Source organism: Epinephelus fuscoguttatus, linkage group LG17, assembly GCF_011397635.1.
Source record: "Epinephelus fuscoguttatus linkage group LG17, E.fuscoguttatus.final_Chr_v1".
NCBI lineage: Eukaryota > Metazoa > Chordata > Actinopteri > Perciformes > Serranidae > Epinephelus > Epinephelus fuscoguttatus.
In genome coordinates, this window is record NC_064768.1 from 15456266 (window position 1) to 15528354 (window position 72089).

A 72089-nucleotide genomic window follows, 5' to 3' on the forward strand; every position below is an offset into this window, starting at 1 on the left:
TGTATGGAAAAATCTGGCTGGCTTATCCTCTGATACCCCGAACGAGTTTTCTGGATTAAAAAAACTACACTGGACTTCTTGTCAGCATGAGGGTCAGTAAGTACAGTCTGTATTTTCATTCTAGAGTGGCCATTTCCTTTAACACTTACCCAAGTTAACTGTCTTTCCAGGTATATAGCATGCCCTGAGTGAAAAATAAATGTGATCTCCAATATACTATTATCCAACAATACATCTAAAAATGCAACATATAAAAGTTAACGTTGGGGTTGACGATGTCATACACAACATAATGTTACTAACCTTAAATATCTCTGTACTGCTGCATGTTAAAGACAGACTGTTTTAGCCCAGAAGCTAACGTTAGCCATCGTGCTGCTCCAACAAGGGCTCCGGTGTGATCCTATCTCTCTCAGCAGCTTTATAATCCATCCTTGAATTGCAGTGTCTAAAATCCAAAACTGAATGCCTTCTGTGAATATGTAGCTGTTTTTCCAACTGAAAACGAGAGTTGAAAAATGTTTAACTTTGGGTAAAATGCTGCGCTTGTCACTGTCACCAGCTGTCCAATCACAGTGGAGAAGGGAAAAACACAGCAAAGACCAATCCTCACAGAGGTGAAATACAAGTGCTGAACACCTTTTGTTTTTCAGCTGGGAAAAGAAACGCTTTGGCGAACACACAGCCTTATTAAAGTAACACCTGCGACAGTCCGACCAATGAGAATTTGGTCAGACAAAAGCAAAACAGCCAAACAATCTACCAATAGACCACAACTTTACAGCGCTACCGACGCTCTCATTTCACAGCTAACCCGTCAGAACTGGCTGTCTGTTTGGAAGTACTGAGCATATGACTAGATAAATGAGACCTACCCCTTTTCCACTGAAATTAGCACGTGTACACAAGTTTCTTAAACATGAGAAAACCCACAAAATACACAAACACAAAATACACTCAAAATAGTCGACCATTAACAGTGGACTAGAGCTGAGAGGATGACTCTGCTGCAGACGCCTTTCTGTGTTTGGGATTTTACTTGGTGCGTCACATTCAATGTCACAGACAGGCTGTAAAGCAGATTAGTAAACGGTAGAAAGCAGCATGGAGGTTTCTGAAAACTTTACAGTGGTTATTTCTTTTAATATATCTCTTTTTCTCTTTCAAACTAGTTGCCGACTTGGAACGATGTTTGAGTGCTGCTTAAGCGGAGACAGACGGTACTTTGTGGTGCTGTGTCATCACCTCTAGCTTCTTAAGGGGCTAAAATTAACTTGTCCACCTGGGTGTAGCATTCTCATCAATGCCAATCAATAACCTTTCCCATTACATTAATTTTGCTGCTGTCTAACGTGGTCCTTGTGACTTAAATTAATCAAGAATTTTTTTTAAAAAAATCTTTGTTCATTGTGGAGTAATGTGAGAAAAACAAAGTTTGCTTCACAAATTCTATGTGACACGGGGTATGTAGCTGACATACAAATGGTCATTTTGGGAAGTGAAGTATTCCTTAAAGGTCAGGTAAGAGCATAAACATTATTGTCTCTGCTGTACAGTACATTTTCCCCAGTTTACCAAACACTCATCAAACACTCATAAATAAAAAGCCACATTCCCTGGCCTCTTATGAAACACTTCCTTCCCTCTGAGCAGCTACTGACTTCTTATCAGCTCCGCTCAGCCTTTTCTCTCCTATTGGTTATAAAGCTACCGTCCACATGCTGATGAGTGGAAACCAGGAGCACAGTTGCAGGCTCTGCTCTGCTCCATTAAAGAATAAAATAACAAAAAACAAGGTGATAACAACTCAAGACCTTTGTCCTTTTAAATCCACAAGTACACTGATTAAATTCCATCACAGTTATTCATAGCCGTTCTCCTCCTCCTCTCAGCATTATAAACACATCGCACTAGACAGCTGGCTCTGCTGAGGTTTGTTAGCCTTGAAAAAGTAGCCAGTGGTCAAATCTTTTCAAGCCAGGGAGGAAAGCACATCACACGGATGAAATAGCAGCAAAATGTCAAATCAGATATGACGACTGTGTCTGGGTCTGAATTGTGTTTTGTTCAGCTGTGGAGTCATGGGTACAGTTATAATGTTTTAGGAGGTCCTGCCCCTGTCATTACAATCATGAAGCATCACGTACTGGAAGTATTTTTATGGGAGTGATACCACCCAATGAAAACAGCCAACTTCCTCATGACAAGAAAAGACTTTTGCTCGTCTAAAAATGGTGCAGGAGAGCACGTACAGCAAAGTGAAGACGTGGCCCTGAGCTGTGCCAGCAGGGGTGATGATCTCCGTCTGTCCCAGCGCCACCAGGACACGACGTCTCTGACCCTGAGGACAATAGAAAGAGAGATGCAGTGAATCATAATGCATTCACGCACTGGGCTCTGTGTGCCAGCTTGATGCTGCCTGTGATTGCATTCACAAAGGGGGTGAACACACATCAGTCACCAACACTAATGAGTTTGATTCTGTACATTCAGTTAAGCAGCCAATTTGGACTCATGCCGAATTCAATCATCTGCAAGAACAATGCCAAATGGGCACTTTCTGAGGGGAAACGCTTCTGTTCAAGGGGTCAAACACTTGAGGGTCCAGTCAAAGGGACAGTTAACCCCCAAATCAAAAATACATATTTACCTGTAGTGCTGTTTATCAAATACATTCTTAAGATAAGATAAGATGATAAGATAGATAGATAGATAGATAGATAGATAGATAGATAGATAGATAGATAGATAGATAGACATGCAAATAAGTACAAAACTACAAGAGATGGCGATAAATAACAATAACAATAATAATAATAATAATAATAATAATGATGAAAATAATAGGAAGTGGATAATAATGAGCAGCACTGAATGAAAATGAGCAACTTTTAAATACCCACACTTGGTCAGTGACCCTATACATCAAACTGTAACACTCTAGGTACCCCTCCGCGTCATTTTTGGACACTCAGGGTTGGCGTGTCAATTTACATTCGTTAGAGGTATACTGTCTTCTGTTTTCAAACAAAATGTCCAATTTAAACTTAAAAAAACAACTTCATTTTTAGGTTTACTTCTTTTGGTTAAGGCAACAAAAGTACATGGTTAGATTTGGAAAATAATCATTGTTTGGCCTAAAATAATGTTTGTTAGGTTTTTTTATCCCATGCTATACAGACTTACTTGCTCTTTATACTATAGAAGATGCTCCTAGTGTCAAAAATAGCTGCCATCCTGCCTCCGCTAAAGAGTGCCCTCGGTGTGTCAGCATCTGATGCTGAGGGCCAATGACCAAGCGTTGGTATTCAACAAGTTCGGAGTAAGACCAAGTTGATTTATCAGTCTAATTTGTTCTGTAGAGATGTCTACCTTCTCTCTAATATAATGGAACTAGATGGCACTCAGATTGTGGTGATCAGAGTGCCAAAAAATACATTTGAAAATCTCAACAGCAATGTCAGAATTTACAACGTGGTTACTCAAGATAATCCACAGACCTTGTTATGAGCAGCTTCATGTAGGAACTATTTTCTGTCTACTGAACGACACCGGCCAACTGTATTACCGAACAAAAGGGACGTCACATCTACTTTTGACAGTGCAAGATGTAAAAATTAATGGCGTCTTACTTGGCTGAACTGTAAAGTTAGCTAGCTCAGTGGTACTTGGTGAGCTAGCAGTAGACCAGAGTGCAGCTCACTGAACTTCAGGTAACGTTAGGTGATGAAGAATTTAGTTTGACGTCACCCATCTTTAGCTACCTTACAGTCATTTACATGAATATTTACCACCTGAAATACACTATGTGTTGCATTCATGTGTTGTCATGTGAAATAATAAACTCCAATACTAAACAAAGAGTAGCTCAACATAGACAGTCAGTCGGTCGTAGGCCTAATCCGACCTGAACCCAAACTTTGCTTGTAAATATTCACCCAAACATGGCCTGACCTGTTGGGTGCCATTGGGCTTGGGTTGGGTATCTCTAGTCTTCAGTAGATGAACACGTCCCTCTGCACAGTGATACAATTGACAGATGTAGACATCTCTACGGCCGATATCTCTATGGCTATCTACAATCTAGACTGACAGAGAGCACTACAGGTAAGAGGAAAATGTATTTTTGACTTTTGGGTGAACTGTCCCTTTAAATTATCCATTGCTTGTAATAATTTAGTGCACAGCAAAACTGTCAGAGTGTATTTACTGTAACTTTGAGAATATAAAAAATAAACACAACGTCAGAGTTTATGTTCATCACAGACCATTATTCGAGCAGACAAATAACTCCCAAATCAACACTTGTCAACTTTAAATAAATCCTCATTTATAAACAATGGAAAATCTTTTCTCACTTTAAGGCTGATTGAGGTCGCCATCATGATGGATTGAATCCACACCACACAGCAGATTTTCCAGACTTCAGATAAACTGTCCAAAACTTATCTGAAAGAACTCAAATTACTCTGCTGAATGTGGACTTAAATTAAAATAAATCTTTGGCCGTGACTTTTTTACTCTGACAACTTTTTCTGAGTTTAACAAAATTGGGAGAACATTTTCTGTCCTCGGCTAATGAAGTATGTCCATGTTCTTTCACCTCTGAGTAACGATTGGAAAGAGGAGGGAGACAAGGGAGAGGAGCAGACAAAAACATGAAAGGAGAAAGTAAAGAGGGAGCCAGAAGCTGGAGGGAGAGTGATAGTAAAGGGCACAGGATGACGATACACATCAGTAAAGAATGGAAACTCCTTTATACTGCAAAAGATTTTTAATTCAACTGACTGTTGAGTATGTACAGGAAGAACAATTTGTACATAAATAGGCAATAGTTATAAATATCAGCGGTTGGCTGGTACAAAATTAAAAAAAGAACATATTGTACATTATCTACAAGTGCCACTTTGGGTTTTTGTACAACATTGTCTCTTGTTGGATTGTCCGTATAGTCCCATTCACACGTTATCTGAGCTGCACTGCACATGCAATCACAGCGGGTACACAGTATGTGTCTGGGGGGGAATATGTGGCATTTGGACAACAGTAGACTGAGGGGGCAGCTTTAGTTCTAAGCCTATGAAAGAGACAGGATTATTGAGCTGAGCGTCTCGCTGCAGTGCGATGGCATTTTTAAAAGTCTAGAGGGGATTATTAGTTGCTGGGTGTCTCCTTAGATATTGCAGTACACAGTCACACAGCCACTTTAGACGGCGGCTGAGTCACAGAACCTGGAGCGGGAACAAAAAAATCATCATCATGAGCGATCATGGCACTAGGTGTGAATACTCCATCACCAAAAATACTATCCAGTGGTTAGTTTGTTCATATCAGCTGTTGGTTACACTCATCAGGTGAAGACTTTGTACACTATAGCTATATACAGCTCAGGATGTACAGTAAGTGCACTCATCTAACATCTGCATTCATTTCTAACACATCAAATAAAAAGTTTTCCAGCACATCATGTAAGACGTTTCTCAGTGAACCGCTCCTCTGAGCACAGCGTCACTCACAACTAAAGGGGAACTTTGGGATTTTTCAACCTGGACCCTATTTTCACATGTTTTTGTGGCTGATGGTGTTCACACTGAACAAGAAATTCATGTGACACTGTGTCGTGAAATTCTATCAGTGTTGAGATCTAGTTGAGGTTCTCCTGACGTCACAGAGAAACAAAAATGGAGGACAAACAATGTCGCCGTCTGCGGGTACCTAGAGCTCAACCACTCAATGTTAGAAATGTACAGAGGCAAAACATAAAAGGAGAGGGCTCGGAGACAAGTGAGCAAAGCCATAGGACTAAATGGTAAGGTACTTGTGTAAGCTTTTTTGTTCAGTTGCTTCCTAGCAAAATGTTCTGAGGAATCTAAGCTAGTCTACTACTATGGAAGGTAAACAACGGGAGCGTACCTATGTTCCCCGGGTTCTGTGTTCCCCGGGTCCTATGTTCCCCGCTTTGTATGGGACCCCAAAAGGGTCCTATGTTCCCCGCTTTGTATGGGACCGGGGAACATAGAACCCTTTTTAATAATAAGGGTTCTATGTTCCCTGCTGTTCCCCAAAAGGACCCAGGGAACATAGGCCCTTTTTTTTAAAAAAGGGTCCTAACCCCCTAACCCTAACCCCTTTTTCTCAAAAGGGTCCTATGTTCCCCGGCAACAGCATAGGACATAGGACCCTTTTTCTTAAAAAGGGTTTTATGTTCCCCAGTCCCATACAAAGCAGGGAACATATTTCCTTTTGGGGAAAGCGGGGAACATAGGACCCTTTTTTTTTAAAGGGTCCTATGTTCCCCGATCGGGGAACATAGGACCCGGGGAATATAAGGATGACCCGTAAACAACAAGGAGTGAAGTGGAAGTGTGCTGCCATGACAGTATGAAAAATAATTGAGTGTTTTCATATTGGTTCATGCTGGTTTAGCCTCTGGGTTCACCTCGGTTGTTTCCACCTATCTGTTGTACTTAACTGCAAAGCAAGTTAACCGTTAGCTGCCTTCCCCAGGTAGTTAGCACAACCGTTAGCATAGCTGTGCATAGCAAATATTCACCAGTCGCAAACTACTCCAAAAATGAAAAAACAAACCCCCAAGAACACATGTATGTGTGAGTAACGTGACATGAAATTGTGTGAACACACCATAAGCTGGCTAATGGAGACAACAGGTTTTTAAAAGTGGTCCAGTATTGAGAGACAACGCTGCAGCCGGCAGCAGCAAAACAGGCTGCAGTGTATCCCTGCAGGCAATTGGGCACCATCAATTTATGTCCACTGACCACTGACAGGCTCAGATTGTTATAAAGGTGTCTGACAACATTGCTGAAAGGACCCTTCAGAGAAATGAAACATTTTTCTTTGCCTTTCACTGGTCTCTTTGTTATTGTGACTCAGTCTCACTCAAGGAGAAGGTAACAGTGGAAATATTAGTGAAAGCTGGAGAGGGGAGTACCGCAAAGAGTTTGCTGTGTTTGAGTAAAGGAAGCGTAGATTTTCAATGTCATGGCTGAACATTTAGCTGAGTTTGACAATGTGGAAAAGTGTGCAAGATTTCAGAACGAGACTTCTCCTTGAGTGAGACTTGGTTGCACACAACAGACCGTAGCGAAAGGTAAAGAAAAACATTTCATTCCTCTGTATGGTCCTTTCAGTAATGTTGTCAGACACCTATAATAACAATCTGAACCTGTCAGTGGCAAACACACGCACATTTAGTTCCTGTCTGGACATTTTATAAACTGATATTTTCCTCTTTGTTTTGGCCTCTTGTCCACATGAGTTTTAGATCACTTTTTAAAACGCACCTACAGTTTAGATTTTTTAAAACTCCGGCTAACGTTATGTGTGGATGTGTGAAACAGAGCGTTTGAGAAAATGCTGATGTAATCTCTTCAATTAACCCATGTCTATTATTGCTATGTGTAGGGAGCACAAGAAACGACGATAGCAATGGTCGACTACCAGTCTGTTATCACTTTGTTTACACTTAGGTCCTGTTTATACGACAATGATTTCAACCAAAAACGCTAAGTTCCTCTGAAAACGGAGACCACACATGTGGTTGCCATTTTGTTTGTTTATACATCACCGCTCTGTAGAAGGAAGCACATGTGCGCAGGCACGTGTTGTTTCATTACAAAGTCACACTGCCAACTACTGGCCTGGCGTGTATACTACAGTGCTTTTGGTCATTTTTGCGGATATTTTTCGTGTAAACGTGGCCTTAGACTTGGTGTTGCTCCACCATTTCATGGACAATCAGAGACATCTGCTGCACCCGCTGTTTTTGCTCCACTTCAGCGTGCACTGTTTTTAAGGCCACCAGACACAACAGTTTTAAATAAGACCCTGTCAAGACTTTGCATGTCCAGGGCATCACTTGCATGTTTGAGTGAGTAACTTCATCCTTGAATTGATCGGTAATCAACAGTAGATCCAGTAGGTGGTTTGAAAAAGGTAACATTTACTACCTTTGTGTTGAGGTAGACTGCAGTGTTTCAAGTTGTTTTTGCATTCTAATGTGAACAAAGATCATTTGTCATGGTCACGGTCATGTGGACAGAATTATTTTTTAACACGAAGGGGGAAAATGTCTATTTTAAAAAATATCTGTGTACATGTATACAGGGCCTTAGTGGGTGTAAACTGTTGGTGCACAGTTGCCCATAGGGATCACATTACAGCCTATTTCACCATGGTGCCTCTCTCAGTACTGGACCACTATCCAAAACTTTTGTCTCCATTAGTCACTTAAACACAAAAACATGGGAAAATTATTTCCAGATTCAAAAATACCAAGTGTCCCTTTAAGTCCTTAATCTTTCTGAAGCTTTATGGGGCCGCCGAAAAATGTGAACAACCCCCTCTGCTGAAAGAAAATAAACTCTGATATCTACTCACATGCACAACTGCACAGATATACACCAAACACAGCAACGACACTCATAATGTCTCCTATGAACCACACACACATACGAACATGCAGAAACTGCCTCACATACAGCTTCACAGAGATTTCATTGCTATGACAGCAGGTGAGTCATCAGCAGCGACTCACACTTGGTCCCTGAAATTGCGCTAAAACATTCAAGCAGGTAGTATGGACGATGTGCAGAGCATTCAGTGGATAAAAAGGGAGGTGTTCGGATGACTTCGCTCTAATTTTAGACTTTTTCTGGGGAAAATTAGGATAGAAAACTTTTTGTCTGTATCAAAACACTCTGAAGCACTTTCATCATTTTTTTTTAAAATCCACAATCATCTTTCAGGCATTCAGGCTGCCACTTCATTTCTGTGCAACGTCGCCCTCTTGTGTGCTGAGCTGGTACTGAAGGTGAGCTGTGTCAATTACATAACTCGTATAAATACACTTTGAGCTACAAAACCACACAGCACATACACTTAATCACTCAAAAAGTCTTTTCCTTTCCTTCAAATTCATATAAACTGTTGTTGGATGACGTTGAACCACATGTCTGGGGGTCGAGCCAATGTGCAAATGTTTCTAAAACTAAAACAACTATAAATCGTGGCTGTGATATCAATTAATGACACAACAATGGTAAATCAAGCTAGAACATGAGCGATACTTTGGCATTACAACCTTACTCCTCTCACCCTGCTGCACACAAGAGAATTAGTTTGAATTCTGGGAGGACTAATAGGCCAAGCAATGAGCATTAAACTTAAATAAAATCAATGTATCTTTCTCTACTCAGTGAAAAACTAATGCATCAGCACAATAAATCCAGTTTGACTTAATACAGTAGCTTCAAGCACATTCTTTGCTTCACCTAAACAAGATCATCAGTGTGTGTTATCACTGATTCCTGTGTGTAATAACTGTGATTACTGGGTCGGGTCACACCAGAGTAGTATCATCGCACACTGTGCTAAAAACAAGGCAGGTATATTTCAGTGCAATATGCAAAGTTAAACTTAAGGAACATGGGTTAATAAGCAAAACAAAGAAAAGAGGGAGCCATTGAAAAAATGGCCGTCTGAGCAGCAGAATCGTCCTTCTCCAGGGAGGGATGGCTTTCCACAGGGGGGTTTACACTGTAGCAGTGGATTCCATCGTTACCACAGAAAATCTGCACCAGGACAGACACCAAATAGTTTGAAAATGTGACTCTCAAGCAGCAAAACAACCCTTTTTAATACCAATACATCCTTTCTAAAACCTGAATAAGAGGGAACCTGATATGGATCTCTCTCTAACTAGACCTAAAATCATATCTGCTCAAGGGTGCTTCCAGGCCCTTCTCTATCTGCGTAAAAGGAATACTTCGTTGTTCTGGGAAGTACGCTTATTAGCTTTCTTGCTGAGTAGATGAGCAAACCAACACCATTCTCAGGTCTGTACGGTAAATACGGAGCTGGAACCAGGAGATAGTTAGCCTAGCTTAGCGTAAAGACTGGAAACTGCTAGCCTGACTCTGTACAAAGGCAACAAAACACGGTCCCCGATTCCGATTGTCTGGGTTGCATTCAAAGGCCGTTGTAAAATGCTCCATAATCACAGCTGTGACTGCAACATTATATCAGTACTATTGTGCCAATAAGACACCTGTTGTCATATGAGACTAAAGATTACAGAACGCAACCGCCAACTGAAGCCCAAATCATTTTTCACCCTCTAGGATGAGAACGTTCGGAAGTACGCAACGCTGTCAATCCATGAATCCACAAAAACAAATGCCGGTTAAAAAAAAACAAAAAGAGCTGACAGGGATTTATGTTTAAGCGACCAGGGAGTCCACTGTGTCGTGTCGCTTTGTGTAAAAAATAATATACGCCAGGCCCACCCACAGAAATGTCTGGACCCCTGAACAGGTCCAGTGAATGGGCCCTCTGGGAAACTGCTTCACTTATATCAACACGTGCATGGGCTAAGATTTACTGCAGCAACAATAAACACAGTGTTTATTTTTATTGTTTGAATTAGTACTGGTTGATAGTTTGGTTAAAGATAAAACACTGTTATCATTACTTATATTTAGGATGAACATGATTACTGGTGGCACGGTGGTATGGCGGTTAGCACTGTCACCTTACAGCAAGAAGGTTCCTGGTTCGATCCCAGGAGGGACACCTTTGTGCGGAGTTTGCATGTTCTCCCCGTGTCAGCGTGGATTTTCTCTAGGTACTCCAGCTTCCTCCCACAGTCCAAAGACATGCAGGTATCTATTGTACAGACTTGACTCCTTGTCTAACTCTCAGCAAGAAAGTAAAACAAGCATATATCCCACTGAGTCTAAATATTCCTTAGGATCAATCGGATGTTCTCGTTGGCACACAATGAATCAATATTTCAAACCAAACAAAGCGCCAATGCTGGTTTTCTCCTGCTCGTCTACCGATTCCACACCTCCTACGGCAAAGAGCGTTTCAAACATTTACAAAGTGCAAAATTCAAAGTTGCATCTCGCTTGTGAGTTTGATGGAGCAGCTTTCAAACCATTTAAGGAAAGGAATGATCATGATAATCTGAACTTGAACGTTGTGAAGACCTGGAGGTGAGGCTGATTTTAATACTGACGAATAACTGTGTTTCTGCTGATGAACACTGTTGGGCTGTCACTCCCTCAAACACCACTCATTGCTCAACTTTTGTTCTCACTCTGATCTCCGAAAGAGATCATCAGATGATCGTTACAGGTCGTCACTCTGCTGTTTTTTAAAAAAGAGGATTTCTTTCCCCACAAGTGCAACAGAAAGCCTTCGAGAGTCAGTGGCCATAAAGGCATCTGGATGTCCCAGAGAAGGCTGTTGGCACAAAGAAGTGATGGAACTCTGGAAACACCCGAAAACATGGCTTTCAAGTCCAGAAGCTGAGGATGGCGCCGTCTCCACCTGGTGCTGCTCTCTGACACGGAGACAACTGGCCTGCTTTGAGTTCCCTCTGTGGTTGTGGCAGTAACAGAGCAGAGACACCGGGGGCACTCTCTCCTTCATCCAGCCCCTAAGGTCCAGAGCATTTCTGCCTCCTCTCCATCTACAAACCCAGCCACCTTAAAGTCTCTGATTGGCTCGAGTCGTTCGCTCTCGTCTCAGCGTCTGTGCTTCAACATGTCGAGGGGGTTTCGCCTCACAGAGTGGCGAGGATGCGTGAGAAGGAGATGATGACGGAGAGGGTGGTCTGGCCCACGCCGAACACCAGAGCCTCCAGTGGTGCCATGTCCTTCCCTGCCACGCGGTACACCCCCGCCACTGCCGCGCCTGAGGGGGGGAAAACACACACACACATCACCAGTGTTAATACACACAGATGCACAAACACAGCTGTCTGTCACAGCCTGTCACCATTACCGCAGATTGTCCATTCACAGCGAGGACAAACACATCCGTCCTCGCCTTTTCAGCCTCCCACCAGGAGTCCAGCGCTCTGCACAAAAGTTGTTTTTTTGTGAGTGAATATTTATTCAAAGATGGTTGAAGCGTTCATGTGAGGATGTTATTCGATGCACAGCCACATACTGTGTTCACGTTCATCCTCACAATATGTTGTTTAGGCCATTGTCATGGGAACAGACAGTGAGGAGAGGGACTTTTTTTGAATCTCTGATCTCAAAACCAAAACAGAGTGGCCTGATTTTTGCTCAAAGCTAAACAAACAGAGACGATAATGTTAGATTTAAAGGTCATGCTATGAGCAGTGGGGCTCCACATAAACACACAATTGTGGTTAAAACAGTTTTAGTTATTTCTGTCTGTTTTTTTTTTTTTGTTTTTTTTTTTTTGGCTGGGCCCTTTCAGTAGTTTAAAGTGACTCAGTGAGAAAAGGGTGATTTCACATATTTCTGACCACCAGTCAGGATTTAAAAATATTTAGACACAGTGAAATAAATAATAACATTATCAATAACGTTACACTAATTTTGTCCTTGCTATGTTTCCAGTTATCTTCTGTTTCCTCCTCGTGTAAGATATTAAATATTCTTAATGAATGCAGTTGTACAATTAAATGCAATTTGGGGCGACTGGCTAAAACCACTTTAATACTGCTTGAGGTAAAATGGTTTGGTGCATGCCGGTGTTATTGTAGTTCATCTGGTTTATCAACACACACAGCTCATGATGGAGGCTATTAATGTACTCTAAAACCCTTAGAGCCCTTACACCTGGTGCAAAGCAGCACACAGAGCAGCACATCTGTCATTTCTAGTTTCAGACTGACACAGCCCTCATGTTGTGTGAGTAGCAAAGGTACTTTCCCTCATCTGTGTGCCCATTCAGTAGGTCTTAATATGAGGTGTGGTCAGGCACATTGTTGGTGTACTGAAAGCGATTGCAGCATTGCTCAATAACACACCTGGTCTAAAGTCAGAATGGTGCAGTATTTCCCTATCTGATATCATTTAAAGGGCACAAATAGTAAGATACACCTACGTCAGCCGGTTTACAACCTACATACACTCTGTTACACACAGGCACGTGCAGATGAGTTGCTGTGGGTGAAATAACACATGATCAATGAGGAGAATATGGGCAATATTCTCCAATATGTGAACATAGCAGAGATCAGAGCAGAGCTGCTGTCCCACTCCACATTAAAAGAGACGCTGTGCAGAGGCTAAAAGTTTTTAGTTTTGCTGCTTAATTGCCCCACATGATTTGCTGCAGTGATATTACTGCTCTCACTGTATTACTCTCAGATGCTCACTTCTCCAATTTGCTGAATCCGCCGTGTAAACAGCAGTGTGCCAGGTGCATACACACCTGACTTTTAAAGGGAACACAAGATGACACATTCATCGGTTGAATTCATGTTACACCCAAACGCACCTATGATTAATTAAGGGACTAAATACAAACCCTTTGCCCCTCGGGCCTTGCTTTGCGCCCTGACTATGTGCTGTTTAACAAGTAAAGCGAGTTTAGAATTTAGTTCACCTTGGACCATGTGCTACAGCTTGTTCAAACAGGGCTCTTAATGTTTGTTTGCTGCAGTTTGCGTCAAACATCCCACTCCTCCTCAGAGTTTTAACTTTAAATGTGAACACAGAGACATGTAAGCATCTGAGGAAAAGCCGACATGGCTCAAAACGTCATGCTTTAAATAAATCACTCTTGATTGGAGCTTTTTGGTGCGCGGACTTTACTTGTTTTTAACACACAGGCATGACACACATATTTTTATATTCAGTGTGACTTGCACTTCCTGAGGAAGTCATTACCTCAGATGTCCTCCAGTGTGAATAAACATCTATAGATCCCGTTAGACATTATCGAAAAATAGCACTCCTTGTAACTTCAGAACCTACTTTAGAATTATCACATTTTAAGTTTTCATCAGTATTTAAGTAACCCAGCAGTGATTACTGTCTGCACATCCAGGGGTACACAACCCCCCAGCAGCTATATCGGCATACTTTCAATGGTGCTACTTTGGCAAAATGTGAACCAATATAGGCCTAAAGAGCCTTGTCTTGACATAACGGAAGTTGAAAACAGTCATTTAAAGGTGAATTAAAAATCAAAATGTGAGGACAGTTATGGTTGTCTTTACTTATGTTGCCACAAAACACACCCTCACAATCCTGATTAAACAGATCAGATGATTTTTTTCACTGTTCACCTCTTAATAAACAAAAACATTTGATTGTTATATAGTTATGGGTACTTGAAAGTGCTGTGTGTAACTCTGGAGAGAGAAAAGTTGATTGTTGAGCCTCATTTCCAGGTCGACAACCTGGGAATGAGGCTCAACAACGAACTATCTTTAGTTAGCTATCTACCAGAGAAATGCTCAGGATCTGAAACCAAGTATTCGGAGGCTTTAAAGGTTGATGTTTTCTTTCCCCAACACGACGTGACCTTTCTTTTCCTTCTGCTCGGCTGAGATTGCTGCCTTTGCTCCGCCACACTTTGACTTTAAGCCAGGCTGGTGTACACATGGAGGGTGAGACTGAGGGGTGTGTGTGTGTGTGTGTGTGTGTGTGCTCACAGTCAATAGTCTGCTCTCCCTGATTGCTACACATTAATAATAAAGTGTCTTTCTATTTTGGGGACCAGCTTGCATCTATGATGGAGAGTGATTCATTGAGCTGAGCCCTGAAAAGCTCCGGCCCTACGCTCAGATAGATTTAGGTCTGTTTACACACCCTGTGATCACACTCTGTTACAGTGAGTGCAAGGTAATGAAAGACAAAGCAAGGCTTAAATATTATCTACTGCATCTGCTAACAGACAATCTGTAAAGCGCGTTCAGGTAAACAAATATAAATAAAAATGTGACACGATGCAGCCAGAAAATGTGGTGTAAAGGTAGAACTGGGATACAATATTTATTATTTTCTTTTGTGCCATAATTCTGTATTATAATTTTGGAACTTTCAATGTTATTGTATATATTGACTTTTGATGTGTTGTGCCAGATGTTGAGACACACGTGTGACCAAGAGTATATTTTTACATTTTAAAAGTGAAACATTGAACATTGCTATTTTTTTACTACATTCATTTGCATTTGTTTAAAATTTGTCACTACCAACAGCTTAAAAAAAAAAAAAAAAGAAAAGAAAAAAAAAAAGGTTTTGAGTCTCCTGCTGAGAAATGTTTGGCCCATCTACATTTCTGATTTGAAACTATGGAGTTTGTAATTGAATAGCCCTCTGCTGCAATATGTCAATACCAGAAAATATCCTCATTAATCATTATTATCATCCATTTATTTTTACCGCCCTGGTCTTGAGTATTTATCAGACCACACTGGGTGAACTAATCCAAGGTGTGGATTATTGTGAAGTTGGGATGGGTACTGAACCTCAACAGTATTTTGGTACTGACCAAACAGTGGTATGAAATGTCCGAACATGATTTTGTTTGTTTGCTTTTTAGACATAAATCTTAGACAAATATCTTGTCTGAATGCTTGTTTTCAGACCTTTTTTGTCACATGACTTTATATTTAATTTAGAAAGATGGGGACCTCAAGATCAGATATTGCTGCAGGTGTTGACTTTCAGCCTCTCTTGAATCTTTGTGGGCTTCCTGGGATTTTGGTGCAGCCTACAAGACCTGATCTCACAGCAGCTTTTCTCAAAGTTGTTGCATGCCACAATGTTTTTTGCAAGAAATTGCAGGAGCAAGTGACAATTGTGAAATAGCTATAATTTATTTTTTTGTGAGATTCATTAAAAATGTAAAGGAAACCTTTCCAGTGAGAATAAAACCGCACTGTTCTGAATCTGTGATTTATTCTACACTAACATTATCACCCACCATTGATATTTAATCTAACTCACCTTGATTCTTTCAAAACATGTAATAGATCTGGATGCAACAAACTCTATCACGGCAACTTGTCTTATCTGTTGTCAACAGGTTTCAGTCTTTCTGTGGGTGTGTTTTGTGTATGTGTTTTTTCTATCGATGTTGTTTGTGTTCCATCTAAAAGTTGCACAGAGCACAAAACGGTTTTCCCCCGCTTTCTTGCAGAAGATTTGCATCACCTGTCTGCATCTCACAAACAGACACAAGGCAGTGCGTTTGGGGGGAACTGCTATGATTGGCAAACTCATGGCAAACTGCAATGATTGGTAAAGTTGCAGAAAAGTTGCGGTGATTGGACGAAATTGCAAGATTGCGTGAAATTCACAGGGATTGGTTGAATTTGCATTAATTGCTGCGATCATGACGTTGAAACACCCTGGAAGAGCTGACCTGTGTAACACATCTTAAAATCAACACAGCAGAGACTGAAATGTCCTGACTTTTAGTTTATAGTTTGGTATAAGGTCCATTAACACTGCATCCTGCAATCCCCACAGTGAAACTTGATGGCATCTCTTTGTCATATAATTCAGATTTCACAGAGTGGTGCTGGCCATGCCCAGTGAACTTATCTTAATGTGTAAAATCACTGAAGTGCCTCTTTAAGGCCCCTCTTATTTTACTGTATATTGTGACTGAGTGGTGCATTAAGTATTAACAGAAATGGATTAAACTAATTGGTCAGGGTCCCCGGGGGTCTGAACCCACTTTGCGTAATTTGTAATCTAGCCTCGCAGGTATCATGTTGGCACTAGTTTCCAAATATTTCCCAACTCTAATGTAATGTTGTGACAGTTTAACACCATCTGTCTTCAGAGGCTACATTACTGCACTTACATTGTTAGCCATTATTTTTCTTGGGTGTACAAACCTTGTAAATGCACCAATAACCACCCTTAATTATCATCATCCAGATATAATCGAAGCTTCCTGTACTACATAAACAAAAAAGAAAGGTAACCAAGAAAACACGTGTCTGAAATCTCACTGTCATCTCCTGTCCTCCTCTGTTCGACAGGAGTTAACACACAAGCTCCCTCCATCCCGCTCTCTTTCCCCCCCGTCACCTCCTGTCTTTATCTGGATGACTGGATGCTGAACGCTGTTGAGGTCAGTCTAAAAAAAAATTAAAAAAAAGATTACCATACAAATAAAAAAAAAAAGTGTATGACTGTACTTACTGGTGATGACGCCTCCGGAGAGGGAGGCCAGGAAACCCACGCTGACGAGCACCAGGGTGATGAGGCGGCCCCTCTTGTGGCGCTGCAGCATGACCAACATGAGCAGCCCCACCGCCCCGTGGACGAAGAGCGAGGAGAAGAGACACCACAGGAACACCCAGTACCACATCTCTGACGGGAGGGAGACAAAACACATGAGATACAGACTACAAACATGGGAAACAATGTGAAAAAGACAAAACTATGGTGACTGTTTTCCACAAATTTCTGACAGAACAGACGAGTGATTTGATAGCTCCAGTTTCATGAACTCATCAGAGGTAAATTTACACTTTAAAAATGATTTGTATCCAAGTCCATTTATTCAACTACTGCAATTAAGGACAATTAAGAAGTACTGTACTTGAGTATTTACATGTCACTCTACTTAATACTTCTACTCCAGCACATTTCAAAGGAAGCAATTTAATTTTTCACTCCAAGAGCTGCAATGATTAATGGATCGTAATAAAATCAAGCAACTATTTTGATAATTGATAAATATTTAAAGCAATTTTTCATACAAACTTTTGCTGCTTTCAGCCTCTTAAATTTGGGGATTTGATGTTTTTCTCTGGTAGTCATTGTAAATTCAATTGAACAAATCACCACAGCATCACACTAACAACAACAATCACTTCCTGGTCAACAACTGGAAATTGATTTGAATTGCAAAGCTATGTGAAATCAACAAACTTGTTTATTTCTGTCATCATTTTCAGCCGTAACTGTAACGTTCAAAGACATTAACCACAGTGGTCCAACCTATATGTACTGTGCTGTTTTGCTAGCATCTTTATAAACCTAGTCTATTGACACAGACCGTAAACAAAAAAATTTACTGGACAAGGCCTACCGCAACATAAAAAAAATCAGCATCAGTTTGTGTGTTTCTCCTTTTTTATCTTACACACAAACTGATAGAGGCAGCTGTAGACCAGCAACTCCGGTGTTCTGCGAAGTAAAATTACCATTTTTGTCAATGGAGTCTGATGGCTCTGAGATAGCGGCTTTAATTTTCCCATCAGAAAAAGGCTGTATGATGTCTAGGTGAAGAGATGGAAATATTGTACATATAGCATACGCTTACACTGATTTATTTTTAGGTGGCTATAAACTAAGTCATTACAGCAGTGTTTGCTCAGCGCTGTTTCATTTTATGTACACGCCCCAGGGATTTTCAACTCGGAAGATATTTTTCCACCGCAGGAGCTTTTATCATGTACCTGGGATTTTGAAAAACCCTGGCGCGTTTGCACCAAAATTACCCAGGGAAAAAACTTTCCCTCAACCCCAAACTTTCCCTGAAAAAAGCACCTAGTAGGGAGGTAGGACTTTTCAGTTCCCCACAATTCTGGAGGGGTGGGGCTCTTTGCTGAAGAATGCTGATTGGTGGAACACACACTTGTAGCATTCCGCACTCTCGTTCCGTTACATCTTTTACCACTCCCCTATACATCATCAGCCTGATTTGAATACATTTTCGGGAACTTTGAGGTGCTGTGGAAACGCAAACCACACAGATTACTAGGAATAATTTTACCCAGGTAAAGAAATTCCCGGTAATAAAAGTTCCTGGAAATGTTGGTGGAAAAAGACCTATTGCAATTCGGTCTATATATTTGGACATAAGTCACAATCTTTTTTTACTGTTTTTTGGCATTATATAGATTAAATCAAAGATTAAATTACAGTTTGGCTACACGAATTTGTATTTCATGTTTCATCATTTCATCATTGTTTCATATCAACTGATCCACAAATGATCAACAGGTTAATCAATCATAAAAAGCCACAGATTTTAGGCATAAATGTCAGTTTACTGCTGATGATTAATCCTGCTCAGTGTCTGAAAACAGACGTTTAATATGTTCTTGGTCAAGTCTGAGAAAATGACATTGTGACACTGTGACATCAAAAGGGTTAATTCAGCTTCATCTTGGGCTCTGAGATGACATTTGCAACAAAAAGCCTGTGTTACAAACTGGAGGTGTGGTTTTTTGGATGTGGAATTTACGAGGAAGTGAGGGTGTAATCAAAGACTAAATCCATTTGCATTATGGGAAATGTAGCATCCAGTTCTTTATGAGCTTGACCCATATAGGGAGAACAAGTCGGGACGTATTGGCTGCTTCGATTTTGACCATTCATTACTTAATTGATCTGTGAGTTGTAAATGGACCTGCCCTTAAATAGCCTTTCTAGTCTACCGACTACATGTCACCTTCACCCGTTCATACACACAGGCTACCGTACAAGGTGCCACTAGCTACTCAGCTACACATTAATCCACTCTCACACACCAATGGAACAGCCATCAGCAGTAATTTGGGGTTCAGTATCTTGCCCAAGGATACTTCGACATGTGGAATAATCCTCCGATTAGTGGACGACCCGCTCTACCTTTTGAGCCACAGCCGCCCATGCAATACTAGTGCAGTACTAAATCACCGCAGTGCCCCTTTAAGCAGAGATGGAGTGAAAGTGATCGATCCTTAAGGTTTTTCCATCACAGTGAAGAATAGGATAAATATTCCTCCCTGGGTAGGTACAGATAAAATGTCCTTGTCACGCAAATTCAGAGATTTCATTGCTCAGGCAGAATGCTGTCCTGCTACATGTGCCACTGGGAGATCTCCTGATGCATTCTTACAGATCAATACATGACAGACCTTGTTTGAGGGCAGATTGCAGCTACAGATCAGGATGCACAGATACTCTTTAGGAGCTGCACACACCTGCGAGGGAGGATTTCAATCTACAGCCGCTACAATCTAAGTCAGGGCTCATCGAGGAGGCAGCCGACCATGGTAATGGACCTGAGGTCGTGATGTATAAAACCGCTCAGAGTGAGATTTCACACGAGCTGCAGCGAGCTAGACACTAAGCAGTAAATGGAAAATCTGGTCTGAAACAATTGCTTATAGCTGCCTTTTGTGAGCTGGGCTGTAGCTGAAGAATTCAACATTTGCTCTGCTCGTTCAGTTGCAAAACTTTGCTTTAATAACTGATTACATAAGGACATAAGTATATATGTATATCTTCATAGACACTGGACCAAATCAGAGGTCAGCCCCATTCAGAATCTATCTCAGCCTCTTCCTCCTCATCCCTCTCTCTCTTATTCTTTCTTTCTACAAACTGCCTTTACATAAAGAGCTCTGGCCTCGTCGCACTTCGCCAGCGAGGGGCCTTGCTTAAAACCACTGGCACCATGGGAGCAAGGAGAAGCCAGCTGGCCATGAGATTATTCTAGAAGAAAAGACTGAGGAAGGCCAAAGCGGAGGAATGTCGTGTAAAAAGCCCAAGCCTGTTCTGTTTGGATGATGGGAGATAAACAGGAAATGCGACATTGTTGTGTGGTGTAAACAAAGTATTCCTCCAGCCCAGAGGGAGCTCTTTACTGTATCCATCTAACCTCGTTGTTCCACAGTCGACTGAGCGTCTACATCTTCTCATTGATCTGGCAATCAGCTGCCAATCAGGGCGGAGAGAGATGTGACAGCGCAGTAATACAACGGCTCTTTGTCTTGCGTAAAGTGGCACGCCAGTTAGATTCAACCATTGCCGTCCATCGAGCAAGAGAGGAGAGAGATGTCTGTGACAGAACGAGTAGTGCAAGAGTCAGAGAGATGGATTCTTTTCATTTTGCTAATTATGCCTCGCTCCTGCGTTCTCTTGCCTCATGACCAGAAAATCAATCAAGGTCCGCCATCATCAAGGATGTCCCGATCGTTTAAATGTGTCTCCAAGAAGACAAGGAGAGAGGGGTCCTTTGGAGGAGCTCAAGCAACACTCAGGTCATATGGTTCAGACTTTGATTATAGGCAGCCGAGTGTGAAAGACTGTTCGGCCTGACTATGATACCTCGAATATCCCACCCTGCTTCATTAGGATCCCTCATCGAGTCTCAGCTTGTACATCCTCGACTCCTTTCCTTATGTCTTAGTCCCTCCTAACTGAGATGCGAGTGGAGAAGGCGAGGAAGAGACCCGGGGAGAGAGGAGTCAAGGCAACAGGACTTTAAGAAAATGAGATATTCATGCTTCACAGTCATTTTTAAAGTAGGGATGGGAATCGATAACCAGCTCCAGTTCCGAGCTTTCTTTTATCGGTTCCTTTTATCGATGCAGGCATGTTTTTCTGACAGTTGCACATTGCAAAATAATGATATCAAACTCATACGACTACTAGGGGTGTAACAATACATCGATCTAAATCAATATTTTGATAGAGTGATCAACTATCCAATATAATACATATCGTCATTTTTAAGATGTGCCTTTATTTTGAAATTTCCATGGCACGTTTGTGTCACCATCTCCGTACAAGCACACCTCCTACCTTAACATTCAACAGTGCTAGCCACCTAGCGCCAGGCAGACGATAATAGGCAGCCAAGAAGAAGGCAACAGGATATTTACTGATATCGTCTCATATCAATCTCAGCCCCTTGAATTGAAAAAAACATACTGTGGCAGACTTTACTTAAATATCGTACTGTTGACCAAAGAATTGATTTAATGTTGCATCATGGTGAAACTTGTGATTTGCACCCCTGGCATCTACGTTGATAGAAACTCACGACAAGAAGGAGTCATGGTGGAGAGGAAGAAACGGTCTAAAGCATGGCTTCATTTGCAGCCTGTAATCTGTAAAATGATCATTTCAAGCAAGGAAACAGCTGCAATATGCTGAAACATCTCTCTATACGCAACATGGGCTTACCGTACCAGTTCCCATCCTTATATTATCAATTAAATATAACTTGTGGCACAGCTGCATCATCAGTTGTGTGTCACGCCTCTACGTCACAGGAGCACCGTCACTCACTGCTCCTCTCCGCTCTCTCCTGTCTCCTCAGGATGCATTTTAAATTGAGATGTCGTTTAAGCTGGCGCACTGAGATTGATTTCCGGGTCACAGGCAGGAGGACGGAGGACAGAGGAGGCGAGGAGGCACAAAACAGACAAATGAGAAAAGCCCCTGGTTGCACAGGCCAGGCATCTGTCGCCCAACTTAAGCCTGGACGGATTAACACAATGTTCATCACGGGAGCATGAAGGGACATGGAGGATGTGTCCCACAAACCCCACCTCTGTCATCAGGTCCCGTGACCAGCACCACTGAAAGCCTGAACAGTTACTAAAGAACAATAGTGAGATACTAGTTTGAGTATTTCCATGTTATGCTACTTCTATAGTCATACTCCGCTTCATTTGCAACTTTTTACGCAGCTACATTTTTCTGACAACTACAAGTACTAGGATTTCACATTAAAAAAAAAAAAAAAAAAGCTAAGTAAGCTCATAAACTGCATTGTTAAAGGTTAAACCAGTGACACATTTTTTTTAATTTAAAAAGCTAAAAAACTAACTAAAAAACCCAAACATCTTTCCTCCCACAGTGATCATCTCCTGACCTCTCAGGTTTATCTTGTGACCCTTTGAAGGGCCGCATTTTCCTGACCGAACCCGACCCAAGCCCGATGCAGTTTGTTGCCTGATCTAAATTATAATTAAATTTCAGCTGAAATAAGAGGCATTTTGCACCATGCAGTGAATGTAAACCTTGCACATTATCTGAGAAAAACTCACGCTGGTTTCTCCAATTTCCCATCGTGCTGTCTTAAAACTCAAGTCTACTTGAGCATTACTTGAGTAGACTGGGGGACAGCTGTGTGATGGCTCTGTAGCACCCACTAGTGGCGGGTGACTGCATGACAATTAAGCTGCCTTGTACATGAATGAAACACTAATAGGTTTTACCGACTAATATTTCTGGTGCCGACTAGCGAGGGGGCACGCATTTAATTGTTTAGACCTCTAATCGCGAGCATACCTAGTTGTTATATTGTCTTTTTTGGAATAAAGGCAAAAACAAGAACATTTTGTGCATATAAATACACCCAGTGAGGCGTGCAACTTATCAATTCAATACTGGCATCAGATTGGTGCTTGGTATTGACAGATACTCAAAGCCTGGGTATCGGTACCAGGACTGCAAAAGTTGGATTGCTGCATCCCTAGACCAAACTGTAAAGACTTTAAAACTAGCCTCATCTTGACTAGCTACAACAATGTGTCAGTGCACCAGCATTAACAATCCGACAATGTCAGATTTAAAAATATTTCAGTCACAGATTCTATTTTTCTGCAGAATGAGTACTTCTCTTTATACTTAAAGTATATTTTGCTGAAAATACTTCTACACTCTTACTTAGATCGACTTGTAAAAGAGTATTAGTAAGTTGAGATATTGGTTCCTTTATTTAAGTAAGTGATCCGAATACTTCTTCCTCTATTGCTGAGAACAACACTGATCGGTGGGGTAACCCACTGACAACCAAATGTCAGTAAAATCTGTCTGTGGTGGATAAATGGGTTACCGTCACCTGCCATGCTGGCTTCCAGCATTTAAACTTTTAAATGACCTGGTTAAAGAGTTTCTGTTTCAAGTCTTGATGAATTACAAGCTTGATGTAACGTGATAAAGATTTAAATGAAAAAGTAGAGAGAGAAAGTCAGTAAGGTGAAATGTTTGTGTGAAAATACACGGCTTGTTATTTACTCCAGCTGATAGAAATGACTGTTGGCAGGTCATTTTTTTCCTGTTTAGCAGACGCTGGGAGCTGAGCTGAACATTTAATTTCAGGGGACAACGGTGCGGGTGGTCACAGCTCAGAGATAGTACCTATGGGCCGAGAGATGCGCTCCGCTCAAGTGCTGTGTCATGTTCAGAGATACGAAAACACAGTCAGAGCACGGCATTAACTTCAGCTAATCCGCAACTACAGAACGAGGTCTATGTCCGCACGGCAGCTTTAGAGCTTGCCGGTCAACAGTGAGGCATAAAAAAAAATCAGGGGATCATGTTTTTTTCGGTGGCTTGATAAGAGGTCAGTTTCTGCATGAGCACGCAGGCCGCTGCAGAACATGAACACGTCAAAGTGGAGGGACTGCAGGAGCTCTGCAGGGGTGTTGGGTTCATCCATCAGGAGGAAGAATGACGGGTTGGTCCCGGTACAGGGAGACAGAGAGAGGTGGGATGAGGCTGGCTGGTGGTGATAAGGCTGGAAGTGTCTCTTTATTTCTTTCTCCTGAACACTGCACGGTAAATCCACCAGACCCAGCTCAAGGCAAAGGGTTTGCAGTAAGGGTTCTTTAGTGTTGGACCTCCTGCTTGAAGATCTGAAGCACTATCATCTTTTGAATCACTTTTTAAAACTTGTCATCTTAAAAAAAGCCTTTTACTAATGCTAGCAGTGGTTTACGTGTTTAATTTGTTTATTTTACTGCTTTTATCGTGTTTTATTTCATTCTCTGTACTTTTATTTATTTGTTTTAATTTTGTTTTTCCTCTGTGAAACAATTCATCACCTCGTAAAAGATGTTATACAAATAAAGTTTATTAATATGTTACAGCTGTTCTCAATTATTGCTGGACTATAGACCAAATTGTGAATCTCTTGCAGACCTAAATTTACGACACATTTTCACTCCTAACTCATAAAGTACCAACGCTTGGTCAGTGGCCCTACACATCAATATAGAACACCCTAGGTGCCCTATGGCATCAGTTTTAGACACTCAGGGATGGAGGGCCAATTTATGCTCATTACATGCATTGTGTGTTTTCAAAATAAACCATCTCCAAAAGAAACGTGACATATCTCACTAGCGTAATATGCTACACATACTAGCACAGGAAGTTGTTACTGAAATCCACTTTTGTTTTCACACAGGACACAAACAGTGGCCTCCCAGGTAAAAGTCCGGAGCTGGTTTGACACATCCACCTCCACCCCGCCTGCCCTTTATTGGAATTTCTACGTCTAATTCTTGAAAGTAGTTCAAATTAGAGCTGGGCGATGTGATACAGCCTATAAAGGTCCATTGTGTAGGATTTAGGGGATATATTGGCAAAGCGGAATATGATATAGTAAAAATGTTTTTTTTTAGTGTATGATCACCTCGAAATAAGAATCGTGTTTTTGTCACGTCATGCCTGTTGACACAATATTCGGATATTCGAATATTCGTTCTATGGGTAGGTATTCGCTATGAAAATTTAGTGTTCAATATTCGTTTTTTTATTTATTTTTTTTTTTTACTTTTTTTTTGGTGCTAAATGTAGTCTATTTGTTGTTGGTAAATGTAGGTTATCAATAAAAATCAAAACTTTTAAATTGCATTGTTAAAAATGTGAAAATATAGTATAGCCTACCAACTGAGCTTATGCGCACGGCACGCTTGAGCTCATCCGTCTGAGGCTGTGGATCAGTGCCAAGTTTGACCACTTTATCACTATTCCCTCTAACTTGTAGCTGTTTTTTCGTTATCTTTTGAATTTAATATGAATTATGGAACCGTTTTTGTCAACGTTTGTTTCCCCCGTTTTGTACAATAAATTATTGTTTAAAGTTTCAACAAGTTTCTTTTGGAGTGCGTGACACAAGTGTGTTTTGAAAATGACCACGGACTGTCATCTGCTCAACGCATCAGTACCTTCGGATGCCATGACAGTAATAGCCAATAATGTCAAAATATCATTTACAGACCGATTTAACCGACGATCGCTGCAGGATGACTAGCCAATGTGAAAATCAAAAGAAAACATAGAATAATGTACTGAAAGAGACTGTTGTGCCATCACATTTTTTTGTGGTTTGATCCAGTCGCCGCAGTGCAAAACTCCGCAATACAATTAGGTCTGAAAAAAACCCCGGAGGCAGACCGGGGAGGCAACTCCCCCCCTCTGCCGTGAACGAATATTCGAATAATCATTATAAATTCAGCCGAAGGTCCGAATGTTAAAAAATGGTATTCGTGATCGTGGAGTGGAGTCAGATCGTGGAGTCATAAAATCATGCCGCGACTTGGCTGACAGACATGACTCACTACACGATGGTCCACACCAATTATCCCTGGTTGTCTTTCACGACATGTGTAATGTCATCGGATTATTCTTGTCCTATTTTTATTGTTATCACTATTATTTCAGTCACTGTGTCTGTTCATGTGGCAGCCGAAATGTTGTTGTAGTAACGTACAAAGCGCCACCAGATGTCAGGAGCGACATTTGAAGTACTGTACGCAAACATGCAAGCTACTGAATCCTCCACAAATGTTCCTGCAAATGTTTCACAAAAAAAGCCTTTTTAGAAAATGAAGGATTCCCTAAACTGAAGTTATAAGGGACTTTGAATGTGAAACAGATACAGGAAGTGTTGAGTTTGAAATGATGGCGCGATGCATTAACTTTATCAAGGCAAACGGGAGCAGAAAAGAAGTAAAACTATAAAAATACAGAGGGAATAATAAATAAAGGCGTGTTAGTAATGTAGTCTGTTTCAAATGAAGCTGGTAGCCTCTGCAGTTCTGGTGAGTAAAAGCCACTATTTTTTAATTTTCTTACTTTATATTCTCCATTATAAAGAAATAGCATTGTTTGCTAGCTTGATGCTAATGGCAGTACTCACAGGGTTGATAAAGTGCGTCTGCTGTTTCACGCCATCATTTTTCCCTTTTTACTCTGTCATGGCAACAACCCTAAAAGAAATATCTAAAAGACTGGAGAGTTGCTACCGTACAGTTGTCTATGGCAGCAGATCACTCTGTGTTTCTATTGGTCAAAGTGACAGGATGGGACGGGAGCAGTCGCGAACGACAAAAAGAAAATCAAACATGCTAGACTTTCTATTGGAACATCATGAGGCATCCCAGACGTGGCGTCGGTTGTCATCTACTATGACACACTACACAAGATGAAACAATGGATTGTCGACACTCATTGTCGTTTACAATCCCAGCCGTCACCGTACGTCGCTGCATCGGGCTATAATCGGGCTGATATTGTGTAGTGTGAACCCAGCATTAGAATGCACTGTTAATCTCTATATAGGGAGCGGGTCCTTGTCTACGGAGATCACCATGTTTCTACAGTAGCCCAGAATGGACAATCTAAACACTGGCTCTAGATTGGGACATTCACATTTTCATGTCAGCCACCGTAGTTAGCAGCTTCCGCAGCGAGCAGTGTTGGAAAAACAGTGATCTGTGAAGTAAGACTGCTTTTTTGCCAGTATAACTCACTGTTTTGAGAGAAAGAGACCTCTACAGATAATTTGGCTCATGGAAAAAAAACTCCTGAACAATGAATACTGAAAAAATCCTAACCAGCAGAAGTTTTAGCTGGTTGCAATCTTTAACCCTCACTGTTTGATGCAACTAAAGTCCCCTAAATGTTACACTGTTTCTTTAAAACCAGAAAAGACAAGAGGTATGATACTAAATATCTTAAATATAAGACGATATCTAGTCCCAGCTCTAGTACCAATAAAAACTGCACACTATCCAACCTAACAAGGAAATTTTAAGTATTTTGCTTTGTTTTTTATCAATTACTAACTTAACTGTTAACTTTGTTAACACAGTTGCATTCACTTGCACTATGCACTGTTTTAAAAATCTCAGAGATCGGTATTTTAAAACCAGAGAACTTAAAAACTAAAACTATATCTACCAACCCTCTGAAGTCAACCTCATAGAAACATAATTCTCAAAAACAGAACACTGTGGCCATATTTGCAAACCATAAAGCAAGCTATGCTTTTTTTATGGTTTGCTGAAGTGAAACTGCTGCGAGCACACAAATCATAAACAGGAAATCCATTTGTTTAAGCGACTCCCCAGGGCCTCAGAGAAAGGGCAAAGGGGTTGATGTATATCAAAAGTTCACATCTGCTTCTAGAGCGTGTCACTCTTGTTGTTCAGGGCTCACACACTCTCTCCTCGTGACCTTATCTCATGTCTCAGGAGGTCGTTTTTCACCTGGTCGGTGAACTGCGGGGTTGAGGGGGATCGGGTGGCAGTTTCATGCACACTGCTCTCTTTAAGTCCACCCTCACCAGCTTTTCTGCTGCAGCTCTGCTTCCGCAAACTTCTACATGCGCTGCAGCTTCCTGCTGAGTCAGCATCATTAACTACCATCTTTTATCTTTCCGGCTTGATGTGTTTCTCAACACAGGATGTCAGCTGCATTTCAGGGGATGGGTCTGTGCCAATTCAACTATGACCACATGTCCGCCACAGCTTAACTCTCCCTCTGCAGGGAGGAACTCAAGAATGTCTATAATCTTGTGTTTATGTGACAGAGCAGTCCTGTTGTTCCTGTATACATCACCCTCTTTCCCCCCTTTGTACATTTAGCAGCAACAAAATAATAATCTAAACAGATGGTGGCAATTTAGCTCTTGTAGAGGAAGTTCAGCCTGTAGAGGAAGAGATAAAATGCCAACATACTATTTTTCTTCTTCCTATATTGTTTTTTATTTCATGTGGACTTGACTGACCGTGTCTCGACCCAGGATTGTCTCCCCTGAAGCTTGTTAACAAAGATCCTGGAGAGCAGGTGTGTCAGTCAGGTCTATATGCAATGATTGCATATGGAACAAGAAAATCAGCTTGCAGGCATTTTTACTTTTTGTGGTGTACATGTACATGACGCTGTCATCTGTATCAACCCCTCAGCCCATCATGGTGCCCTAACCACCTATATGCAGCTTATTCATACTCATATATTACAGCTTTTATCGCCTGGCCCCACCATTCAAAAGCACATTGTGAAAAGCACGGATTTTAACTTGAGTCCAGTCCATCCCAGACTGATGCCCAGAGTTGAGGATGCTAATTGCCCCTTGATTACTGGACTGCAGGACAAAGGCAGGAGGAGAGGGGAGGGAGGCGGGCGACACTTCATTTACCACACAGTCAAAGTGCATTCACGCAGCAGGAAGATTAATTAACCGCATGTTGTGATTATTTTCATGTCAGCCACTGACTCCGCACGCGTGGACAGAGGAGTGGCACTAGCTGTGGATGGGAGCTGAGGTGGTACCCTCTCTGCCCACCGAGCATGTCAGGAGACACATCACACATGTAGGTTTATTCTGCTTTAAAATGGACGGTGGCCACCGGGCGACACATTTACAGTATACATGCTGCTCGTGTGTGTGAAAACAGAATAACGGCACCTTTCATTCCGCATACCTGTGAAGTGCTGCAGCGTCGTGCCCTGCACCCAAAGGCTCAGCACTTGCTGCACCGACAGATTAACAGAATAATCCCTGTTCGTTGTCATGTTTCTGCCGCCGCCGCTGCCGCCGCCGCCGCCGCCCGGGTTCGCACCCCTCTTTATCGAATAGCTGTACTTGGCTTTAGACGAAGGCATGGAGGAGACCGGGGTGGCATGGGATGTGAGGCGGCTCTCCCCGGCGCGGCTCGCCTCTACCGGTGCCTCTGCTTCGGCTTGACGTCCGTCTCCGCTCCGGGAAGAGAAGGGCCGCTGGCTGGTCGGTTCATCCTCGGTGGTGTCGGTGGCGGCTGTGTGGAGGCCATGATGGGGATGGCAGCGGGAGCGCAGGCAGGCAGACGCACGGTCGGCTCGTCCTACATCGGCCAGCCCGGCTACATAACCCTTAAAGGGCCAGTCGCCTGCTCGGTGGAGGGGGGGGGGGGGGTTACCGTGCACGGTGACACATCCTCGAGTTACTGATGTCGCTTCATCAATGGGGAACAAAAGAGAGCACGGTGCGCAGAAAATGTGCGTAAGTAGGATAAGTTACGTAGCAACGTAATCACGCCATAATATTCCAATTATCGTCATTAACACACCACAAAACACTCGGGTGTGAATTGCTAAAAAAAAAAAAAACCCGATTAATTGTGTTGTTTTTTAGCCGAACAGCATGAGTGCGTAATTTACAGCTGGCACGAGCCTCAAACATGACTCAGCCAATCAGAGCAGAGAACCACATCTGTATACATCACATATATGTGTGCATAAACCTTTCATAAATATATATGCAATGTTTATTTTGTTGTTGAATAAATTCCACGTCACAATCAAATGACGTTGCCCAGTGCCAGCTACTACCGGGGCGTTGCCCATGACGACGGATGGATGCAGGAGCTCTCCATGGTGCTGATTGGCTCACCCAAAAACGCCTGATATAATAATAAATAATACGATAGGATGGATGTGAGCAAGACACACAGGGATGGGGAGTATTAGAGGGAGGTTTTGGATTAGAGAGAACACAGAAAATGACTTACCACATGTTTACATTGAAGTATGGTGAGCATACATGCTGGAATAAATCCAGATGTTTAAGCTGATGTGCAGGAGGAGACCTCACAGAGCATCTCGAGACAAACAGTGAATTTCTCAGTCAGCCCCACGAGGATTAAGACAGAATCCGAGAACACATGAAAGCTATTTTGAATAGTGTGAAGCTTTACACCTGTCTGACATCTTTTACTCACATGGCTGAGCGTCAGACAGAAAAGTTGGATGTGGGGAGGCAGGAAGGGAACCTGGGTGTTATGTAGACGCTGAATGTTCTGGAACATTTCTCTGAGGAGTGCAGTATTTTAAGAAGTGTCCCAGTTCAGAGGTATGAGGGTGAGGAAACGTCTGACATTTGACATCTTTTGAGTGTGTAGGATTGTCTCTAAATGCAAAGGTTAACAGGGTGGGTTTTAATAGGCTCCTGGATCACATCTCACTGTAAGTTCAGCTATTGTTGTCAGAGAGGCTATAGGCTAGAAACATTCAGTAGTATAATGTATCAGTAAGCCGCAGAAGAGTAGAGGAGAACAGGGCTGGTTGTCACATTCATTAGATCTCACACCCCAGAAGGTACTGTGAGAAAATGTTGGGGTCAGAGACCTGGACAGTTATTTCAGGAGTTAGACACTTGACACTGAGATGAGAGGATTTTTTTTGTGTCTTTCATGTCAAAATGTAAATATACAGCTCCTCCCTTCTCTAGGCTGATACACAATGGGTTTATAATACAGCAATTATTAGCTCAAGCAAGAGCTATAGTTACAATATTTTTTTCTTAGCTTTGTAAAGTGTGTTTTTTAGCATAGTCACTAGCAAAAAATTGCAGTTGGGGATGTTTGTCACAATCTCTTTGGGGTTGGCTGTCACATGTAGTTCTTTTTTTGTTCATTATAATATGATATAAGAGAGAAAAATACATTTACGGGCATTATTTTTCCTGCTGATGTTCTCTTAGGTTTTTGCATTTCAATGAAAAATTCCAATGAAACTTTACAACTTAACTTTAAAGATTGCTTACATTTTGTTTATCCTCGTTACATTAACATTGGGACAACCAGTTCCATTGTGTGACAACCGACCCCACAATGGAAAAGGTTGTCAAAAGTGCACAAGACATATATGATACTTTAAGCCTACAGAGAGGTCGAGCCATCCCTACCTGAAATTTGAAATGGAATTTGTGAGATACAGTTTTCGAGGGATTAAAATGAAAATGAAAAATATGATGACCAACCCTCCCTATTGCTGAAGGAAGACACCAGAGGGTTTTTGCTCCTTAAGCACAAATACACACTTTTTATTGTAGCTTTCCAAACAGCCATTATCTTCCATCTTCATTTTTGTTTTGTGTATAAAGAGTTCATTTGCAAAAAACAGATGAAGCCCATTTTTAAATGAATAAACAAACACCAGGTTAATGGATACTCCTTAGAGTGTGCAACAAATTAACTTTATGCGAACTGAGAAAATTTATGATATCTCATCTAAACAAGCCAGCACCAGTGTGACTGATATTCTGGGGAGCACAATAACAAAAGCAAAACAGGAAAATAAATAAAAAGAGATGAAGCCTTCATATTTATCTCTCTCTTTATGAAAAATCTTTCAGCACATATGGAGATGATTACACAGATTTGGGGTTAAGAACAATTAATGCTTGTAAAAGGAAAAAAGCATTTAAATGTCTGTTTAATTAAAGTTATGGTTAACTAGGATGTAATGTGTGTGAGATTTGTTGTATATGAGCTTAAAAAACAAAAGTATAATCCTTTCAATGTATAAATGAATGTATCCCTAATGTATGTAATAACTAAAACAAAAAATATACAATATAAATTTTAATGTTTTACCTGCATGTGTGCAGGTTGATACACGAGGATAACACCACCTGAAAGTGTTGCCAAAACTGGTGAAACACTCTCCCTCTTCTTCTGTAGACATCCTGTTTCATCACAACTTTTTTTTTTCAGTGTTCTCTTGTAGCGTTTCATTGCCCTGAGGGTTTGAAAGAGAGTCTGAGGAAAAAGTTCAGGTGAGATGTTAAAGGAGGAGCAAACACAACTTTTTCCCTGTAAACTTTAAAGAACTGATGGTGCTGTTTGTGATGCAGCGTGTTGTTTCCCTGCACATGTGCGGTCATTGATGGGGCCTGCTTGCCTCTTACTGTAACTATGACTCACACAGTAATGTTTCCTTACATACTGTAATTCAGCTACTGCTCATCACAAGTTATTTCATGTGACATGTTGAGTATCACAGCACGATGAAGCAATGATAAATGGATACTGTAATTCCTGCTTTGTTTTTAAAGTTCTGTCATGGATTTACATTTACTGTTCTCTATGAAACACAACAAAAGAAAGAAGATGTGCTACCTCTCTCTGTAGCACCCTGACAGCTGGTCTTTGGGGGAACAGACAGACAAGACAGCAAAGATTCATGAAGGCAGTGTTTGGTTTGCAAAGCAAATGTCATCCTTTGTTTCCTGTAAAAGATCGACTCTTTGAGCAGAGTCCACCACCAATGCACAGCTGTCCACCACGACATTCTTTAGAAAGCATTTTTTTTCACTTGATGCTTATACAGTATATATATATATATATATATATATACACATATATGCAACTCTACAGAATGTTTAACATATTCTTCAGTTTCAAAGTTTATTCTTAAACTCAAGGTAGCTTGTCCCAGGGCTTTCAATCATATTGTATGGTCTTCATCAGCAGAGGGGGTTTGCTCAGTTGTCATGGGAATGTAGATGTTCACTATGACAGCTTTTCAATGGGGTCGTGTTTACAGTGTTCACGAGAATAGTCCATAAGAACGCCCCCCTCATGTGGTACTCAGGACCTAGAATGGATATTTTCTCAAAGCAAAAATGTTCATGAGTTGTTAAAAAAAACTTTTTCAGAAATAGTGGAGGCCATGCTTTTGTTGAACGTCACGCATACTATGTGCACGACTTCCCATGTTGTAACCCTGACAGAGTTTGAAGGCAGCAAATTTTTTTGGAAGAGAACCTCTTGTCCATGTAGACTTATAACCTGAATTTCAAAGTTATATGAAAGGTTTTTTTTATTTTGTAAATATAAAGCGTTTTAATGAAGTTATGTGAGTTTTGTTTTAATGCAAACTAGACATTTTATTTAATTTCATTCAAATTTAAACATGCTGTATGTAACTCTGGAGAAAGAAAGTTGATTGTTAAGTCTCATTCCTGAGTTGTCCTCATCTGATGTCAGACAGAACTGTCAGCTCCTTACAGTCAACTCGAATTCGCTGGAGTCAGCGGATTCAAAAGTCTAAGGTCCTTTTCATCATGCTAACTTATGCTTCCTCACCTTCTCTCTCCTTCTGTACTGTTGGCCCTTCGTCATCATGAAGGATCTTCCAATCCTTAAATAAACCTCGGGGAGACGAGAAGAGGGGAGGCTTCTAGAAGAGCTTCAGTGTGTTCTACTGATGTCTTTCATCAAGTGGTGTGACTATGGAACTCCCCAAGGGTCACAGCGAGATGTAATATTTTTTGCGTTCTGTGATGTAAAACACCGCACCTCCATGAAATTCTTTATTCACACAGTTTGCTCTTACAGCACTAACTTTGTAGTGTTGTGTATGCAGGTACAGGTAAGTCACAGCCAACGTGTGTGTGATAAATGTGACAGAGCAACAGATAAATGATTACAAGACACATTAAAGGGTGATTAAAATCCACAACAGTGATAACACCACTAGTGGGGTGGCCAGAAGAGTGGGTGTGGGTAGAGCAAGCGCCCCATGTACATAGGCAAGAACCTTGCCGCAGTGGCCGTGGGCTTGATTCCACGCCATGGCCCTTTGCTGCATGTCATCCCCTCTCTCTACACTTTCATGCTTCTGACTGTCCTGTGATTATAGGGCTAAAAGTCCCCACAGGAGTTCTGTGGACATTTCTACTGATAGCTTGGACAGGTTTAACCGTTACACAGCTTGTCACCTGGTGTCGCTTGAGAGTGATACTATGGCACCAAGAATTTCTCATTGGGCAGCTTCGGCTTCTCCGTCCTTGCATCTCTTTCTTGCCTCTTCCACTCACATCCTCTGTGGGTGAGATTAATATGCAAGGAAAGGAAGCAAGTGAGGGAAGCAAGGAGACAAGTTAACATGAAGAAATGCACAGTTGGACCTAAAACTCTACAAAACCTCATGTTTAGAGTTGACATAGTCTGAACTCATCACCTCTTTCCACCACATAAGCAGAAAAGTGGTCATCAGAACAGCTGACCTTCAGAACCCATATAAAAGCTAGAACAGTGTCTTCGCCAACCTGTGGGAGGAGATGAACCATCTCTCCAAACACTGGTTCATCAGTTTTAGCTGCAGTCCATGTTCTGTATGACTGTCCATCTGAAGTCACTGTGTGAGAAACACACATTGTTTCTACAATGTCCCCTTCAAGAGTTAACCTGAGGTTATCAATCAATTGTTCACCTTTGTCTAGGGATGTGAGAATAACAGGAAATGCATTCGGAACACACATTTTGTTACCAAATGGTTGACCAAACCTTCAACAATGCATCTGCTGAACCTGTTTTTTGTAGGTCTATGATATATTCTTAAAATTAAACACAACATGCTCTTGTTGTTTTAAGGGGATGCGCTTGGCTTCAAACCTTATACACCATAGTTTGGACAACAGTCCAATAACACCATCATCTTAGGATAATGTGTCATAAAATGGTGTTTAGGTATGAGGTGTCGCTCTGGATAGAGTTCTCTGAAGAATGTATGGTGGTCTATAATGAGCTGTTTTAAATGCACAACAATTGCCAGTGTAGGCTCTCTGGATTTACCAAGTCTCCAAGAAGGAAAGGTAAGGTTTGTATGAGACACAGCATCGCAGTCAGATGTCCTCAAAGGATAATGCTGGGTTGTTTTTTTCATTTGAATACCCATAATCAAAGCTGACAGTTCTTTCATTTAACTGTTCCAGGCGCAACAGTTTTTCCTCATAAATGTAGTGTCACAGTACTAGTTTCACCTCGGAAGGTGCAACAGCCTCAGGGATGTCATGCATGACGTCAACACCAACATTTTCTGTTACATTAAAGTACTCCACAGTCTTCAGACATGAATTTTCTTTGATCCCTGTCATAGCTCCATCATTTAAAGCAACATGCTGCTGGTAACTGTCTCTGTTTCACCTTTCAAGCTCATCTTCATTGAGGTATTCTTATCAACAACGCAAAGATGGCAGAAAAACTTTCCAGATAATCACACAGTGAATGACATGCCAGGTTGTCACAGTGTTCTATACACCAAGTGTGATTCTCCTTTCATCTTAATCTCTATACCATGACATTCCAGAAATCTAATGTCATCCAAGACTGGCTCAAGTACTTTCCCAAAACCATATGTTTCTGTGTCAGTGGAATTAAACAGGAGGCAGAGATGAATATTTGCCAGGCTTGGATTGTACTCAAGTGGCAGGTCGCTCCCCATTTTATGAATCTTTTTTTCCGACCCCAGAGGATTTGTGGCCTCCAGATCATCAAAGTATAGCTGAATCTGTAAGTCATGTCTGGCAAATTGAGCACCGTCACAGTGATCACGTATCTTTCCATCTGTACTCTTGTGAGACTGCAAATATAAGGTGTGCTTCTTCTCATTACAGAATATAAATCTATAAATCTTCAACATACTTAGTCGGCAGCACGGTGGTGCAGTGGTTAGCTTTGTTGCTTCACAGCAAGAGCGTTCCCTGTTCGAACCCTGGGTGGGGGAGCCCTTCCGTACGGAGTTTGCATATTCTCCCTGTGTCAGCGTGGCTTTTCTCAGGGTACTCCGGCTTCCTCCCACAGTCCAAAGACATGCAGGTTAACTGGTGACTCTAAATTGTCCATAGGTGTGAATGTGAGTGTGAATGGTTGTCTGTCTCTATGTGTCAGCCCTGTGATAGTCTGGTGACCTGTCCAGGGTGTACCCTGCCTCTCGCCCAATGTCAGCTGGGATAGGCTCCAGCCCCTGTCCCCCCCGACAGGATAAGCACTTATGTAAAATGAATTAAAATATTTATTCATTTTTATAGGAATTGTCCAGATCAAATACATCATCATCAAATACATTTTGAGCACTTTCAAAGGGTAAAATGAACCGTGCTGAGGGAGGTGGAGCTATGTGGGTGGGGGAGATGAAGGAGCAGACACATCAATGATCATGGCAGTGGGATGAAAGAGTCCTTTGACTCCTCCACAGCTTTGCTGCATCTTTGAATTGATCCCCACTGTCTCCGCGCACGGATCTGAGAACAAAAGATGTATTTATTTTCAGTTTACTGTCGGCTAATAACCACAAATACAAACTGAAGAAGATCATTTTTCCTTTTTATCTCCCGAGAGAGCCCAAAGGGGGATTTTCAGCACATGGGAAACAAAATTATTAACATAACAAATGCAGTCTGTCGTGTGGGTTTAATGAACTGCTGGCTGAATGCTAAAACAAAGGTCAAGTAAGAATTAGGTCAAAATATAATTAATGATCCTTGCTGATTAAAATGTCATGTAAAATGCCTCCCTGCTTTGAAATATTATCCCATTTGGAAAACTGGCTGCTTTGATCAAGTGGATGATTCCTTCAGTCGGCCAGTAGGTGGATTCCTTCTCCCACTTTTCCAACATCACCTTGTAGTTTTCCATAACAGAGCTTTTCCTTTCCAACAATCATGTCCATGTTAAGATATTGACAAAAGAAAAACTCTAAATGTTAGTGGGTTAGAAGGTGATTAGAGCTAAAAAAAAAAAAGTATGACTTCTTTCAGCTTTATGACAAAATGGTATTTGACTCACTGCTGTCATTATCTCAGTGTGTGTGTCACCAAGCAAAGGCCTCACCACATCTGTCATTGCATACTTTTGAACTGTCAATCCCTGCTTTTGAAAACCTGCAAAGCCCATGTGAATCCCCCTTTCCCATGACAGGCTATGACAAATGTTTTTGTCTCAAATGGGGATTTTTGGGGGGCAACATGAGACGTCACTGTATCCTGGACACATTCATGCTGGCATTGTGCTCGCCCACAGAGTCAGCCTGAGGTTCTGTATGGACCTGCAGCATTTTGGACCTATTATATGAAGGCTTTTTTGATCTCACGAACATATTGAGCCTATTGTGTTCGCTCTTGTCTCTGTGTAACTGAATCTGCAAGGTGAGACATCTATTCATCTGCGGGTGCTGCGGTCTATCAGTCTCTCACTATGTTTTTTTTGTCTCTTCCCCCTCAGGCAGATGGCCTTGACTCAGGTGAGTCACCAGCAACGCCACCTCATCTGGCTAACATCCCTGTCACAGCGAGGACATTAACTGGAACCAACCGCCCATGTGATGACTCAAGGTTCTGCTGCCTTACTGTTACACAAAGACAGGCACTCATCCTCCAGCTGTGTCCACTTTCTTCCTCTGGTCTATCTTTGGATGAAATAAGTAGAGCAGAAATAGAAATATTAAATCTCTTAAGGGGTATTTTGAGGCAAGCAAGATTGCAAACACAATGACACAAACAATCCATTCACGTGTATGACAACAATGAAAAAAAAAAAAACGCACAAAAAAAGGGTTAATAACAGTGATAAATCTGTAGCTGGTCAGCAAGGGCCAAGAGCAAATGCATTTATCAATCTATAGCTACACACAGAAAACCAACCCTCTCTTGTGTTGTGACTGTTCACAAGTCTTACACTTCTAGAATAAAACTTCTATTCATTTTATATAGAGACAATCTAAAACTCTTTCCTAATTGTGTTCAGGCTGCACTGTTTGTATGGTTTCCTACAAAAAGTAATGCATTAACATTCATACACATCGGGGCGTTGGTGGCTTAGTGGTAGAGCAGGCACCCCATGTATAAGGCTGTTGCCGCAGTGGCCCGGGTTCGACTCCAGCCTGTGGCCCTTTGCTGCATGTCACTCCCTCTCTCTCTCCCCCTTTCACACTTGTTCGTCCTATACATTAAAGGCTAATAAGCCCCAAAAAATATCTAAAAAAAATCAACAAAAGGCAGCCATCACGTGACCAATGCGCCGGGTGGGGTAAAGAAGAAAGCTGTCCCACACGCACGTAGGTTGGTGTGACGGATGGGTAGCTAAACATAGGGTTTTCCTCCAGCTCTTCATCTGGGGACAACAACGTGTCACACAACCATGGGAACTCTGACTTGACTTTGAGTCATTTTAAGGTACGTCCTCACCACTTTTCTTTTCTTTAAGCTAACCACAGTGATTTTTTTGCCGATACTTTACCTACATAACTTTACATTATGTACGTAACGTCATTTGTAGGGCGCTAAGTTGTAGGTTATCATACAAACCCTAAAGTTTGTGTGGAATATGAACCATTGTATGAGGATACATTGTTATATTAGCTTAGAGGAATATTTCAACATTTTGCTTTCCTGCTGAGAATTAAATGAGGAATTTGATGCCACTGTCATTTGAATGGCAAATATGAAGCTACCCAAAGCTACTGGTTAGCTTAGCTTTAGCCCAAACACTGGCAAGTTGTGGTAACGGGGAAACAGCTCACTTGGCTCTGTTGCAAAAGAGGTAGCAAAATCTGCCAATCAGCACTTCTAAAGCTCAGAAATTAACACTGTATATCCAATAGACTTATAGCATGAAAACCAAAGTTTAAAATCTTGCAAATAGCGATGACTCCAGGAAGCTAATAGCGCTGGGCTGATAATTAATACTGTCCCCTGAAAAACAGTTAACTGTAGTCTTTACACTTAAGTCTTTCAGGCTGGTTGTTTCTAGTCTTCATGTTTCCAGTCTAACTGCCTGCTAGCTTAATATTTGCTGTACAGCTGATCATGGGCGGAGCCAGATGTTGCATACATTCGGGGCTCCATAGGGTGTGCTTCCCTGTGGAGACTGGCTTTTCCCTATACGCTATATGCACTATTTTTCAAGCCATTTGAGATAATAGGATGCCTAAAAATTTGTACATCATTGGGGGAAAAATAATAGTTGCCAAAGAAAAGAAACATCCTGTAGAGCCTACATCCTATTTTGTATCTAACTGATCTCCAACTGTCTTCATCACTCTGAAACCATAACTCAACAAAAGTTGAGGATGACTTATTTTTACCCCTGCCTCCTTAAAAGAGGCAAAATTGTTTGATGTTACTATTTTTAGTTACATAAGTAGTGTAGGGAATTGACACAAATGGTATTACTAATAGAACTTTTGCTCCCTGGATTTGCTGATCCAGACACATAGATAGGGAGGAAATAGCACAAAGTTGAAGGTATTTTATAAATGTAAAAGATTCAGTGCTTTTGCTAAAACATTTAAGAGCCCGAGAAGTCCCCCCACACTGAGCCACTGCAGATGGTGCGCACAGATACAAGAGTGGTGTTGATCTTCTCATCTACCTCTCAGCAAAAAGGCAAATAAACATATTTCCCAAAATGCTACACTATTCCTAGTCTTGCTGTAATCATTCCTCCTGTTGTTTTAAGACAAACATTGATAAACTGTGAACCTATCTTTTTAGTGGATAATTTAAGAGCTGAGGTTAACAGCATCTTGCAATCTGTGTACCTTGGACAGAGGGATGTGGCCTAAACCAGCAAATATATGTAAAGGTCCAAATATTTTCTGTAAAAGAGGTATTAAATGTTGTCAGTATTATCTTATCCTCTGATGCTGCTAGGCCTTTTTTCCCCAATGACATCTGTATTTTTTTATAAATCTCAGTCTGTCATCAAACACAATTCACAAGTATTTGTACGTCTGGATGTTTTCAACACATCTGCCATAAAAACCCTGGTGAAATGATCACTTCTTTAGTTATGGATCACCAACCCACAAACCCTTTTATTATGGGTCTATGTGATTCTGTCTGACTGAAAAGAGACAACCGTATGCCTGACAAAAGTTTTAAAAACACACTATGACTCTATTGTTTGCTGCACACAAATCTAAAGTCAAGCGGAGTTCACGAGGGCAGGCGCTCTGATTCCTTTTGTAGTGAGAATAAGGAGTTCCCAGAGCCTCACCTTTGATGGCTCTCTAAAGGCAGGTGTTCACAATCACAGTTTAAACAACAGTCATGTTTGAAGTGGCACGAGTTATACCGAGGGAACGAATGACGGTTTGATCTCTTGTTGGCTCTACATGAAAATAGCTGCACCTGAGAGACCCGGCGCTTGACCACAACCAACGGCTACACCTGCATCAGACAAAACCTGCCCCTAGGATGTCTTTATCTTTTCTTATCCTCCTTTATCTCCCTATAAAATCCTCTTCTGTAGTTTGATGCTGCTTTTTGCACATATTTCTTCAAACAAAATGCCCCCCTTTGAGATATTTTTGGTTTCAGTTCCCTGAGTATCCTGGGAAATTACAACAAAATGACAAACAAGATTAACAGCCATGTATTGGCGATTTATTGCAGTGGTAGGACTCAGGGTTATGTGATTAGAGGGATCTTGCCTCTTTGAAGGGTCACATCAAAAAAAGTGTTGACTGACCACCAGTGCCACTGTTGAACTGTGGGAAACCCGGAGCGAGATTCACATTGCTTCAGGCAGCGTAATTCTGATGAAAGACAACTTACTGCCTCGAAATGTTTAGCTGAGGCTCATGACTGGAGCAGCGTGGATGAGTCACTACAGAGAGGACGAGCTGCTTCATGTTGCTGCACGTGGGTGGATCTGGTCTTTCATTGAGAGAAACCTTTCCCCAGGGCACTGATTTTCTGTTTTGGTCAATGTCAAAGCCGGCGTAGTGTAATTTATTTGTCTTCATTAATAACTTTTTACTTTGATGGATTTTTATTACAGAGAATCAACAACACCACATTGTTGTGGTGGCAAGAAAAGGGAAAAGTGTTTGAGTTCTAGTTAAAAGCTGAAATAACTTTGGCTGGAGGCCAGAAACATTTAACCCCTTGAGCTCCAAGCTTTTTTTGGTATACAGTTTAATTTCTCCCAGCTTTTTGGGATTAGTGGGACGTGATATGTACAAAAAAGACATTGCTTTGTTTAAGCATTGCCTTTAAAGAGGAACTAGTTTTTGGAAAAGAAAATGTCCTCATGTAGAGGCGGTGGGTTTATTTTTAACAGTCACCAGTGTGTAACAAAGTATAAAGCTGTTTATTTCAACACCTGAACATTTCTGTGCATAACAAAAAATGCGAACAGTGCAACATTTGCTCAGTGAGGGTCTCTGTTCAAGTACAAAACTACTCAACACCGTTCATCTCAGTGCCTGAACATGGCTGTGCAACAACAAAACTGAAAACAATGCATATCTCATACAATACATATCTTGAACACTTGCTGTCACACATCAGCCTGTGTGAAATGCTGCAAAAATACAAGTAGGCTACTTCCTGTACAGCATCATAGCTTGCTACTACTACTACAATTGGTCAAATCTGTATGCCGTATCAAAATGCAAACGTTATTAAGCATAAATAAACAAGTTTCAACCACTAATTTGATCAGGTTTTGTATCTTGTCTACTTTTGTGTTAGGTTGTAGGATGATTTGGCAGGGATGGCATCTTGCCATCTTGTTTTGACATAAGTGTACTGTGCTTTTGCTACCACTAGATCACACAAAAAGTGTCCATGAACGAGGGCAGAGGCTACAGCTTTGAGCTTAATGCTAACGTCAGAATGCTAACAATATGCTTATGTGCTGATATCAACAGCGTTAATCATCTTAGTTTAGCGAGTTAGCATGCTATTGTTTGCTAATAACCACTACACACAAAGTACAAGGGAATGTCTTTATAGGATATTTGGTCATAAACCAAAGCATTGAACACATTTCATTTTTGATCCATTAGTGACACTACTGTAGATGAAAGTTGAAGAGTAATCAAAGTTTTTAGGAACATGGACATTAGAACCAAAATTCATGGTCAATTTTCCTGACAGCTCACTAAAACAAACAAGACTGAGAATCTAAAATAGATGTATAAGACTAACTAGATACTGAACATCAAGATGGCGCCTGTTCAGTCCAATGGAGCTGCTTGCCTGGCACATACGGCAAAAATGTTTCTAGCTTCTGCGTTTACTTCTGTGGAATGCAGCCCACTGAATATGTGCGTTATTTCTCCTGCTGGCCTCTCGGGAGTGTGGTGGCAGTTGAGTGGGCACCAGAGAGCTTTTTCTGTTTTGACATGGTAACAGTACAGCATGTTTCAGGGTTCACGTGACTCCCCCAGAGAGCAGGTAAAGTGTAACAAGCTGTGAAAGGATGCAGTATTTCAAAAATAATAGTAGTAACATTATTGGTAAAAAATAGTAACAGATAAACATTTTACTGAAAAACTATATTTATGAGCTCATGGTGGCACAAGAGGAAAAGTCAGGGATCACTTAAATCACTAGGATTCATCCTCTGGGGAACATGAATGTTCGTACAACATTTCATGGCAATACATCCAGTAGTTGTTGAGATATTTCAGTTTAAAACAAAGTGGTAGACCAGCCAAAAAACTCAAAATTTAGAGTGTTACAAAAATCAAAAAATATAACAATATGCAAAAAATAACTTGCATAAATAATAAATTTAAAAATTAGTAATACAGCAACTGCAGCTTGGTCTGTTTCTGCCCTTTAAACTGCAGTGTAGCCAATGTATTCATACAAGGAAGCAGCCAAAATCTGAAACTCCACTTATTCTAACTTCACTCTCCCCCAGAGGCCTATATCCATCCCAGGGTCACTATAACTTGTCTGGAGAAAGGGGGGAAAAAAGGAAAGGGATGGATGCCAGCAGTATGTGGGTGATGCAGACAAGCTTAACACCAAACTTTCCAGAAGCATAAATGTTCCCGGCACGTTTTGAGTCAGTCAAGCAGCCAAAAACCATCCAGTCCCAACAGGCCTATCAGCGTCTGGGATCTGGCCTTACAGATCCTTCTGTAGGAGGGGGAACTCAATGACCCAAATAAAAGTGCTGTGTAGATTATACTCAGGCTATAAGGACACTGGACTGTTTCCATCACGGTCCAGGTAAGCTATGAAATGCAGCGGACTGTGTCGGTTGAACACCAGTGGTACTCAATGCTCAACAAATGACCATGAAGCATTATACGGTTTCCGCTGATTAGACGTCTACAGCTTGTGACAAAAGGCTCTTGAATTACCAGTAAAGAGCTCCACTGAGATAAGAGCCCTCATGTTTTTGTTGTAGAGGTCTAGGAGAGAATGATTTAGACAACAAATACCTCAGCAGCATCCGTATCACCGGCTGAGAATGTGTCAGAGTCTTATCAAGTGGACAGACTCAATGAACACTAAACAAACTCTGAGGCATTGTGAGCAGTGTGATACTGCTGTGCTCCCTCTTTGTCCCCGAATAAAAGCCTTAAATTTCTTTATCACAAACACAAGCTGCTGTCTAGACTAGTGTTTTTATGTATTTTCAGAATGTCAGAGGCGTTACTACAGATGCTCCAGGAGGGTTTTGACCTTGTAGAGGTGTTGTGGACATGAATGAATGAACCTTAAGCAATAAATAATTTCGACCGAAAACTAAATCCCTATTGACTATACGTGCACAAAACAAACCGTTTTTTGCCCTAATTCTGAAAAAGACAATATTCTGTCTGCATGCATATTCCACTAATACTCCTGTTTTCGGGCAGCTATTCTGACTAATGTCCCCCAACTTGTTGTTATAACATCAAAATATAGAAAAGTGAAACGGCTGGAGTCATTTCTTTTTTGCTTCCTTGCATCAAAATAGGATTTTTTCCAAATTTCCTGCCAGTGGCGGACATGTTGGACTGTACACAGCCTCACTCTTTCATTCTTTCAACCACCTTCTTGAAAAGTTCAGAACTGCAGTATTTACTCGTATACAAAAACCTTTTGATCCAAGCTTTTCATAATGTTTAAAAATTTGTACTTTTCTTTTGGGCATGCATTTCTAACCCAGACTTGCAAACAGTTGGGGAGTCGGTTTGTGTACGCTGCATCCATGACAACGTACAGAGTCAACCCTAAACAAACAAGAGGCCGTGTATCGCAAACTGTGGTAAAAATCCCAGTTGAGACGCATATTCTGAATATGCTGTATAGGCCTACATGCCCAAATAATGCTGTCAAAACCTCAATAATACCGACATATCCCACGTCTTAATCAGAGAACGCTAAATTCAGAAAAGGGCCTAATTCAGAATATCCAAAGAGAATACGCTGTTTACATGACCTGTGTCAAATTCACAGAACTGTCTTAACTGGAACAGTAGTAGACTATTTGTATGCATGTAAACACACCCATTGTCAGTGATGGAATCAATCGCATTTACACAGTGTTGCTGCTGTGACAGAGACGCAGACATTGTAGTTAAAAGCCAGTTTACAGCCTGTGACAGCCATAGAAACAATCAGCCCCTATTAATAAAAGTTAACATACTGTTTCAAATTAAACCACAATAAATTTGCATTGTTCATGAAGCCTTACAAAACACATTTGTAAGAATCTCCCTCTGACACCTGGCTTAAATAGGACTTTGTCATTGCATATGAGGGAATACAATTTTATATTTGTATACTATACTGCAGAGAGTGAAATCTAGCAAATAGGTATACTGATAAAAACAGGTTTTATCCTGAGGTGACTGAGGATAAAGTACCACACTACAGCAAGATACTGTTTTTTCTCTCTAAATTTACGTTAACTTGTGGGAAAAAAAGCCTCAAAGCACCTAGTCAGGTATTTTGCTAATGTGACAGAGTCTCTGTCTCAGAGATGCCATCTTCTCTGATAAGCCCATCTGTCCTCACAGAGAGAAAAACTCCAATCACACAACTTCCTGTCTGCCTTTTCCAAATATGTTTCTCTTTCTGAATGGCTTCCTATGAGACATACTGTGGGTGTGTAGCTTATCCAGTAAGAGTATAAAGTATGACTCCATGCAGCTAATTAGTTGCACAGTAACTTTAACTCGAATTCATTAAGTCATAAAACCTTAAATGAGTCATGGTTAAAGGCAGCAGCGGTGAGACTAAACAAAATTTATGTTATTCCTCAGAACTGTGATGTCATCAGTTGAGGTCTGAATCCTGAACAAGGGTATTGCTATTCCCATAATCTGATGCATTAATTCCCAAAACACATGGGTACAATCAGCAGCCTGATCATGTCTTGCCTTTTATTCTCGTAAAAGTCATGGATGTATAAATAGAACTGGCAGTTCACACTAGGAGGTGTGGCTCCATTCATTCCTATGAAAGTTGCTCAGTGGCACATATGAAACCAAAAAAGTTCAACTTCCCAGACATGAAATTACCCGGGTCTTCCACACTGTTGGGCCTATAGACCTATTTTTAGTGGACGTTGCAGTTGTGCGCACATACTGGTGGCAGAAAAACAGCAGACACCGTTGAGAAATGGTTGTGCCGTTGGATGTCATAACAGGAATACAAAAAAATCTAACCTTCATTTTTACTGAAACCCATCACTAAGGATGCCGTTTGAAGCTAAACAAAGACCTTTATGGTTGCTAGAATTTGATGTAAACGAAAAATGTACACACATGCATCTAGTGGCAGCAGTATTTACATTGTACTAAAATGCATGTGTCCTTGTTGCTGGTTCGGCAGCACGTCTGTCCATAATAAACAAAAATCATTTGACAAATCTCAGTATTAAACATCCTGGACATGACCGCAAAGTACAAACTGTATGCATTGAGAGGTTTGTATGTCTTGAGTTATTCTTTCGTATGGACGTTAGGTTTTTTCACAAGGTACATGAAGATGCCCGGCTACTGTAACATTGGCATTTGGTTAAGGTTAGGGTAAGGGTCATTGCGAAGGTTATATCTGGTTGCTTATGACAGGAATCACACGCAGATTACTGCTGAGTTTGGCCTCATATTTTTTCACTATAACATTGTGTTTTATCAGGGTTCAAATAACAGACACATTGGTGGGTTTACTATGTACATGTTGCCAAAGAGCAAGTGCACTAAAGACTTTTGCCAGCCGAGTGGCTGAGTTCCAGTTTAGCCCTCTGCTAACTTAACATTAGCATGTGGGGCTAACTTACTTACTTACTGACTGCTGTATTAGTTTTTGGGGCAAATGGAAAATAGTCCACTAGAAACTGAAAGCTGCCTACTTGTGTGTGTAATCAAAGACCCAGAGTTGTAAGAACTGCCGCAGGTGTGTTCTGAGATCATTACAGGAAGCTCATGCCTCAGGATAAACAAAATCCATTCCACAGAAACAGACTATTCACGTTTGGAGTCAGATCGAAACAGATGTGCTGGCAGCGGATATTCTGATAAATGATTTAATTTCCGTCACAGAGAGTTTTTGTTTCATGCCTGGCCAGTTTAATCAAAAAGGGGAGCGTGGTGAGGCAGGTGTTGCGTCTCATTCCAGGTGAGATGAGGATTTGTTCAAGCACGACAGTGGAAAGCACTCCTATTAATTATTAAAGACAATTCAAGAAGGCAGAAAGACGCAGCAAAGTGTGGATGTTGGTGATGATTTATTGTAGATGTGTATTTATTGTAGATTTATCTGAAAATCACATTAAAAAGAACAAAAGCCATCCGGCTGATTCACACAGAAGTGTCACTGATCCAGAGAAAAAGAAACCTGAGATCAGGAGGAGGACAATTTACAGACCACTGACGCTTTGTTCTGGCGTAGATGGGTGCTATTGAAGCTGTTACATTTGTTGTCTCTGAGTAAGGTGTCTACGTCTGAGATCAAATTACACCTTTACCTGGCCTTTATGAGACTTGAGTGCTTATTTAGAGATAATAAAACTTCAAAATCTCACTACAGTGGGCTCCTTTGTTACCAAAAACCTCAATTCACTAGTGTTTTCAGCCGTGAGAGGCAAGTACTGACTGGACAAACACCCCTGCCACACTACCTCCATATAAGGCTGTTATACAAGCTGCGTTGCACAACTCAGCTCACCCCAGAATTGCCCAATACCTGCACAAACATTCAAGACAAGAAGTTAAGGAGACATTTTGTACATTAAGTCTTTTGTTGTATTTGTCTTTGCGGTACTGACTGAGTGATTGCTGCTGGTTAAACATAGTTCTTCTTTGGGGTTTCGTGCTCAGAGAGCTGATGTCATTGGGCGCAGAGTGGTGAAAATTACAGGGCATCAGGCATAACACGTGCTAACATGGATACGCAGCAAGGACAAACAATAAACAATGTTCACCTTGGATCCTTCGCTGTTGTTTGACACCATCTTTCTGTTTCTTTTCTCCAAAGCCACATGAACAAACTGAGCCTTCGTGATTATTATTAAAAGCTGTGTGTAATCGAGATCATTTCAAAAAACAAACTACTTCCATGTTTCACTGGATAAGATAAACAGTAACAGTAGTTACCAAAAATGCTATTTTTGGTTGTAATGACCTCCAAGTGCTATGAATAGCAGTCTGGGTATTTCATAAAACACGGAAAGTAATAAACAGTTGTTGAGTGTTAATAGAGTGTCAGAGATGTGTGTCAGTTTCCTGAGCTACTACATGGCTCAGGTATTTTTCAGATTCAAACATCTGGAACGAGTTAAGTTCCATTTTCTCCATTAGGCTCCCCCCACTTATATCCATATTTTAGTGTCATTATCTGTTTTTGGTATTGTTTTTCTGTCTCTTTCTGATTTTTCTTTTTGTCTTCAACTTCAATGATACTGTCCTGATTGAATAAAGATTAAATAAATTAATAACCCGAACTGCACATCATCTTCTATATGACAAATAATATTGCTCATAAAGGGGATAGTTCCTGCAAAACTACTGACAGGACATTTTGAACCGCAAACAAATCATTAGTCTATTAGTCATTTTCTTTTAAACAATTGAGGTTTATAATTGAGAAGTTTTTCGAAATATTTTAGAGGATTAAAGGATTAACTGCTTTCTTTTTTTACCTGAGGCGGATGATCCAATTTAATCCAGTGTTTATAAAACAATTGCTATCTTGTGTCATAAGCTGCCTAATAGTTTACACACATACAAAACTGTTATTTAGGATATGACAGTATTCAGTTTACACTGCCATCTCTGTTGTCACTTTCCCTTCAAATATTTAAAGAGGGTTCAGGTGTACAACAGATGCCACCTTCTCACATTGCCATGTATTTGTATGCATGTGGTGGCAGACTGGGTTTAGGGGTCATTATGTATCTTGGCTCAGCAATTTGATGGGACACAGTTCAGCGGTGGAGCTTCAAATGAGGAGGAAGCGGAGGCCTGGCATGGTTGGCTGCTTTTTCCATCTGCATTACCTGTGTCTCTGGTGGCTGCTCTCTCACTTACTGACCTGCGGTGTCTTTCATCAGCGAAGAGCACAGAGTACCCACAGGTAGCTCAGCCCAAACTTGAAGACATAATGGGATCACACACAAAGGACAAGGCATACTGGGCCTTTACAGTCTCCCTCAGAGAGTATTAGAAACCCACAGGCTTTTTGATCAGGTTTGGATGGGAGACAGCATACCATGGGCTAAATCTGGGTTGGAAATTTTTTTGTGTGTATATATATGTGTGTGAATAAAGAAATTCCTCTCTACATAAAACGTCCCACTTCACCATCTGATATGTTTAGCAGAGATGCCCCCAGAATGCGGAGTATTTTCTTGATCTGGGCTGAGTTAAAGGGGAAGGCATGCAAGCCTGATCCCAGGGTCACCACGCTTAAAAGCTGATGTGGACAGCTGCCAAGTCGAGTGAAGACACTGACTGGCCTGCTTCATGTATGTTTGTGAGAATTCTTGTTTGTCCTCGTCCTGCACGACTGCCATCACAACATTGGGGAGTGACTCAGGTTCAGAGATATTTGATATTGGTTTTATGTGTCCTGTGTATGTGTAAGTGATGGCATTCACTCAGTCATGGATTTCACCTATAGCACTGGACATGCCGTTGCAGTCCAGACAAAAACAAACAAACAAACAAAAAAAAACAATACACTTAGACACACTCACAGTGACCTGTGATAATTTGCATTGCAGAAATTAGCCTAGCAGCTAGTGGCCTTTTCCTCTACTTGTATGAAGCTGGGAATAATGCCAACATTTAACAAAGGTAAAGTTACAAAATCCGGCCACATTATTACACACATAATTCACCAATAACACAGTTGTCCTAAATTAGAAAGGTTTTCCCCACATATACAGCATGCTAATGTTATTAGCATAAGCTTATGACATTTCCAACTGCATAAATTAGCCTAGTGGCTAGCAGAGTTTTCCTCTACTCATATGAAGCCAGAATAAATCACACGCAAGACTTACAGTAAAATGCTATTTTGTGGGGTTTTATTGTTCAAACTCTATCACACTCACACTCTATCATTTTCTGCGTAAATACAGTTGACACCATGGGCTAAACTACTTAAATTAATAATGGGTCTGACTGGAGCATTCAGAACAACTTAACTTGAGCACGGCATACTTTGAGAAAGTTTAAGCTCCAGCATGGCAGTCTAAAACCAATTACTTATTATAAGTGTCACAAAATGGTCAAATTATTGAACGTTATGGCACTTTTTGGCATTATTATCGTGTGATAATTAACAGGTACAGCTGTCAGGAGAAGACTGGAGGAGTGTTTGGAGAAAGTGTGTTAATGCTGCTGATGAAATGCTTGTTTCTTACAAAGGTCATAGACCACAGTAAAACATGCCTATAGCACCTGTCACCAGGGGACTTTTTGGAGTCTGAGTTCAGTTCAGCTGTGTTGAGTGAAAAGAAACTACTATAGCTGAACGTCATGTTGCTAATTAAGAAAACATGACCCACTTTATGCCTTAAATTATAAATCTGGCAATATTCAGTTCCCCAATGAATTAACAAGTAGTGTCTCTGTCAAAACAAAGCCACACTGTTGTTCCTTCATTACGATTAATGTGGGCACTGAAGCTTATTTTTGGGCCAATCCCATATACAGAATTCTGCTGCTATAAATATTCACTAGCACAGTGAATGTGTATTAATCCAACACATTCTCACGCCCAACTTGTCAAATATTAATGCTTGGTCAGTAGCCCACCACGTCAAAATATGACATGCTCGTAACCCCTCCTGCATCAGTTTTGAACACTCAGGGAGGGCGTGTCAAATCGTGCTCGTTACATGCATTGTGTCATGTCAAAATAAACCTCTGTTTTCACAGTAAGTGTTCGAGTTTCCGCTCATTAAATGCAGTCTCTGTTCAAAAGAAACTAAGAACATGGAACAGATTTAGGAACCAAAAGTACATAGTTAGGCTTGGGAAAAAAACAACATAGTTTAACTAAGCACCTCTGCTACCAGTATTATGTACCTTGATATACATCACATTACATAAGTCACCAGTGTGCTGCACATACTAGCATGTTACGTCGTTACTAAAACAACTCAATTGACTTTTGATTTCACATGGGACACAAACAGTGGACTCCCAGGTGAAAGTCTGGAGTTTATTTGGCTCATCCACCTCCCCACCCGCCACCCTGTGCAGACTTTCTTGCTCCTTTTACTACGGTAGTTGCCCAGAGCATCAACAAATGCTGCATCCCAAGGCATCTCATACTGCTGCTTGAGGGTGCTTCTGTTTGTCTATGTCTGAAGCCATCAGACCACTGGCCAAGCAGTGGTATTTGACAAGACGGGAGTCAGATCATGTTGATTAATCCATAGCTGGAAATAGTGCCTAATAGACAGCCCAGTTGCCAGAAGAAAATGTTGGCATTGCTTCTTTCTAAAGTGACATAGTATGAGCTGACTTTGTCATCGGGAGGTGGAGAGGATGGTGGAGGGCGTGCCACCTGGGTAAAACGCCTGCCAAGCTGCAGACCACTGTTTGAGACCAAGAAAGAACAAAACCTAACCACACATTTACCACAGTGTTGTTGAAATGTAAAGTTTCAATGTATCTGCTACAAAACAACTTGCAAATGTAACATATTTGTGGTTTGAAGAAACGTACAATGCCAACATTTTTTCTACCGACGGGGTTGCAATAAATGCTCTATTTACTCATGTCAAAGTAATGTTTAGTAAAACTACAGTGTCCAACTATTATAAAGAACATATGTATGGACTAGATTCTGTGCAGACCAATGGGCTTGAGGCCAAAAGCTACAGACTTTGCAGCAAAGTTTGAAATTATTGAGAGAGAGAAAAGACATAAAAAAGAATAAAGTCTTCAAATTATATGTATGCATAAATATATATATATGAGGCAATGGAAATTGTTGCAGTATCATATAATGTAGTTTGAGTTGTGTTGGAGCCAATAACCTTTGTCAGAGATGTATATCAACACAGTGGCTAAGCTTTAGCCAAAGTTAAACCAGTATGAAACCAGCAACCAGAAGTTATTGATCATAATCATAACCCTCAGAGGAGAAGAACAAAAGACACAACAAGTCAAACAACTTCAAAACTTTAACCGTCAATGAAAACAAAAAGGAAAATGCCCACAGACACTTTGAACCTTGGAGGTTATACACGAAGCAGCGACATGTTTAACACAGCACCAGCACGGTAACTATGTACCCAGATGCCCATAATAACAGGGTTCCCATCATAAGTCGCCCCCTCCCTCCCATTCAGAGAAGGATCCACCCTCGTGGCTCACCAGCCAGGCAACACATCTTGACTCCATGACACTCTGAACCCCAAGCCACAGAGCTTTCACCAGTGAGGCCCCATGGAAAAATTCAACTGGACACTGCGAGGAAGCCCAGCTTTGTGGTAATGGCAAGGGAATATGATTGGATAAACACACAGCTAAGCCTCAAACCAGTTCGCTCAGTGCCTGGTGGTGATGTGACGAGAGGCAGGCAGTGAGGTTTTTATTCAGTAGTGTGGTAGGGGGGTGGTTGAAGGGCACATACTGTTCCTGGAATCATCGGTGGGTCTGCAAAGCCGAGAGTTTCACAGAAGATGGAAAAGGACATTTATCCATGTAGAGCAGGCCAGGCAGCAGTGACATCCTCAGTCACTGTTTATTAAAAACAGGCCTAATTATCCAGCCCAGTCTGCCTGCCGGAGCTATTTCAGTCTGCAGTGAGCAGGTGACTTATGTTACAGCAAACTGGGTCGTGTGTTCGTACGTCATCCACCCTGTAACCCCGGCGTACCCCCGCTTGTTTTTCAATTAAAGGCCAATCATTAGTGTTAGCGCGTGTTTGAATCTGTAACAAGCTGACTTCATTAATGTGCTGCACTGCAGTGTGTGTGTGTGTGTGTGTGTGTGTGTGTGTGTGTGTGTGTGTGTGTGAGCTCAGTGCATTGTAAATCAAGCCGCTGGAGGTCTTAAGGGACATGTGCACAACATCACGCCCATCACCGCTGGATGCTTTGAAGTGGATTACTGTATGAGCAGTTTAAAGGAACAACAGAAAGTACATTTACTCTTTATATAAAGCTGGGGTAGGCAGTTTTATTTTGGCGTCACTGTGCAAATATCCCATAATAAACTTTAAGCACAATACAATTCAAGTGGACTGAGAGAAAAATAAACTCCTGTACATCCTTTTGGCTCTGTTTCAGGCTTCAGAAAATCACAGGTCATTTCAGAGAGAGGGGGTGTTCTGATTGGCTGTTCTACAAATACAGATGAACGTGCACAAACTTTTGGTAAAAAACCTGAATTAATGTTGAAGAATCCTGCAGAGAAAGTTGCTATTCCAGCACTGGCAGCAACTGTTGACACTGCAAAGCCACCCCAAAAAAGGAAGACAGACTTATCAAAAAGAGAGTCTGACAATAAATGACATAAATCATGTGTCAGTATCTGTGAAGTGTGTCAGAGATGGAGAGAAAATGTTGCTAATAGTTTAGCCTTCTGCTAACTGGAGCGGCTCAACACTGCAACGTCAAACAAACACCGACTTTCACCCTTGAGAGCGGTGTTCGTGTCCCGTTAGATTCTAAAGCCAAACCCTTTTCTTTTTTCCTAAACACAATCACGTGTTTTTGTTGTTGAAAGAAAAAAAAACAAAGAGACTGTATTTAAACAGTAAATTTCCTGTGAAAACGGAAGAGTTTCTTGAAAGAAGACAATGCATGTAACAGGCAGAGCTTGACACTGTGTCCCAGCACGTCAACAACCAACGCACCCAGGGTACCTTGCACGTCATATGTGGACATGCAATTCATTATTAATGAATTCATAAGTTAATCACACATTCACTCCGCTCTGCACACTGCTGCTCCATCTCCCCAAACAGAATACCCAGAGTGCGCTCTGCCACTCTGAGAGTGAGGTGCTCTGGATGACCAAATGGTATATTCAAACAGCGTTACGGATTTACGAATGGTCCAGTGTGTGCCCGAGTGCGCTCCGGTACTCGGAATGAATATTTTCGAAAGCACCACTCACATCATCTTCCTCCATTGTCAAAAATAAGACAACAGAACTTGCTAGCTAGCGTTAGCTAATGTCTGTGGAGAATTGTTTTGCCTCCAGCAAAGCCCCGCCCACCCAAAAACGTCATACTGTTTACTAACAGTAAAAGGGTCTGTAGCAAGGCATATCTACTAAGCTGCAGTTTGTGGTGCTGCTTAATAATACTGCATCACATTGAAAGGTGTGCTAATATTGTGTCCAACCCATATTACATGAGTAAATAATGGAAACACCTCAGAGTATAAGGCATCGCAGTTCAACATCATGCTTTCTTTACCTTTAAGTTAAAGTTCTGTCGGCAGCCATTGTCGGTATATAAACAGTGACAACAGATAATATGAACAGTTGTAAACATACCACATTGCCTTACAGTTATCCACCATTAAATATGATTATAGTCAATATGACATATATTACTGCTGTAACGGAAGCAGCTGTTAAGGCCTCATATCTCACAAAGCAGACACATTTTTGTGGATCTAATTTTGACAAATTCACTGGAGAATACTTAAGAAACTTTGCATGTATTTAATGATATACTGCCTGATTCCCAAACTGTGGATTTATAACAGTTTGGTTGGGAACTCTTCCTTTGTCTCCACCCGTTGTAATAAAAATAAACTCATCAGTCTCCTAAATTATCTGCAGTGCCAAGAAGAAAATTTCGGCTATCTGTTCCTCATCATGTTTTTTTCTCCTTCTCTCACTCTGATGAACTCATTTGCATGTCATTATCGCGCCGTCTTCCATGAGAGGGAATTGAATTTGAAATGCAAATTGTAGAAATAATTACTACTTGGCTGCGCTGCAACAATTCAGCCCTGTCTGCATTGCTAATGGCATCATCCTGAAGAAATAGAATGCAGAGTTTATTTTTTATTTGTCTGCAAATTCTTCCTGTGTTTGTCTTTTTTTGTTCCATTTTTGTGTTTCTCTCGCAGAGATTAATTGTTTACCCAAAAAGGAAAGCTCATTAACTAGTCATTAGCTGGCTTTTGTCAAAGTAAACCTTGTGAGTCACAAGAGTGGTTTTTAACAGATTGGTGTGAGAATTAACGTTTCCTCCAGACTGAGCGCTCTCAACCCAAAACAGATGTCGGCATCACAGACGCTGTAATCACAAATACATCTAGAATGCATTTGGAGGCTTGTGATGCAGTCATTGTAATGAAAGTAAAGTTAAAGTTTGAGAACAACACAGATAAATCATGAGGAAAGTTTACTGTTTTTAAAAGTTATAGTCTTGCAGTGACAAGATGTGATTTTGATCATAGGTGACTGTAGTTCCATGATATGATCAAATGTGAAGCTAGTAAATGGATGTTGAATTAAGGTTATTTACAGCAACAAGATGATTATATACTTAGATAATTTGGTATTAAAATTCAGCAAAGTATATCTAGTATATCGACGACATTTACTTTACTTTTACCCTATCTGGGCATTAGGGTGAGAAAAAAATTAAATAAGAAATTCTCTTAAAAGGATAACTGCACCCTAAATATCTAAATCCACTACATTTCAGAGGCATCTTCTTTTACTACATTTATTCAACACCTTTAAGTTACTTTACAGATTGAGATTATTATTACAAAACATAAATCATATGTTATAATCCAATAATGTATTGCATGTTAACATCAAAACACAATATTCTCAAATGGATCATTCTGCATAGTAAGTGGGTGTTGTGTACTTAAAGTATATTCTGAAGAACATATAAAGCAGATTTAACTTTATTAAATAGATCTGCATTCTGGACAACCTCCTGTTTGTCACAAAGTGGCTCAGGGAATGGGATGAATGGGTCAAACAAACGCAGGACTTTCACCCTGGAGCCTGCAGTTCATGTCCTATGTGAGACCAAAAGTCAGTCAAGTTATTTTAATAACAACTAGTATACTATGCCAGTGACATATGTCACGTGACGTTAAATTAAGTTAGTCACAAACATACTTATTTAAACCCAAACCATGATGATTTTTTCTAAACCTAACCATGTGCTTTTGTTGCCAAAGCCTCAAGGAGTAGAAGAACTAAGAACTTTTTTTTTACTTACATTCAAAGTTTATCTTGAAAAGAGACTGTTTACATTTAACAAGTGGAAACTGTACATTCCCTGTGCAAATTAAAGTTTATTTTAAAAAGAAACAATACATGTAATGAGTGTACACTGACACGCCGCCCCTGAACATCCAAAACTGTCAGAGAAGGAGTACCCGAAGATTCATAGTTTGACGTGTAGGGTCACTGACCAAGCGTTGATATTTGAAGAGTTGGGAGTGAGAATGTGTTGCCCGATGACAAAGTCAACTCACATAAGCCCTGTTTCCACCAAACACTTTGAGTATGGTACCGTTGGAACCAATAGTACCCTTCAGATATGGTACCTATAGGCCCTACGTCTGCTTAGTGTTTCCCCCGCAAACAGTACCCTTAAATGTGGGCGGGGAAATTGTCACTTACGGCTCCATCCAGCACTCACTGTATTTCCTCAAAAAGGGAAGTCTGAGCCTCATTTATCACCCACAGACCGAGGCTGCATGCTAAAATTTGACATTTTCAGAACAAAATAGAACAGGCTGCAGTGACAGTGTCTCTCCTTGGATATTTAAGAATAGTGTGTTTGTGCATTTAGTCCTTCTAAGGCAAGCTCAGGGGTTAAGTGTTGCCGTAGCCCACAGGAACGATGCTCCGCAACACCTTTTTTTTCCTCTGAGTGAGGTTTAGAATATATTCTGTCACATAACCTGGCTGAAATTTATATGTATAAATGCTTGAAGATCCACTCATTATTAAAAGTTTATGTCATATAAAAACTTAAGTAATGGTCAAAGTTGTCATATGGAATATTTAAGGTGTGTTGATTGTTTCACGTTGTCACCTCACACATTGAGTAAAATTGCAAGTTAACATTCCACCTTAAAAGTTGCCGCCATTCGTCCTAGTGAATTAAGTTATTTTTTCTCAGACTACAGCTGCTGCAAGAGACAGCAAAACATCCTTTATTTTATAGTTATAGTTTATTAATAAAACTCTCCATGGAACAGTGGTTACATGAGCCTCAAAACCAGCCAAAACTCAGCCCTGAGCAGAGTGACTGTATGCTATTGACCAATCTATAGACTGCAGTGTTCGCAGCTCCACCTCCAACCTCCGTTGGTACTGTCCACAACTTTTCACAATGGAAATGGAAAAAAAGCGTATTGAACTAAACTGTGCTGCTTGGTAGAAACAGGGCTACAGTTTGTCACTTTAAAAATGTTGATATGACTGAATTGTTATTTAGTATCAGTTTGATCCTTTCGCACTGATAATTACAATGAAAACACAAAATAAATGAAGCAAACTGAGCAATTAAACAGATACAATCATATGGTAATATAGATGTACTGCTGACTGTAGAAAATGAGAGGAAATAACTTCATGGCTCAAGTTACATTTATAAATGTTCTTACAGTTGTTCGCCACACTTGTCACTTAGTTAAACTATTAGTAGAGCTGACATGTGTCTGTTTGTCTGACACAAAGGCCCAGCCGATGACAGAGACGAACCTCCGTCCGTGTTTAGACAGGCGTGTCACAGAGTCTCCCAGTGAAGCTAAATGACTGCTTTTTGCTTTTTCAGGTGGAACCACAGACAGTCACTGAGGTCAGACGGAGACGGAGGCCTCCTGCACCCACTGCTGCTTCCTGTCCTGCCTCTGCTGGCCCACATTATCAATACATCTTGTCATACTCAGCTTGAAGATTCATTCTCATGTTGGCCTCACAGTGTAGCCCTCTTCTCACACTTTTCCTTTTTAGATATTTTGTGCATTGTATTTTATATTTGTTTGGGTGTATCACATTTAATTTCAGCATTTTTGTTATTTCATTCTTTAAGTTGTAATGGTTCAACCTGATTTAGTCAGCTGGAAACTATCCCGAATCTAAAAATAAACTTTACGCACAAACTTACAAATGGATATAAGAACAGCTGGGACAAACCAGTCCAGATGTGTTGGTCCCTGTCAGTATTTCAAGTGCTTTTTGTGATGATGATGGAAAAAAGACGTGAGCCTCTAAATAATCGTTTGTCATCCCCTGAAGCTCCTCCAACGCTAAATATCTCCCTCAGTTACCCCACAGGGCTCGCTGCTGTTTCCATGCACATCACGGTCCATGGTAAATCCCTGATGACTCAAACCTAGACTTATTAAATCTCCTCATGACGTGTTGGCGAGCCTTTTGTCAAATGATAAACTGCACACATGTAATGTCTCCCGCAGTAAGTGGCAGTCTGTGCACACTGAACCAGAGGCTACACAGTGAGGTAACACATGTCTGCACAGTTACTGCAGGAGGAAGAAAACACAAAGAACAACCTGATGAGCTGAAACTTAACAAAAACGATGTCATGAAGGATTTGTCACGGCCTATAATATTACTGTTAAATCTAATCACAAAGACCAGTACAGCCTGTTCCCATCCACACGTCATCTTTTCATTGGAGTGTTTCTGTTGCTCTATGTGCCATTGGCTTTGGAACAGGAAGGAACATTTTTCCATCTGTTGTTTTCTGTCTCTTTGGGGTCATTTTGCATGTTGTGATTATTGTGCATTTTCTTGTCATCATTTTGTGTCTGTTTGTGGTCGTTTATCGTCTCTCTCCCACCGATAGAAATAGATTGACAGTAGCAACATAACAGGATTGTCAGAGTGGCGGCCATTTTATGTGTACTGTTGTCATTGCAACTGTTGTAGCAGGCTAACATCGGCATAAACGTACTTACAAACAAACTAACTTGCAGCAAGTCGTGAACTCACGGAGGTTTTGCAGTGAAGTAAACGAGCAGTGGAGTAATGTCACATTGTCAAATAAGCAATCCAGCAATACAGCAATTTTCTTTACTGTATCTTTTGTTTCCCTGATCCTTTGTTGCCGTTAATTGATGTTTGTTGAAACATTATGCACTGTAGCTGTCTCCGAATAATGAGTGAAAGCCACTGCTGGGTGGACATCTACGAGGCAAACTAGTCAGTGTGGCACACTTTATGGCCCCACAAACATGTATTGTCACCACAACAACTAACAACAGTTGGCTTTTTTTTTTTTTTTGTACTAGTCAAATGACCACAGCAAACAGTTCAGCCCTTTCTGCTTATTTTACGTCTATGATACCACAACTCTTTGTCCCGTCTCAGCTCCCACACAAAGCCAAATTTAAAAAATAATGTGAACAGCCAAACAAAAAAATCAGATTTGAGCAATAAATCCAAATTGAGCACTGAGGCTTCCAGCGTGATTAGAGATTTTTTGGTCATTTTGCTTCTGGTGGTTGTTATGATGGGGTGGTTAGTTTGATTTTCTGTTACCATTAATGCCACTGGCTCTGCCATTTATCCCTCCTACAAATTTTTGATTTTTTTTATGTTTTATCAACCAGGGTCAACAGCTAAGTTGTCAGTGAGACCAAATCTAAATCTGAGAATTTTATGCTCTTTGTGAATTAAAAAGTAAAGTGCTGAAGGCATTAATACTCAAAACACCAATCAAAAAAACATGGTGCGTGCAAGGCAACACTTAGGTTATATTGTAGAAACAGTTAGGCCTATAGCACATACCTAAAGCCACAGCTGTTACTGCTTGTGTATGAATTAAACTAACAAGATATAATGTGTTAATTAGTGAGCTTTAGAGGCATGGGTGGATAGATGTTCTAACTTTAGGGAGAGAGCTGTTTCCAGTCTTTATGCTAAGCTAGGCTAATCGCTTCCTGTCTCATCCTCTCTTTGGAAGAAAGCAAACATTTCATCACAACTGTCAGTGTAGGAGCAAGTATAGCCCCAGCTTAAAGCATTGCAACATGGCTGTTTTTGTGAACGTGCTGTGAACAGTTTTACAGGATTTAAGCAGTATCCCATTTTTGTCATTTGGAGCTGACAACGAGGAAACATTTAAGTATTTATTCAATCAACCTGTTGACCTTTGATTAAAGAAGTGATGAAGTTCTGTCACTCTCTGTCTTGCTGCTGTGGTTTCACCCTGCTGAACTTCTCAGTGGGAGAAAAATAAAAAAACAAAGATTTAAACAGCGTTTGGGTGAGAGAGTTGGAAAAACAAAAACCTCATGAGTAAACAAACTTTGCACTCCATTCATCATCAACACGGCGGTGCTACATTTTACATCTTAGTGACACAGGAGCAAAGGGTTAGTTGTCTACTATCAAGCTGTCAGACTGGGGTGTGTTCACAAGTACTGACTGAACTCTCCTGAGGCACAGGAAGAACAAATGTGGTGGTTTTTTCTCTTTTTTTAACAGGAGATGTTCCCTTAGAAAAACACTCGTTGTCAGTTCGTGGTCCCTCAGCAGCTCTGAGAACACGTTGTGCTGTCAGTCTGTCTGTGGGTGAATCCCTGGGGATTGTCTGGAAGATGAGTGTGAGATTCATGATGAGTGCAAAGGTCAGAGGTTGTAAGGGCCTGCAGGGTTCAGAGCTTGAAACTTACTCACTCTTTACCTGTGCTACCCCACACACGCCACATGCATCCATAATGTGAACTTGGGGACAGTAGCAAAGCAACATATAAACATGTTTGAGGTCAAGCTGTTGTCATGGACAATAAAGCCAGAGGTGTTGAATGAGAATTTTTTTTTGTGTATCATGATTACAGACAGATCCTGTACAAACATGTAGTAGGTTTTGTGTTTCTTTGTGGTGGTTTATATCTGTGAAGGGCTGATTTATAGTTGTACGTAAACCTACGTAAGCCCACACTGTAGCCTACGCAAGTGACCTACCCTTGTGGTGTCTGTCTGTGTCGCTCTGCAGTAACCTCCAAAACTCTAGTTAGTGGTGGGGTTTCTATTCCACTGTGTTTCTGTGAAGTGCAGTAAAATTTGATTGATTCAATTAACACACCTAAAACACACAAAAATATGGCTTGTTAGCGAAAATATTACTCAAAAGTATCAAATTCGGCTCTATTAAAACTCACAAGGTTGAGAGACATGAAATAATGCATGTTAGTGTTATTATTCGCATAAATCATATACCTGTTGCGTTGCATAAATTAGCAAAGCAGCTAGCAGAGTTTCCCTCTACTCATATGAAGCCAGGGAAAAAAAGCAACATTTAACAACCCATGATAGTCCACAACAAAAAGACAAAACTATTGCCTTATACTAGACACGCTTTCCCCACATGTACAAAATGCTAACATTGCTAGCATAAACCTGTGACATTTTACATTGCATAAATTAGCCTAGCGAATAGCATATTTCTGTCTACTGATGAAACCAGGATAAATTACGCACAAGACTTAAAAAGCTATTTTGTGAGAGCTTTATTGTCTTCATAATATATTTCATATCTGTGAAATAAAAGTAAAAGCTTCATTTCCACAAAGGGAAATGGTTTTCAGCTTACCAAATTAAACAGGAGATCTGTGTCACAGCCATGATTAGTAACATTCTGAGGAGGTGCATGTGAGGCTACAGCGTAAGGTACACGTCTACGGTGTTGATTCAACGCTTAAGATTCAACTAACACACCTAAAACACACATAAATATTGCTTATTAGCAAAAATGATCAAAAGTACAAAATTTGGCTCCATTCAGCTTAAGTGGTTGTTATGCCTTTTCTCGTGGTCTTGTGTTCATTTTATATCTCTTTGTGGCCATTTTGCACCTTTTTGTATTTGTTTTTTCATCTGTCATCATTTTGCATTTGTTTGTTTGAAGTTGTCCTTTTTGTCTCTTTGTGATGTTTTATATTTTTAGTGGCCATTGTGCATCTCTTTGCAATCATATCTCCTCTTTTTATATTTGTTTGTGTCTCTTTGTGGTTGTTTTGTAACTTTTTGTGGTCGTTAACTGTTTCTTTGTTGTCACCCTGCACATCTTTCACTGACATTTTGCAGGTGAAGCCTAGGAAGCCTCCTGACCACTTAGGCCTTTGGGTCTGTGCCATGTAATCCTTTTCAGTAATCCACTCCTGCAACACTGATGAAGTGTAAGATATCATACGAACTCGTATGGTATCTTACACTTCATCTTACAAATTTGCACTCCTGCCGGTTAGGTTTGTGAAAAGAATCATGGTTCGGCGTCAACTTGACATGACAGTGTGACATTTCATATGTATATTACTTTAAAAAAGGCTATTTTGACTTTAAGTATCACACAGGACAAGAACCCTAGTCTCTTGGGTCAAAGTCCTGTGTTTGTTTGACCCATCCATCACACTGGCTGACTCCCTATGTTCTTGGGTTATATTTGAATGGTAGAGCATTAATTATCAAAGATGTAAGAACGAACACTGAATGACAACAGCCTGACCCATGATCATGATACTTAATAGCTTTAATGCTCGCTATGCTTCATAGTAATATCAATCAGTGTAAATGAGTCATACAGCGACGTAGCTATAAGTCACCTAACGACCCACTTTTCTCTCTTTCATCCTCATGAGTCAACATCTCATTGAGCTGCACAGTGACATATGTCACACTCAGTCATTGTGTGTCCCCTTCCCAGTCCCCAGAGACTTCTTTTAACAAGGTGGGGGAATACCTGATTTCTCGTGTGCTTTAAGTGGTTAACTCTCAGGTTACACTCTCCGCTGGGGGTTAAACTCTTTCCCACAGAACCTAAGAGGCCTCAGTACGTTGTGTCCTGTATCATGAAACATTGGAAACCAGACCCTCGGAGCATGCAAGGAGATCATCTTTCAGCTCCCACGTCTGACTCTACGTGTACCTGAGAGGGCCACACCAGGCTCTGGCTTGTCAGCTCTCGACTGGTATTAGTAGCGTGGATAGTTTAATCTGTGACCTTTAGTGACCTGCCATCATCTCACACACTTTTGTGAGGTGTAATCCTGGTAATTAAAGCAGAGATCCAACAGAAAGTGCGGTGAGGATGTATTTATCCACAACATATTAATCACCCAAATGATTAAGTGGCGCTTTACTGATCTTTGTATTTACAGCGAAACAGCTGAGTCCCAATTGAACAGCAAATCTGTATTGACGTCACTAACCAGGTGTTGCTGCATGTTTTTACAAACACAGGTCTCAGTTAGATGCTGGGTCTGGTAGCCATTAACGCTGGGAAGCAGCTCATTTTTATAGAAGTTCTTTAGATGAATAAAACATCTTAATGCCCACCACATCACAGGCTACTCGTTTCAGCTGTTGCTAAGCTGCTTAGATCACACATACACATATAAATGTTTAAATTTTTGTCAAATGGACGTGCTACACATCGTTAGCTCAGTCAGATTGTCCACAGTTCAGTCGTTTATCATTTTTACTTAAACTATGAGCACAGCATTCAACGGTTTGTATGAAAAAGCAGGGTTAGGTTTTGGAAAAGAATTGTGGTTGGGCATCATTACGTTTTATACCTTAATGTGATGTGATGTGATGTGATGTGATGTGGCATTACGTGACATGTGTAACTTTAATTAACTCAACATTGACCTTTGGTTTCACAAGGGACATGAACCCTGAATTTTAGGTCAACGTCCTGTGTTTCAACCCTGTTGCTGCCCGATCCAAACCAGAAACCCAATTTGTTCTGTGCATGTTCAAAGATGGTTTGGTTTAGACACTGACTTTGAATGGTGAGGGTCAGGACAGCCCATTGGGCAGAGGATAGTACCTGAACAAATTGGGTTTCCAGTACAGATCCGGTGGGGACAGACCCGTTCATCCACTATGACCACCTCCCTTCACAGACTTTGTCGTTCTTTATACTACGGCACATGTCTTTCTCCTTTGCTCCCATCAGCCAGCAGTATATAGGTCACGTGGCTCATGGCTAACATTTCCGTGGGTTATATATGAATTATAATGCATTTTGTAGGTGAACAGTAAAGGAGCTACAGAGCAGCAAAAATGTACTTTTTGTCCCTATTCGTGTAGTCAGTTATTTACCGTTCTTGCATGTCAAAACTTCAAGAACTACTGACACTTATTGATTGTTAATGTTCACCACATTCAAGCTTTGAAAGTATCTGGTAATCCAAAATTCATAATCTAAGTATATTCACTAAGATTGTTTTGTTTTGGACTGGAGACAAGAACCAAAACTCGTCAAAGTAGATGGATTTCTAGTCTGACACGCAGCTGGTCTTCAGTTCAGTTCAGTTCAGCCCATCATGGTTCAACAGGTGTTTTTACCATCAGACAGTCTCAACACCAAAACTTCTACTGCTGTTTTCCTCTCAGCGTTTCACCCACTCTGAAAGCTCTTCAGCCTCCATCTGCAGGAACGACTCAGCTTAAGCTCGGTTGGACAGGGCTGTGCTCCACATAGCTAAATAACTGAAGGAAACCTCAACAGAAATATGTTTTCCACTTGCTCTGTTCTCCTGGAAGCAGTGGTGGAAAGTAACTCAGTACATTTACTCAAGTGTTGTACTAAAGTGCAATGTAGAAGTTCTAATTTATGCTACTTAATACTTCTACTCCAGAAGATTTCAGAGGAAAATGTTTTATTTTTTTCTCCAGTACTTATATTTGACATCTATATTTAAGAGTTACATTGACCTTATATTCAAAACATCTACTTATTAAATATGGTGCATTGTCATAAATGGAAGGCCCCACTTACCCTCACATTTGTTTTCAGTTATGTTGCTGATTAGACCTGCTCAGGTTGGACATATGCAGAGCCATTCTGGGACTCACATTATTTCATCATGGACTTTTAAGAATGATGCAAAAAATAGAATAAAGTAAAATAAAAGAAGAGAGCCCCTGAAGTCCTGAAAGTTTTATCTCAGCTTATCCTCAAACAATGGTTCTTATGATATCCAAATGAAGTTACGTACTTTACGTAAAGTTACATAATCAACAATAAGTTACAGAGGTTAGGTTTAGACTAGTGAAGTTTGCTTTGGTTAGGTTTGGGAAAATAAAAGTTCAAGCAGTTTTTAAGACAGGCCTCCTGTGGAAAGTCTTGGTGAAAAGTCCTGTGTTTTGCAACCCATCCACCACCCCAACCAACTTAATCACGGGACTGCTTGGGACCGGTTCTTTTTTTACTTACCTCAGCGTATTGGTCAAGTGATTGCAGCCTTTCAAAACTCGTGGGTTATGCATATATTACTGGCTCATCATTATATGGGATATGTAGACATTTTTGTGCATAGCTCTTCATACAAAAAGTGCATGAGAGCAGTCTTTATATCTTGTAGCACACAATAAAAAACTTGGATGTACAAATTATTATCTTGTGTGCGTAAGATAGCATATACACATATATACACACACACACACAAACACACCCTGAAAGGAGACATTTTGCACACTGTCGAATTGTTATTTTTACTTAAGTAAAGGATCTGAGTACTTCTTCCACCACTGCCTGGAAGATAATAATTTATTGCTAAGAAGATCTTTGTATAGCACCATGTAAACCAGACTTCACTTAGTTTACCTGCCTTTTTATACTGACAAAAAACTAAAATGCCTCACTGTTGCTTAGATTAATTTAAGTCATGCAACAATAGGACATTTTAAGCAAACCTAATCTGTAAATATGAGGCTGAGACTTTTTGGTTTATATTTGTATGCTTTAGTTTGTGGTCATCAGAACAGTGCTGCTAATAATTTAACCACCTTTTTATTTCCCACTTCATCAATGCTGACATTGCATGTAGTGGATTTACAACCTCCGTTCTGCGACCTAACGCCCCACTGGCATCGCACCAAAAGTCTGGTTCTTGAAATAAAGCAGGAATCTTGTGCCTCAGCACAATGGGGATGTTTTATTTTCCGGTGGAGATGCAGACACACAGGGCTTGGCATGTGTGTAAATGTGTGCGCTTATGCACATTCACAGGTGTTAGCAACACCAGAGGCCAGGCCAGAAACAAGACAGTGTTAAGGAAGTGGATTTCTGGAGGTGAATATTTAACACCACCATGCCACTCTTATCCTAACCAGCTGGTCTGTGAGTCAAAGCGCGTGTCCAGAAAAAGGTTAAAAACACATGAAGTGTTGCACAGACATTCATGTTTCTCAGAGGATGAATCCTACTGACTTTGATTATCCTCTGACTTCACCATGAGGTTAACATTTGTGGTTTGTAGTGAAATACCTCCAGAACTATTTGATGGATTGCCATGAAATTTGAAACAGATATTCATACGCCCCTCAGGATGAATTGTATTAACTTTGTTGATCCCCTGAAGGCCAAACTGTGGCCTGCAATTAGATAAGGCTTGTTGTTTTTAGCAGAGCCAATGTCCTAAAAATTTTGGGCCCTAACAGCTGGTTAGAAGGCATGAGTAGGGAACAGTCAGTGACGGTATAAAACAGTTTTTTTTAGCAATTGTGAATCACTACAACTACGAGAGGTCCTAGAGCATAAAGTCATTAATGTACAGTATTAGGCTGCTTGGTCTAGTAGTTATGAGATTAGCTGTGGACAGACAGATACACACACTGACAAACACACACGTGACCAAACCCATGATCCCTCCAGGTTTTCACCTGGCGGAGAAAATAAAATAAAAAGAGCTATATAAAAATAGCACTACAGGAAGAAAAAAAAAGGAGAACTATCTGGCAATCATACTTTATGTAGCTACCTAATAACCTTTTTATCTATTGTATGCTGTTGCAAAGTTTGCTAAGAAGTACTGAATTAAATTCTTCCTCAAACTGTATTCAACATCAACCAAATTAAAAAAAAAAGTGTTTTAAAATGTTAATGTCAAGCCACGACAACACTGTACTTTGTAACTTTGGAGAGAGCAAAATCAGATTTTAACAATCAGTTCATCTGGAGGACAAATTGAAAGTAAGTATTAGCTCAATAAGTTTTTGTTTAAATCTTAAACCTACAAATCAAAAACTCAGAAGCTTCAATTACCCGGCGGGGCACTGCAGCATGAATTCATCCTTTTATAAAAACAATGATACCACACACTCCAACCACCAGGCACAAAGCCATGCCATGGATTACTATTGTACCTCAGAAGCTACAAACTGGTTTCCAGCATGAACTCACTCTGGATGAACATAAGGATTCTTGGTTTCCCTCTTTAAGTGCTTTTTGTTCCCCTGATGGGGGCTGCTGGGAGGGCAGAGGAGTACATGGGAAACAAGCTTGTTAATTCAACTTACAGTGGAATTTCTATGGGCTTCTCTTATACTGACAAAAGGGAGCGAAAACAAAAAGCAACTGGCTTTTTCTTTGGTTTTGTTGTGCAGAAAAACCAACCAGTCAATGAAGCACATTCCTCTCAGTGTGAACAGGAGTGTAGACATGAAAGTAACTTACTGTGGCCATTGGTTCAGTCTTATTATTTACAAATGGCTGTTAACTGTAGCTAAGCTCTGCTATTTAAATGTTATATAGCTAAGTAGGTGCTGTTTTTTTAAACTATATCTAAAACCAAGAATACAAGAGCAAAAGTGTGAGGACTCAACTGTTTCTTTGCTCTAACATTAGCTGCAAATGTTAGCATATCCAACTAACAAGTTTACCACCTACAATATTAACCAAAGGCCTTCCACTTTATCACATTTAACCATAGTTCTTTTTTGACGGGCAGTGGTGGCTGGTATGTGATAAAATTCAAGTTTTCAGCCATGACTCCTTCTATTCTGGCTCCAATAGCCTAACACAACAAACTGTCATTTTGGTGGAGAGTCATGTTTTGCCTCAAGCTAACAAACTGACATCACTGTGACGTCTGCCTTAAAAAGGGTCTATACAGACACAGCCTTTAATAAACGTCTACTCTTAACATAATCAGATCTAAAAGGTCAAAGTTAGTTGTGGGTCTGAATGATTAATCTGTAACCATGACAGAGACAGTCTGGTTTTCAGTTTACACTGAAACAAGCTTAAGGATGTTTCCTAAATAGCATGCACAGGTCAGAGATGCTCCCCAGGTAGGAGGGAGATAGACAGCTCCTCTGTGCGCATGTAACCTTGACATGGGGCTTAAATGCTTAACGCTTACAGGTCCTGATTTAATGCTATGTTACATCATCAAACAATTTAAAGTTGCGCCCAGAAGATACAGCATGACGCTATCACCCCTCGGTTAGTTTGTTGACAGTGAAAACGTGTTTGTTGACCTCAGTTCTCCCCTGGGTGTCCCCATGTTTCTGGGATAAAGACTGAGCACAAGGAAAGCCGGGCCAGTGACCTCAGCTAGCAATACCATTTTTAAATGATTACCAGCTTTCATCCAGTTAAAAGTCTACGCACATCAACACAGTTTGAACATGATGGCTGGTGTGGATGAAGGTACTTGAGTTGATCTGTAAGAGGCTGTGGGGGGACGTCAGACAGTAAAGGTCAGGAAGCACTGGTGTAAGATTTAGAGGCTGGGCTGTGATTTGAGGGTGATGATGCCTGATAACGTGTTGACACTCACATTTCTGCTCTGAGATTTCTCCGCCTGGTTGGAAGCATGATAAGACCTCCGGTTGGCAAGGTGACAGACTGAAGTTTATTGACCCCCTCTGCTCTGTCTGATTGGAGCATTGTGTGTGTGTGTGTGTGTGTGTGTGTGTGTGTGTGTGTGTGTGTGTGTGTGTGTATGTGTGTTTACTGTATGTGGTGTGTTACAGGGATGTGTGAGCACACGCAGCTTTAATCAGGCCACTAATCCCAGGGAGCTTTAAAGCTGCAGCATTGTGGGAGTGAAATGAGACACTTTAAGCCGAGCTTAGACGATCAGGCTGTTTTTTTTTTTTTGTGCGTGTGTCTTTGTCTGTAAAATAGAGCTGAAACTAACCATCAGTCAGTTATTTTTCTGATTAATTAATGAAGTGTTTAGTCTATTGTTATTACCCTAGGTTGGTTGAGAAGATGAGAATCACATAAAGCCAAATTAAGAAAATGAGGCGTTGGATTTTTTTGTTATTTATTCTGTTATTGCCGAATACAGAAGTTGAAAACAGAATGACTTGGACATCTTTTGTCCATTTTTGGCCTACTGCTGTAAACAGCGTTGATGAGAGCAGTGAGAGTGAACCAAAACAGTAAAATTTCCGGCTGTAATAAAACAAAACAAAAAAAGAAAACCCTTCAGTGTTAAAAACTGCTATCTGTGCTGGAACACGTGTATTCACCCTCTGTTTGAGACATGCTGTGATGTAGCACTTGTCCTCCCGAAAAAGCTCAGTGTGCTCTGACTGGTCAGGTCAGGTCTCTCATATCTTGATGGCTCTGCGCTGCCATTGGAGCCAAAGGAAAGCCTGTAACAGAGAATAGCAGCACTATCTATCATGAAAAATCACCAATACAACTTCCTAAACAAAACCAGATATGTTCCAACAGGAATCTGATCCAAAGTCGAAGAGAAATTATAAACATCAGCAACCAAGATTACATGTTTCCCTGACATTAGCATATAGCTACATTATGTTAGCTGTGTACTTGCTGTCGAGAATGACTGTAAAGGAGAATAACGTCACTTTCTACTATACCAAAATCGCCAATAAAAGCTTTTAAACACAACCGGATGTGTTCCAGCAGGAATATAATCCGAAATCAGGGAGAAATTAAATGACATCAGCAACAAAAATAACATGTTTCCCTGATGTTAGCATGTAGCTACATGTACATGATGTACTTGCAGTCAAGAATGACTGTAAAGGAGAATAACGTCACATTCTACTGTACCCAAATCACCAATAAAAGCTTCTTGTTTTTTTTCTTTTAGATTTTTTTTTTTAGACAGGACAGGTAAGCATGAAGGGGGGAGAGAGAGGGGGGGGCGACATGCAGCAAAGGGCCATAGCCTGGATTCGAACCTGGGCTGTGTTAGCGTGTAGCTACATGTACGTTAGCAGCGTACTTGCAGAATGACTGTGAAGGAGAATAAAATCATTTTCTACTGTACCGAAATCACCTAATAACAGCTCCTTAACACAAATGAACATATTCAATCTGAAATCGGGGAGAAATTAATGACATCAGCAACCAAGTTTACATATTTCCCTGATGTTAGCATGTAGCAGTGTAAGCCATGTAATGTAAACACCTGCAGGCCCCCACCTGCAGTAGCGTGCCTGGTGCGGATAATTATGGTTGCATTTGGACACGTTGCAGTGCGCTCTGGTACAAACTGGATTGTTCATAAATTTGGGGCGCTGTTGGAATGTATTGTTATGTTATCCAGAGCACCACACTCTTGGAGCAGCAAAGTGTACTCTGGGCACTGAGCAGAGAGTATGTGTGATTACTTTTACCGTTCATTAATTCACAAAGAAATACAAAGGTCTGTTTCTTTGAATAACAGGACTCTTAATTTAGTGTAGAGCGTCAGATTGGATTTACAAATGCACCCCATATAAAGAAAATGGTACACTATTATGTCATACTGTAGCCAGAGTAGGTATGTATGGTGACCTAAAGTGTTAACATTAACTAATAAAAAATGTTATTCATATTAAAAATTTAAAGGCGCTGTATGTAAGAATGTGGCCAAAACGGTTACTGCACTCAAATTCAAAATACTGCCGCGCGTTGTGTCCGCCCCCCCCCCCCCCCCCCCTCCCCTACAGATTCGAGGCTGCTGGAGACTGATTTGTTTGCCCACGGGCGGCTGCCGTGGCAGGGCTGCATCGCCGCGTCCTTGATCTTCAGTTTTTCAGCGGACCGTTCGAGCAAGTCTGGCTTCTCTGCTGCTAACGCTGCTGCCGGGATACAGCTCATGAGGAGCCGACTGCTAATGTTACGTACCGGGACACTGCTAATGCTGCTTGCCGTGCTGCTGTAGCTCAGTCGTAACTGTAACTGATGCTGAGACTCTACTGACTGCGTGACTGGTAGACGGCGGTGGGTGGCGCAACAGGCCAAAACACAAATTCAAAACATAAACATGATTTGTAGACCGTAAAATATTTTTTTAAATGCGAACATTCTCGCTGTACTATTGCTGTCGGTGAGATCACTATGTTATATGAACATTATTCCTTAGTCTCTGTGACATATTAGGATGATTTTACGATTATTTGTTTTAGATTTCTTACATATAGCTCCTTTAATGAAACCAGTGAAATAATTCAATACATTTTAAAACTCAGCTTGATATTATGAAGTATTATTTTTTTCTCCTTCTTTTCACAATATTATTTTTTTCTCCTTCCACTAGTATTCATTTTTAGCAGTAAGTCTGTTTTTATTTAACAGTTTAAGAGTGTTTTATATCTTAATGCCAGTTTTCATCACAAATTATCTTTTGTCAATGAAGACAAACAGGGCAGAGCCACTGATGCTGTTGGCTCTTGCTTTGGTCTGATTGAGCAGGTTATTTTGTGTGTATTTATTTACTAATTTCTCATGTTTTATTTATATATTTAATATCAAACACAAGTTTCCAAAGCCCAAAGCAACCTGTTTAATTTCTCGTTTAGTGTCTTGCAAGACAGTTAAAACCCCAAATATTAAATCTAAATAATATAAAACAGACAAAAGCTGCAAATCATTACATGTGAGTGGATGAAAGAAGATAATGTTTTGACATTTTTGCTTTAAAAGAACTGAAACAGTTAATCCGTTGTCAAAACTGGTGAATAAATTTGTGTTGATGGACAGGTCGACTAATCATTTCATCGCTGATTCAAAGATGATGAGACTGTTTTCATGAAAACCAAACCCTCCATGTCACAATATATCAACACGTATTCTGTGTTTGTAATCTCATGTGCAGACAGGTCGGTCTAATCTGATCATATTTCAGATTTTCCTCTCTTCTATCTACAAAATCCTGTGCTTTTATTTTCCCTTTATTCAAATGTGTGCCAAAGATTTATCTGCCCATGTGATGGATCCAGCACATTTGGACAGCTACTTTCTGGAGTGAGCTGTCGGGGGGCTTTCTGAAACAAAGCATGGAGAGAAAAACATAGTGGTTTTGGCTTTGCTCTGCTGGTTATTTATGGAGAGGATCCATCCATCCTTTTTGTGCTCTGCGGGCAGGGGCGCAATGCGGGTGGGAATTCTGGGAAGTGAAAGATCTAAACGAGGCAACAAACCCCCCCCACTCAAACATGTCGGTGGACGGTGAGGAGTGCCAGTGCCTCCGGGTTTCACAATACGGTGCTCCAGAGTGCACTCGCGCTTAAATATGCACAAAAACAAACACTATTTTTAAGAGGGATTCCTGACCTTTAACTCCACCTCCGGTCCTGTTACTCACCTTGTTGTTGCCAGACAAACATCTCTCCGCCAACTGACCTACTTCTGGCTTCTTCTGGCTGCACTGTTCACATTAACCTTTTCTCCTTCCTACTTTATTTAGCCAGCACTTCTCATGTTCACTGTGGCTTCACTCTCCTGTTTTCATACCTGCATGTAAATGTTTTCTTAACATAATCCCACTGAAAACACAAAGCACAATCATACCAGAAGAGGTTGAGCAAATATGTGAATACGCAGGAAGGAAAGCCAGTGATACAATGCAAGCCATCCGTGCTGGGGTCTTTGTGTGAGTGTGTGCCTCTGGTATGGCTGGCGGCGTATTGGAAATGGGGTTCTGGTTTCCTGCATACCCTGCTGACTGAGATGAATGGGTGTAGTGTGGGTAGTTTCTTAATGAACTCATA

The 72089-nt window shown here is 40.8% G+C and overlaps 1 protein-coding gene across 1 annotated transcript; it reads right to left on the minus strand.

Annotated features, from left to right (window-relative positions):
• Nucleotides 1-4767: 4767 nt before the first annotated feature.
• On the minus strand, nt 4768-29499 carry tmem170b (transmembrane protein 170B). Its single transcript, XM_049602663.1, has 3 exons — nt 29048-29499; nt 16959-17129; nt 4768-11721 (listed from the first exon to the last, which is right to left on the minus strand). Exons 1-3 carry the CDS (start codon nt 29226-29228, stop codon nt 11591-11593), a joined length of 483 nt encoding a protein of 160 aa, XP_049458620.1. The 5' UTR covers nt 29229-29499; the 3' UTR covers nt 4768-11590.
• Nucleotides 29500-72089: the final 42590 nt, after the last annotated feature.

Coding starts and splice junctions, on each gene's coding strand:
- tmem170b (XM_049602663.1), bottom strand. CDS start 29,228: ATGCCTTCGTCTAAAGCCAAGTACAGCTATTCGATAAAGAGGGGTGCG. Junction 17,130..29,047: donor GACGCTGCAGCACTTCACAG/GTATGCGGAATG, acceptor CCCTCCCGTCAG/AGATGTGGTACTGGGTGTTC. Junction 11,722..16,958: donor CTCCGGAGGCGTCATCACCA/GTAAGTACAGTC, acceptor TCCCCCCCTCAG/GCGCGGCAGTGGCGGGGGTG.